Raw genomic sequence first — 72,089 nt, 5'->3', positions numbered from 1 at the left:
TGTGGTATAGGAGTGTTACAAACTACTATTTGAAAATGCTAGTTTAATATGACTACATATCAAATGAGAAATTCTCAAATCAAATATCCACGCGTCTAACATATTGGAATGAACTCGGGTGTCTGATACTAAATAACACTGGGAGCTGCAGGGGATTGAAGTTTCTACTTCATGATGGTGATATGCGTGTAAGTAAACCCGATAAATATAATGACTTGTAATTTAGAAATTCAGTTTAATTGAATTCATTTGATGGTCCTCTATTAGTAAAATGAATAATGATACCATGAATAGAGGAGGTAACTCAAAGAAAAACTGGGATTGATTTACAAGTGTTGTGATGGAACTAATGGAGAATAAACTACACCGGTTCACTCTTGCTCTAGCCTTTAGTAAAATCCATGGAAGCGACCAAGATCAATTTATACTTATGGTCCGTGTACAATATTCTCTAAAAAACTTGGTTGAAACATCAAAGAAGCACATATATGTGACCGGATAAATAAATTATATAACATCATGTTTGTAAATTTTTCACTTTGTTTAACAGCATCCCGTATATTCCTTTCTGTTTTTTCCTATGTTCCTTTCTGCTTTGAATTATGTCTGTATTTTCTAAAGAGTCTGGATATGAAATTTAATAATAAAAAAATACGAAATTGATGGGTTTCATTTAACACTTTACAAATATGTAATAATGGTATGTCGCCATTTACATGTATAATAATTTGAATTATGAGCAGGGAATTGGACATGTGTAGTCTGAGGATGTTTCTGTTTGTATTAAATGAACGTGTTCGAAGTGGATTGGTAGCTTAATCCATTTGTGGTTCGAGATTTGATGGACGTTTGCAGCTCTTTGGCTCCTCATCAAAAATCAATTTTTTAATGTCTATATTCAATTGTAATTTACAATAATATTTTAGATCCTAATATGCGAGACCCCCGGGCCACAACCAACGGTTCGAAACAAAGTGGTATGATGTAAGCACAGTTCTATTTAATTACAAGAGAAACCATAATGAATACTTCAAAATAGTTTGTCCAATAATCGTCTAAAAAGGAAAAACGGCTAGAAAAATATTTGCTGCAAAATTAATGTTGTTCGCTAGAAAATTAATGTTCTCCAACATAAAATAATTACCTAATTTTGTTAATGTAGCTATAATTGATTTTTCATTTGATGAAGAGGTCTTTGGAAAATCATCTAATCTCCTTGTTACCTATATGCTATGTGGTATCTCACACCCGTAATTCCATTCTAATCGGCTAATGTCTAATCGGCTAATGTGTGTGTAAGGGGTTTTATAAATTTTCATTTGATATGTAATCGTGGACTACGGGTAATGAGTTTTACTTATGATACTAAAAAATATAACTTGACAACATTCAAATGTGGTATAGGAGTGTTACAAACTACTATTTGAAAATGCTAGTTTATTATGACAACATGTCAAATGATAATTTCTCAAATCAATTATCTACCCGTCTAACATATTAGAATAAACTCGGGTGTCTAATACTAAATAACAACTGGAGCTGCAGGGGATTGAAGTTTCTACTTCATGATGGTGATATGTTTGTAAGTAAACCCGATAAATATAATGACTTGTAATTTAGAAATTCAGTTTAATTAAATTCATTTGATGGTCCTCTCTTAGTAAAATGAATAATGATACGATGAATAGAGGAGGTAACTCAAAGGAAAAATGGGATTGATTTGCAAGTGTTGTGATGGAACTAATGGAGAAGCAGTCTGCATAAACTACACCGGTTCACTCTTACTCTAGCCTTTAGTGTAATCCATGGAAGCGACCAAGATCAATTTATACTTATGGTCCGTGTACAATATTCTCTAAAAAAATTGGTTGAAACATCAAAGAAGCACATATATGTGACCGGATGCATAAATTATATAAAATCGTGTTTATAGATTCTTCACTATGTTTAACAGCATCCCGTATATTCCTTTCTGTTTTGTCCTATGCTCCTTTCTTTTGAATTATGTCTGCATTTTCTAACGAGTCTGGATATGAAATTTAATAATAAAAAAGAATACGAAATTGATGGATTTCATTTAAGACTTTACAAATATGTAATAATGGTATGTCGTCATTTACATGTATAATAATTTAAATTGTGAGCAGGGAATTGGACACCTGTAGTCTGAGGATGTTTCTGTTTGAATTAAATGAACGTGTTCGAAGTGAATTGGTAGCTTAATCCATTTGTGGTTCGAGATGTGATGGACGTTTGCAGCTCTTCAGCTCCTCATCAAAAATGAATTTCTTATTGTCTATATTCAATTATAATTTATAATAATATTTTAGATCTTAACACGCTTGACCCCCAGGCCACAGCCAACAGTTAGAAACAAAGTGGTATGATGTAAGTACAGTTCTATTTAATTACAAGAGAAACCATAATGAATACTTCAAAATAATTTGTCCAATAATCGTTTAAAAAGGAAAGACAACTAGAAAAATATTTGCTGCCAAATTAATGTTGTTTGCTACAAAATTAATGCTCTCCGACATAAACTCTTTCCATTAAAGACAAAAACCAGACAATGGGATGCTTCAAATCTTTTTGTGTTACTTGTTCCGCTTTTGGGGGTGATAGAGATGTTCTAAACTATTTTTTGGTTTGCACCCATGATGGTATTTGGTGTAGTTGTATGATTCTCGCTTAGGGAGTGAGAGGTTCTGAGTTCAATTCTCAGAATTCCCCATTTTCATGACTATTTTAATTTGTTTTTTATTGCCCAGCTTATCACATAATACTATAAGTCTATAAATAGTTTTTCACTTTCATATGAGATGTAGCAGACTTAAAATTACTTCATAGAAATTCTACTACATTCATATTCCAATCAAACAAACATCAAAATATAGGAATTGTCTAACATAAATAAAGCAAAATCTAAGTAATATGAAAATTTAAGGTAAAAACAAAACCAGTTCACTTAGAAACAAAGCAGTAGCAACTACTTACTAAATCACTTAAATTAAGCTGACTTGAAAACTAAGAATTTTTTTATCTCGTTGCCTTAAAGAAACTCTTACCTCAAAGTTTTTGAATGGTGTCTCTATTTTAACCCCCTTTACGCACCAAGCACCCTTAGCACATGTTATGGTCACGACCATTTAGGGTAGTACAGTATTGACATTGCGAGGCATCTATCAATTCGACATGCTTTTCTTTCACTAGAGTAACATCAACTTCAGATAGCCCATTTTCTAATCTTTTGAGAAAGTTTAAAAAATATCTTCCAGCTACCTTAGTTAAATTTATAAGCTCCTTACGTTTTTTTATTTAAATTTCTGAGCTAGCCTCATCCCTAAAGTATTTTTGCAGCTTATTCTCTGCGTAATCATGGAGCCTTTCTAAAGCCACCTCAGCCTCACCTTGTGGTTACTCAAATAGTTTTGTTTTCTTATATGCTTCTGGTCGCATAGAATATCCATAAATATAAGTCCATTTTAACACTCGCCTTTATTCAAAAATTTTCTTCCAAGCTTCCATAAAGAAGCTTAGGTGTTCTCGCTGACAATATTTTTTCTCGAGTTTCTGAAGTTTCTTATTTTATATCTCGCTTAGATCTGCTAATGCTTTCTCTCTTGACTTTTCATTTACAACCGACCTTTCATAATAATAAGCATATCTCTTGATGTATTCATGAGCAGATGCTCTAAGCCTAACAACTTCATATTCTCCTCTCCTCACAGTCTCCTAATAACCATTACACGCCTTAGGATCATGTACATTCCATGGTCCTCTGCACACCCAACAAAACTCGTGCTTGCAAGGACGCTTATAAGTACTCATTAGCATGCTCCAACTGTACATATAAACATCAAAAAGATCATGTTCTTTGATTTTGATGATAGATGCATCCAACATGTTTTGAAGACTAGAGGTGTATCATTATTCATTTGTATATTCTATAGACAATCACAAGAAAGTTTCTATGATTAAAAAACAATTCCATCATAAAATCTTACATAAGTTATCACCATTTCCCTGTATAAATGACCATTACAAGACTTGGCCATACAATAATAACCAGATATATTTATTTTATTTTCTAATTAGTAAAATATATATTATATTAATTATGTGTTAAGTATAAAAAAGCTATTAGAAGAAATAATGAAAGGCTTTATCAGGGTAATCTTTAAAGTAAATAATGACAAATTGGCAATGAATACTAAAATATAGCTTGTAAAGAAGGTAAAGAAGCTTTACAAGTAAATAGTTATAATATAATTGATTGATTAAGCCTTCAAAATGTTGGAGATCATCCATTTATTCGAGGCATATGTCTACAACTTCGGTGATAAATTTGGCATTAGCGACTTGATGCGGCTAAATTTTTTTGCTTCACGCTCATAAATATATGATTAAATAACATTCAAATCTTAATTTATTGAGAATGAAAAGATATTCAAGTTTACACACATAATACTTTTACGCAAAAAAAGATTAGGGTTTTGAGAGTCGACCCCCGAAACTAGAGTTCTAGCCACCACTTCTTCATTCTTCAACCTTCATCCATCAATCGATCAAGCCCCCCTTCGCTCGCCCATCTCCTCTTTATTTATCTATCATTTTCTCAATAAAACAAAGATCTAATTCTTTTTGGGTGAGATCTTGTCGAGTACCTTGTTATCAAGGTTGTTAGTGGTGCCCATCTTTTTGAGATGTTAGTGTTTTATGTTATGATGTTAGTTTATCTTTTGTTGTTGGTTTTGGCCGCTCTAAAAAAGATTTATATGATACTTTTTGAGATCCGTAAGGCATGTATCAAATGAGAGATGGTGGTGGATATCACAAAAGCTCACCTTTCACAACAAAAAAGTGTTTGTATTTTAGGGGCTTTTGTTGCTCTAATATCAATTGATAGTTCAGAATATTGGGCTACAGAAAATGCTTATGTGAAGTTTAACTGTTACTACTAATTTCATAATTGATGTAGGTTGCATTACTCGAGATGTCATTCTAATACTTTTTAGATTATAGAATTTGAATATTCTATGAGTTAAACAATAGCTCATTTTCTGTTTGACAATCAGGCTGTACTTGATAGTTGGGGGGTTTGTCAGGGCTGTGGTTCAATGTTTTAATGAATTCTTCATTTTGTTTGTGAAAAAAATGATATTCAAGTTTTAATTAAACAACTTTGTAAACTTAGAGGACTATTCAATTTATTTTTAAAGAGATTAAAATAATATTGTATTGAGCCAATTAACAATTAGTCATTTAACCTTCCATTACCGAGTTTCAAAAAAGCCCATATGTCCTTTTCGTGAACCACCAACAAATCATAAGTACGCATATATCTTAATAATCTAAAAATCATTGTTTCACTTTAAAAATATGTTATCGATAAATATACATATTCATATATTACTACTTACTTAATATTTTGTCCTTATCGTTTTTGTAAAGAAAATGTGCATCTTACAACTAAAATAATTTATTTTTGGATATACTATCTCTTACTATCCAAAATTGCATAATATTTAAAAATATTTGTTTTATATTGTTGTTAAGTTACATTGTACATAAAATTAAAAAAATAAGTATATTGTGCATTGTGCATTGTGCATTGTATTGAAATAGTTTATTTTTAAATATATAAATACCTCTCATCAATTAAAATTGCATATTATTTAATAAAAAATGTATCTTTCATATTATTGTCATAACAAAAAAGTTCAACTATATTATATATAAATATATGTAAAAAAAATTGTACTTTATTTTTTCCAGCTGTATACAGATTTCACAAATTAAATGAGTATTTATGAAATTTGTATTTTGTGGATGTTATCCAGCTGTAAACATATGTTATACTTTGTAATTAATGGTTATTTTTTTAATATTCCTCTATTCTACTATAAATACGTACACAATCTATGTTCCTCATACACAAATCACAAATCATAGAGTGTCCTTTTTTTATGTATTCTTGTATAGAAAGATAGTAAGAAGACCTCTCATATAATGATAGTGTAAAAATATTTAAATTTATTAACAAAAATATGTTATAGTTTATCAAATCCATATAATTTGAGGATGTTCATGGTACATCATTATATTGAAATTAATTTTTTTAAGATGATGATGTTTCATGAACAATCCTTACATTATATAGATTTTGTTTTTTTAACCGTTGTATTGAGAGAAATAGAAATGCCTATTAATTGAAGAAAATTTTCTTTTATATTATTGGTTAGTTATATTATTGAGGATTTGTGAATGCAATGAGTTGTTTCAATAATTTGGAAACTTGAGCTGATCTGATTCTTAACCATATGTGAGATGGGATTGCAAAGTTTTTTTACCATAATTTTTATTTGTCTGTTTATCAATTTTAATCATGTATATTTATATTCATTGGTGAATATAATAGTGGGGTACGGGTGATATATCATTATATCAAATTCATATATTAAATGACTATTTATCATACTTTAGTTTCTAATATAAATATGTATCAATGGTAGAAAAAGAATTAGCTAATTTTGTTAATGTAGCTATTAAGTACTTTTGTTACAATAGATTTGATGAAGAGGTCTTTGGAAAATAATCTAATCTCCTTGTTGCGTATATACTATGTGGTATCTCACACCGGTAATTCCATTCTAATCTGCTAATGTGTGTGTAAGGGGTTTTATAAATTTTCATTTGACATGGAATCGTGGACAACAAGTAATGAGTTTTACTTTTGATACTAAAAAATATAACTCGACAACATTCAAATGTGGTATAGGAGTGTTACAAACTACTATTTGAAAATGCTAGTTTAATATGACTACATGTCAAATGAGAAATTCTCAAATCAAATATCCACGCATCTAACATATTAGAATGAACTCGGGTGTCTCATACTAAATAACACTGGGAGGTGCAGGGGATTGAAGTTTCTACTTCATGATGGTGATATGCCTCCAAATAAACCCCATAAATATAATGACTTGTAATTTAGAAATTCAGTTTAATTAAATTCATTTGATGGTCCTCTCGTAGTAAAATGAATAATGATACGATGAATAGAGGAGGTAACACAAACGAAAACTGGAATTGATTTGCAAGTGTTGTGATGGACATGTGTAGTCTGAGGATATTTCTGTTTGTATTAAATGAACGTGTTCGAAGTGGATTGGTAGCTTAATATATTTGTGGTTCGAGATGTGATGGACATTTGTAGCTCTTCGGCTCCTCATTAAAAATTAATTTCTTAATGTCTATATTCAATTATAATTTACAATAATATTTTACATCCTAATACGCTTGACCCCAGGCCAAAGCCAACGGTTAGAAAGAAAAAGGTATGACGTAAGTGTAGTTCTAATGAATTACCAGAGAAACCATAATCAATACTTCAATTCTCAGAATTCCCCATTTTCCCTCACATTCCAATCAAACAAACATTAAAATATAGGATTTGTCTAACATAAGGAAAATAAAATCTAAGTATTATGAAAATTTAAGGTAAAAACAAAACCAGTTCACTTGCAAAAAAAGCAGTAGCAACTACTTACTAAATCTCTTAAATTAATTTGAGTTGAAAAATATGAATTTTTTTATTTCGCTGCCTTAAAGAAGCTCTTACCTTGAAATTCTTGAATGGTGTCTCTATTTTAGCCCACTTTACGCACCAAGCACCTTTAGCACATGTTATGGTCACAATCATTTATGGCAGTACAGTATTGACACTTCCAGGCATCTGTCAATTGGACATGCTTTTCTTTCACTGGAGTAACATCAACTTCAGATGGCCCAATTCTAATCCTTTAAGAAAGTTCGAAAAATATCTTCCAGTTACCTTAGTTAAATTTATAATCTCCTTACAATTTTTTTTATTAAATTCTTCTGAGCTAGCCTCATCCCTAAAGTATTTTTGCTGCTTATTCTCTGCGTAATCATGGAGCCTTTCTAAAGCCACCTCAGCCTCACCTTGTGGTTACTCAAATACCTTTATTTTCGTATATGCTTCTCGTGGCATAGAATATCCATAAATATAAGTCCATTTTAATACTCGTCTTTATTCAAAAATCTGCTACCAAGCTTCCGTAAAAAGCTTTGGTGTTCTTGCTAACAATGTTTTTCTCGAGTTTCGAGTTTCTGAAGTTTCTTATTTTTTATCTCGCTTAGATCTGCTAATGCTTTCTCTCTTGACTTTTCATATACAACCCACCTTTCATAATATTGAGCATATCTCTTGATGTATTCCTGAGCCGATGCTCCAAGTCTAACAACTTCTCTCCTCACAGTCTCCTAATAACCTTTACACGCCTTAGGATCATGTGCATTCCATGATCCTAGGCATATCCAACAAAACTCATGCTTGCAAGGATGCTTACAAGTACTCAATAGCGTGCTCCAACAGTACGTACAAACAGTGAAAGTTCGTCTTCTCTAATTTAGATGATAGATGCATCCAACATGTTTTGAAGACTACACGTGTATCATTATTGATATATGTATTCTCTCGACAATCACAAGAAAGTTTCTATGATTAAACAACAATGCCATCATAAAATCTTACATAAGTTATCACCATTTCCCTGTATATATGACCATTAAAAAATATGGCCATACTTTAATACTCAGATATATTTATTTGATTTTCTAATTAGTAAAATATATATTATATTAATTATGTGTTAAGTTTTATAAAAAAGCTATTAGAAGAAATAATGAAAGGCTTTATCAGGGTAATCTTTAAAGTAAATAATATCAAATTGACAATGATTACTAAAATCTAGCTCGTAAAGAAGCTAAAGAAGCTTGATAAGTAAATAGTTATAATATCATTGATTGATCAATTGTTAATATAGCTCGTAAAGAAGCTAAAGAAACTTGAAAAATAAATATTTATAATACATTGATTGATCCGCCTTCAAAATGTTAGAGAGCATCCATTTATTCAAGGCATGTGTCTACAACTTCTGTAAAAAATTTGGCATTAGTGACTTGATGTAGCTAAATTTTGTGGCTTCAAGCTCATAAATATAAGATTAAATAACATTCAAATCTTAATTTATTGAGAATTAAAAGATATTCAAGTTTACACACATAATACTTTTACGCAAAATAAGATTAGGGTTTTCAGAGTCGACCCCCGAAACTAGAGTTCTAGCCACCACTTCTCCACTCTTCAACCTTCGTCCATCAATCGATCAAGCCCCCCTTCGCCCTCCCATCTCCTCTTTATTTATCTATCATTTTCTCAATAAAACAAAGATCTAATTGTTTTCGGGTGAGATCTTGTCGAGTACCTTGTTATCAAGGTTGTTAGTAGTGCCCATTTTTTTGGGATGTTAGTGTTTTATGTTATGATGTTATTTTGTCTTTTGTTGCTGGTTTCGGCCGCTCTGAAAAGGATTTATAAGTTATTTTTTGAGATCCGTAAGGTTTGTATCAGATCTGAGACGGTGGTGGATATCGCAAAAGCTCACCTTTCACAACAAAAAAGTGTTCGTATTTTAGGGGCTTTTGTTGCTTTAATATCAATTCATAGTTGAGAACATTGGGCTACGGATAATACTTATGTGAAGGTCAACTGTGTTACTATAATACTCGAGAATTGATGTAGATTGGATTACTCGAGATGTCATTATAATACTTTTTAATATAAAGAATTTGAATATTCTATGCGTTAAATAATCTGAAAATAAAACAGCTATTTGGTTAGCTCATTTTTTGTTTCACAATCAGGTTATAGTTGACAGCTCGAGGGGTTTGTCACGGCTGGGGTTCAATGTTATAATGAATTCTTCATTTTGTTCGTGAAAAAAAAGATATTCAAGTTTTAATTAAACAACTTTGCAAACTTAGATGACTATTCAATTTATTTATAAAGAGATTAAAATAATATTGTATTGAGCCAATTAACAATTAGTCATTTACCCTTCCATTTAGGACATCTAGTTTCAAAAAAGTCCATATATCCTTTTGGTGAACCACCAACAAATCAAGAGTATGCATATATCTTAATAATCTAAAATTCATTGTTTCACTTTAAAACTATATTATCGATAAATATACATATTCATATATTACTACTTATTTAATATTTTGTCCTTATCGTTTTTGTAAAAAAATGTGCCCCTTACTACTAAAATATTTTTTTTCAGATAAATTATCTCTTACTATCCAAAATTGCACAATATTTAAAAATGTTTGTTTTATATTGTTGTTAAGTTACATTGTACATAACATTAAAAAAATAAGTATATTGTGCATTATGCATTGTATTCAAATAGTTTATTTTTAAATATATAAATACATCTCATCAATTAAAATTGCATATTATTTAATAAAAAATGTGTCTTTCATATTATTGTCATAACAAAAAAGTCCAACTATATTATATATAAATATATGTAAAAAATTGTACTTTATTTTTTCCAGCTGTATACAGATTTCATAAATGAAATGAGTATTTATGAAATTTGTATTTCCTCTATGTTATCCAACTGTAAACATAGTTACACTTTGAAATCAATGGTAATGTTATTGACTTATTTTTTTCATATCTGTATATTTTACTATAAATATATACACAATCTATGTTCCTGATACACAAATTACAAATCATAGAGTGTCCTTTTTTATGTATTCTTGTATAGAATGATAGTAAGAAGTCCTCTCATATAATGATAGTGTAAAAAAATTTAAATTTGTTAACAAAAATTTGCAATAGTTTATCAAATCCATATAATTTGAAGATGTTCATGGTACATCATTATATTGAAATTAATTTTTTTAAGATGATGATGTTTCATGAACAATCCTTAGATTATATAGATTTTGTTTTTTAACCGTTGTATTCACACAAATAGAAATGCATATTAATTGAAGAAAATTAGTGATACAATTTTCTTTTATATTATTGGTTAGTTATATTATTGAGTATTTTTGAATGCAATGAGTTGTTTCAATAATTTGGAAACTTGAGTTGATATGATTCTTAACCATATGTGAGATGGGATTTCCATATGTGAGATGGGATTCCAAAGTTTATTTTTATTCCAAAATATTTTTATTCTTAACTTGAGTTGATATTAAAAAACCGTTTCATATCAGAACCACTGGAAAATTATGCTACATAACCAGTGTAAAATTATATGACATAACCACTGTAAAATTATATGACATAACCACTGTAAAATTATACCTCCGCAATGATTTTATCATTGTCCTTCAACACTAGAGGAAGCAAACTGTTAGCAGCCTGTGCATAATATGCATGTAATACATGTTGACTTGGGTCCGGAAATGCAGCAGCAGCTAAGTTACACGCATTTTCATCCAAAACAGATTGTTTCACTTTACGCATAGGCAAGGACTGGACCATCTCCTTCATTTCATCTAAAATCTTTACCATCCTCAAACAAATCTCATCTGGAACACTAGCTTGAACTTGAGAATTTCTAGACATTTTTCTGCTGATCCACTGTGATGCTTTCTCTGCTCCAATAAGCTCTGGCAGTGTTTCATAGGGATGAAGAAAGACGATCCCCTTGTTCGGAGGCTTAGCTTGAATCAACACTTCGAGTTCTTTCTTCCTCCGAATTTCTTTTCTGGTTCGAGGGGATAGCAGTTGATCACCACGTGAAACCTCACGTGATTCAGCTTTAGCAGCAAGCAAAGTTTTCATTTTTTCCTGAAATATGCAATACTTCGAATCAAACCTAACCCCGAATTGCAATAACATAATATTATACATATTTTAATGGGGCATAAGGATTCATGTTCACTGTAAATAGCATAGTGATCATTACAAAATCGCTCAACTTTATGTCACAATTGCATAAAGCTGATAATTATTACCACAAACTATTATATGTATCTCACATTTTATTGGAAGTAAAAATTAACCACAAACTGTTTACTTAATGCTTGATCAAAATTGATATTCTTCATCATCATCCCCCCCAAAAAAAACTTTCATGCACATGTAACATACAAAAAGGTCACAGACAAATCCAATACAGAATTAATCTGCTTATCAAGATATCACTACATCTGTAAAAGATAAAAGATCAACCATAAAATTCAAGTGTTGATAGAGCATAACACCAAAAATGGCACAACCAACAAGGGATGATCAAACTGTAATATGAATTTTAAGTTTTAACCAAGACCCAGTTTCAGACTACGAACTACATATATGGAGGCAAGATGCAAGGAACAAATAATTCAGAGGGTCTAATACTTAAGGCACAATAATGTGTTTACATGTTTATCGGATGTTGGTCAGTCAATCCTAGAGGCTTATTCTCGGGTTCTTGCAAACTTAGCATTCATCATACTCTCTAGGATAGGAGATATTCTACAGGAAGAAGTTTTAAGTAATCCGAATTCCCCTGTTGCAACATGCAACTTTCCCGGAGTAAACCTTAACAGAAGTGATAAGAGGATGCCGAGTCTGAAATTGAGACACTCTCTCATCAATCAGATGAATATTGTAGATGGCCAGTTTCGTGAACCAAATACAATTAAGTATAGCAAATATGGGTCCGAGGACGATGAACACAGAACGAGTTTAATGACCGAAACAACTGGTGAAAGCAGAGTATGGTGCCTAAGCAGAGATGCATGTGGCAGTCTTTCGACTCTTTCCCCTCAAAGTTCCCCCTAATGCCCCACTGATATATGTTGTAAATACATATAATAACAAGATGTGGTTTAGGATGTTGCCAAATATGATGTAGCAACACTTTCAGTATAAACATAGGGAGGGACAGATCTCATGACTCTTTAGCTGAGAATGAACATTACCCTCATTAATTTACACATTAAGCCTAAAAATATATTCTTATAGTTAAAATATTTTTAAGTCTAAATGCTTTACAATTCATTAAACCATCCTCTTTATGTTCTTTTTCTGCAACTTTCTACTGCCGAAACAAATTTTAACGCCATTATTTGCATTGTCTTCAGCCCATTTGTGATTTTTTTTAATAAATTCAATGAACATTTTATAACAGTCTGCAAAGGTAGGACATACGAGTGTACATACTTTGTCTGGTTAGTTCACAGGTAATATTTCAGCCACACCTAACACAAACGAATAATAATAGTCCTGATTAAATATACTTAAGAAACCACACCTAACGCAAATAAGATGATTAAGATTATTATCACTGTATATTTACTTGTTTTTTCTTTATAATTTACGCAAATAAGATGATATTCGACCAAATACACGACAAGCATAACATATCAATATATACCAATATTCAACACATCTAGTAAAATAAATGCATCTAGTAAAATGGGAGGAAACCTGGAGGTTTTTCATAACTGGTTCACTAGGATCGTAAACAGTACCCAGGAATTCTTCTTCAGCAATTGGATCTTCGCCCCTTGCCTCTCTTTCAGCATCTATTTCCTTTAAGATAGGTAAAAACCCCATCAGATGATGCAGATAAATAAGCTAATATTACAAAAACCTAGGTCATAATCATCTTATAGTTGATATAACAAACCAATATTAATTAAATGATTTAATATTGAGAACAAACCTAGGACATAGGATGCAGTTATTCAATCTAATATCTAATTATCGTATACTACGAGATAACTAAATCATACCTCCCGTCTTTGATCAAATGATTTGGCCCCGGTACGGGAGGTAAATTCCACCATCTTTCTGGCCCTTTTTCCATTTTTGGACCTCGTTTCCAATCGGGGTGTTCCCCAATAAGCATAGAGAGAATTACACGCCCGCTGAGAGAAGTAATGTGGCTTTAACTCTTTAATATCAATTTCTTCTTCACGATATCCACTCTTCAATAATTCATTCACATGCGCCATCAGTCGTGCCTTCTCTAGATTAATGATATGCTTCCAATTTTTCTTTAATTGCGCTCTCACAACTCTATCTCATGTTTCTGGTCCACAACCCTTGGGATAGTTATAATATTCCTGCAAATCAGACCACGCGGAGTGTTACTTGAATAGAGTTAAGAGCCCCTATGTTCCATAGTGCTCTTTTATAAAATGGTTCACAAGACAGGAAGTACTAAAATGAGAGAATTAAAAAAACACAAGTTGTTACTTACTTTAAACTCTTCGATACGACCATCTAAAATAGCTTCCCTTTGAGCACCCTTTGTATCAATGGTTTTATCATCAAATCTAATCTTCACAATGTAGCTCAAAAGGTGCTTGGATTTAGACTCCATGAACCTGTAAAAAAGTAATAAGAAAAAAGAAATAAATTAACAACAGAGATGATTTAGTTCAGGTCTAATATTTAAGTCACCATATAGGTTATTCCAGGGAGTTAGCTAAGGTGTACTATTTAAGTAGATATTAATTTAAAACACAGAAATGAGAGGAATACCCCTTTCCATTGTTATGCAAATGAAGTGTTGGCTTCGCGTCTGGAGCTGGTTTTGTGTTGTAAACCCCATCACTACAGCTGCGCCTTTTCCTCTCATATATAATTTTCTGCTTACTACATTTTTCAATATATTCTTCCAGATTGTAGGACCCTTCTCCATCACTCTCTTCAGCACTAGCATTTTGCCCTTCACCATCCCATTCATTGGTCCTGACCCTCTTGTTTCCCTTACCCTTGTCTCCATTACCCTTCTTCGAATTCGGGCTCGACCATGTCACCTATAAAAAAATAACAATGGAACAAGGATATCATGTTAATCGTCTTATAGCATAAAAAGAATATAGTGAACATTCAGACTAATAGATACTAGTGTCAGTTTTCAGGGCTCGTTCCTTTCTTAAACACAAGAAACTCAAAAGCAAATTGGGAAGTATTCAGAAAATCAACAATCACAAGCTAACACCTTTTTCAAAGACTCATATTAGTAAATCAACAATGCAGGCAAAACTTTCACCTTTGCACTTGGTAAGGTACAAATTCTGTATATTGCAGATCCCGTCTTGGTGAGAGAAATTAATATAAGCAAAACATTAGACTTGGGAAAGCCTGCTTACTTGCAGAAGGATAGGGGGCCTCTACTACGCAAAGGTCTGATTATAACAAATCAGGAAGTTTGGTCTCACCAGAGAAAAAACATTGCTCATAATCTTTTTGTAGACAAAGTCAAGGTACTCCTTATTCATAAGCTTTAGTTCTATATTATCTATTGATTGACTAGTTGAGATTATATACGTTATGTAATAATTGGTCGCAGGACATGCTAAGCATAGTGTTAGTGTCCGGGAGCAAACTAATCAAATCTTTGGAGAATGTGGTTGGGGATAGTGGGAAAAATGTAGAGATAAAAGTGGATGATTATGCGAGGGATTTCAAATGCCATGTGTTTTCTACTATCATGTTTGGGGAAAACTATCCTATAAACACAGGCTTGTTTTCAAATATAGAGCTCTCAAACAAGCCTCTGGTTCGCCAACCATACTCAATGGTCGTCCTTTCTACAGGTGAGGAACTCCATACTTGTTCTTTCAGACTAATAACAGTAATTCAGACTAACAATCACAAGTTACTCCGAAAGTTGTTGACAAATTTTTAGTCTGCCCTAAACCAGTTACATATCTGCTAACAGAATCACTTTAAACAAACACCCAAAATCACTAAATCACACATGGCCATAAAAGAATTAACAATTAAAACCACACGAAAGATTCAAAAACCACAACAACTAAACCAAAATCAACAATTAACAAAACAAATAAAGGCCTTTTGAGCACCCAAAACAGAGTCAACCACCATAGCTTTGACTTTACACAGATGTTCTGTATATGTTGACTATACACAAATACTAATTTGAGGCTCTTTCAAAGAGAACATTAACAAAGTGACACATATATACAGTCCGAGAGATATACAAACAGTCAGAGAGAGAGTAAGAGAGAGAGAAAGAGAGAGAAAGAACACCTGTGTACTTAGCCTCGCCAGTTTCAGCCTCTGATTTGAGGTTTCAGCCATCGTTTGTAAACCCTAGCTGTGCCGTGAAAGAAAGAAGAGAAAGAGGGGAAACGATGTAATTGAAATTTTGGGGGTAAATAAAGTATATACCTAAAAACTATGTCGGCTAATAATAGTTGAATTTAGCCGTGTCGTGCAATAAGACCTTGTTTGGTTGAAAAAAATGAATCAGAGTGTTCTCCCAGTTAAGCTTCTGTATAAAACCTCCTGTAATCAACCAAAATACAAACACTATCATCCACTTTACAAAAATTTACAAACATTTAATTAAATTTCAAATTTAAAAATTATAAATAAAGTAGCAATTGTTTTGATACAAATTTTATTAATAATAATAAATTACACCAAGTCATCATCATCACTAAATTCATCATTTTCCGTTCCATTTTCTTCGTCTTCATCTTCGGCTTTCTTATCTTTTTTACTTTCTTCTTCATCATCATGATGTATCGAGTAGTCATTTTCAAACATCCTTAAATCAACAAAAAAATTTGAAGGATCACGAATAGTAACACTTTTGACATGGGAAGATGAAGCATTTGACACTTTATTTTGTAAAGCATCATCGATGATTTTGATATTTTCCTTGGTTGACACACTTTCATCAACTTATCGACTCTTTGTTGTTAGAACCGTGTACCATGATGATTTTGCATTTAAAATATTTGGTGCATAGTACACTTGATGAGTTTGGCTAGCCAACACAAACACGTCGTCGACATTTAGTTTTGATTTGACATCCACGGTAGTCATCCGATGTCTATCAACTTTGACATGTGTTGTATGATCAAACCAATGACACTTGAAGACAATTACTTGATGTCCATTATGATAGAAGAGTTTTCAAATTTCTTCCACCCTTCCGTAATAGTTTCCATAAGTTTTATTGTAAGAAGTCCCTACAATTATAATTGTTTAAAATTTTGATTAAAAGATAAAGAAAAAGTATGTTTCAAATATTATGAGTAAAAGTCTCACCGATGATAACTACACCGGAATTTGTTGAAGTGAGCTCCTTATCATTTGGGCAACTAAATTTGTAACCATTGCATTTGCACGCTTTATAAGACTCCACTTTAAACATCAGACCTCTTATTAGGTCTATAAATTTCATTTTGAGCTCTTCATCATCTTGTACCTAAAACATGTGTGACATGATACATAAATATAAGAATAAATTTAAAGATTGCATGAGAAATATATATAATATGTGTATAGGTGTTTATATATAAATCAAAACACATACCCTTCTTTTAAACCAATCTTTAAAATTTTCTTTTTGGTATTGTTCTTTTTCGGCGTCATTGAGAAGGGGGTAATGTTGTTGCACTAACTTCTGGAATCCACTACATTTTTTTGTTCAAAAATAAGAAAAAATAAGTTGTAAACTAAATTCTTAATTTTTGAAGTAAAGAGGGTTTAGAAAAATCTTACTGCAAGTACTTTCCAACTTTCGGTGAATTAATAAGAACATAGTATGCCACAAGTTCATGTTCATCACCATTCAAGATTCTATCTCTACTTTGTAGACTAGGATGTGTCGGATATGTATAAACTTCTAACAATTCGACATCATGAAACTTTTGAGGTGCCTCATTCCGACGTAACTGACCATACACAACTTTTGAATCAAAAAATATTGAGCAAAAGTGTACACTTTCCTCCTCAATATAGCGTTATGCCATGGAACCTTCAGCTAGAGCTTTGTTTCCAACTTTGAATTTCAGGTTATGCAAGTATCTCTCAACAAAATACATCCAACGCCCATTAGCCGGACCCCCCAACTTACACTCGGTAGCTAAATGGAGTGGCAAGTGCTCCATTGGATCAAAAAACCCTGGAATGAAGACAGTTTCAAGTTTTGACATTATTCTCACTATATTTGAGTATTTGAGTATTTGACGAGCATAAATCTTGAAAGAAGTTGCACAACTCAATAATAGGATCAGCTACATGTTTCGGAAGTAAGTCACGACCAATGATATACAACAATTTTTGCATGAAGACGTGACAGTCATGTGCTTTCATCCCGCGAATGCAATTTTTTTTCCAATTTACGCACCTTGATATATTTGAGGCATACCCATCTGGAAGTTGTAATTCTTCAATCCACTTGAACAGCTTATGAATTTGTTCTTTGGAAAGAGCGTATAGCGCATATGGTTTCGTACCATCATCTTGAATCCACAAATCACGATGCACACTTAATTCTTTACAATCTTTCCTCCCTTTTGTGTTATCTTTGGACTTCTTTCCATCATCAAGAATTGTGTAGATTATGTTGTCAAAGATATTTTTTCAGTGTGCATAATGTCAATGTTGTGACGAAGGCTAAGTGTCTCCCAATATGGATGCTCAAAAAATGGAGAACTGTGAGTCCAATTATGTGTCACACCATAATCCCTTGGTTTTCTCTTTGTTGACTTTCCTGGAGGGGGGAATTATATCTGCTCGCACATGGTCTTTGCAAAAGATCCTGAATATTGAGCGCAGACTGATCGGGTCTCAATAATTCCAAACCTTGTACTCCTTCTCAGGGGATCATCTGCTTACAAAAAATACCGAGCAGTGCCATAAAAACTAGATTTACCACTATGTTTGAGTTGTTTAGCTTTTACCTCTCCCATGCAAACTGGACATGCCAACTTACCTAAAACATATGTGAAAAACTCAATAAATAAACATATGTGAAATTATATAAAATATGTGCACATGTGTGTGTTTATAAAATAAAACACGTACCCTTAGTGGATCACCCACTCAGCATGGCAAGTGCAGGAAAGTCACTAATTGTCCATAAAAGCGCACCCTTCATCATAAATTTGTACGTGAATATATGTCATATGTTTCCACCCCGGTATGCCACAATAATTTCAACTCATCAATTAGCGGTCTAAGATAAACATGTAAGTCTTTTGTAGGATCCGTTGGTTCGGGAATAAGAAGAGGCATGAACATGTATGGAGCCTTAGTACACATAGAGGGGGGAAGATTATACACAACAATCACCACAGGCCATACAGTATACTGCTTGGCATGAGCATCGTGAAAGGGATCAAATCCATTAGTACAGAGTCCGAGTCTAACATTTCTAATCTCTTTGAAAATCGTGTAAATCTACGATCAAATTGTTTCCATTCATCTCCATCTGCTGGGTGACTTAATTGACCTTCAACAACAACCCTATCATGATGCCATCTCATACATTTTGCAGTTTTTTCAGCCATGAATAAACGCTGCAATCTCGTGGTAATAGGAAAATAACGCAAGATCTTACGCGGGATCTTCTATTTTTTAGGATCTTTTTACACTTTGTAACGGTCACTTTTGCATATATCACACTTGGTCTTCTCACTGTGTTCCTTGTAGAATAACATGCAATCATTGTCACAAGCATCAATCTTTTCATACTCCATGTTCAATCCTCTAATCATCTTTCGTACAATGTAGTACTTCTCAGGCAACTTATGATCATTAGGGAATACTAATCCAATGAGGTGTAGCAAGTCATCAAAACCATTATTACTACAATTATGCCTATTTTTCCAACAAAGCAACTCCATTACAAGCTCCAATGTTGTAAAATTGGCATTATTTGGATATATTGGTTCGGAAGCGGTATTTACCATCTCGTTAAATTCTTTTGCTTTTGCATTCGGTTCTTCATCAAAATCTTCGCAATCCTCAAAATCATCATCATGTGCATCATACATATCATCATCTCTGTAGCTAGTATTGCCAAAACTCGTTCCAACATCATTGTGTAACACATCTTTTTCCCCATGACAATCCCATCTAGTATACCATTGCATAATACAATGTCGATACAAATCAACTTTCACGGTACTAGGATACTTGTAGTACTCATTACCACAATTTTTGCACCGACATCTTATAAGACCGTTGTCTTCGGGATCAAGATTTTCAATAGTAAATTTAATGAAATTATCCACACCATTTTTGTAATCTTCCATTAAATATTTTGCCTCGTTAAATCAATGACGACCAATCCAACTACGATCGGATGTCATCTACAAAATGATCAATAAAAATAAATTACCAATTTAATTATGGAAACTAAGATTATCTCAATATTAAATACCATATTAGTCACCAAAAAATAAACAAATAATAATCACATTATTCTTGAAAAAAAATTTAATCTACTCAAATTTATAAAGATTATCACAATTAAACTATTTAAAACAAAAATTTGTAAAAGAATTACACTTACTTGATGATTTGAGATTTGAGATGCTCACATGAAGAAGTAATTTTTAATAGAAAAGCAAAAAAAGTAGTGAAATGGGGAGAAAGTATGGAGGGAGAAACAATGGAGAAAACGGCTACTGGAATGGAGAAAGGGGTAGGGTTTCTGAAATGAGCAGGGGTTAATTCAACCAGAAATAGTCGAATTTAGTATGGGTCAATTCCACCAGAAGCGGTCGAATTTAGTAACGCCCTAAAATCAGTCAAATTTATATTTATGCTACTAGTTATAGTTGTATTTATTTATATTCAACAACAGCTGGTCGAATATAGTAAGATTTAATTCCACCAGACACGGTTGAATTTAGTATGTCAATAAATGCTTCCCACTGTAGTCGAATTTAGGAATATTCAACCGCCTACGGTTGAATTTATCTCCGTTCTACCAAGGTCAGTTGAATTTATATAAATTCAACTACCTTAGGTCGAAAATATAATATTCAACCGCCTACGGTCGAATTTATCTCCGTTCCACCAAGGTCAGTTGAATTTATATTATTTCGACTGTTGTTGGTCGAAAATAGCAGAAATTATTCAAATTTTTTTTTAGAGGGAAATTCCCTGCCCACTGAAAATTTTAAATTGAAGGGCGGCAATTTTTCCCGCCGATCCCACTTATTAAATTCGACCAAATTCAGTCGAATTTTTTACACGGGATTTTTTTTTGGCGGGATTGTTCCCGCATTTTTTCCCTCGAGCTAAATTTGACCGAAAGGAGAAGTTAGTCGAAAATAACTGTAAATTCGACCGGGTTATTTCGACCGCCGCTAAATTCGACCAAATGTTGGTCGAATTTAGCCGCACCTACTAAATTTGACCGAATATAGTAGAATTTACGTGCAGTCGAATTTAATTGGTTGAAAATACCCTAATTTTCTTGTAGTGATATTTTGAAGACTACACGTATATCATTATAGATTTTTGTATTCTCTGGACAATCACAAGAAATTTTCTGTGATTAAACAACAATGCCATCATAAAATCTTACATAAGTTATCACTATTTCCCTATATATATGACCATTAAAAAACATGGCCACACTTTAATACTCAGATATATTTATTTGATTTTCTAATTAGTAAAATATATGTTATATTAATTATGTGTTAAGTTTTATAAAAAAGCTAATAGAAGAAATAATGAAAGGCTTTATCAGGGTAATCTTTAAAGTAAATAATAGCAAATTGGCAATGATTACTAAAATCTAGCTCGTAAAGAAGCCAAAGAAGCTTGACAAGTAAATAGTTATAATATCATTAATTGATCGGCCTTCAAAATGTTAGAGAGCATCCATTTATTCAAGGCATGTGTCTACACCTTCTGTAAAAAATTTGGCATTGGTGAGTTGATGCAGTTAAATTTTGTGGCTTCACGCTCATAAATATAAGATTAAATAACATTCAAATCTTAATTTTTTGAGAATTAAAAGATATTCAAGTTTTAATTAAACAACTTTGCAAACTTGAAGGACTATTCAGGTTATTTCTAAAGAGATTAAAATAATATTTTATTGTGCCAATTAAAATTTAGTCAATTACCCTTTCATTAGGGACACTTGTATTGTCCAGTTTCAAAATAACTCATGTGTCCTTTTGGTGAACCACCAACAAATCATGGGTATGCATATATGTTAATAATCTAAAAATCATTGTTTCACTTTAAAAATATATTATGGATAAATATACATATGCATATATTACTACTTATTTAATATTTGTCTAGAATTCCCTCAAAAGATGCAGATTAAAAGCATCATAGAGCAGGAACATCATCGTGGTTTCTTAGGTCGTAAATAATACCCGAGTCGGCCGGAAAACCGACTGGAATTCATGTCACCGGTGATGTCAGATTTTCTGACGACTTTCAGTCGACATCCAATAGACAAAATTTTAGCATGGTTTGATTGCTGGTGAGACGATCTATATCTCTACAGTCTGCAAACATGCCCAGATTTAACGGGTTTAAAAATCCGGCCAAAACATGAATTTTCTGATTAATTTTTTCAAGAACACCAAGAACATTCAAACTCGAAGATCAAACCAACTTTTCTACATGTTAATGAACTCCAAATTTGACATATAATATACCAAAATGAAAAAGATAAAATTATCTACAAGATACAATCATCAATTATATAAAAAACATCAACATCAAAAATTCCTATTTTAATCATTAATTAATTCGAATTAAAATAATTAAATAAGAAAATCACCTAGATTTCTGCACTGAAATGGATGATTGATTATGAAAGAACTTTTTGAGAGCTTCGATTCGGTATATGGCACGCTTGATTCCGAGTTCGATAACGCTTTCGAATTTGAGTTTGATTCTGAAGAACGTGACGATTTTACAGAATTTTCTCTGTATTTTCTATATTTTTACTGATCGATTATGATTATATGAATAAAATGAAATAATAAATAGGCTATTTATATTTATAGAATATTAATACGTGTTGGATCATATTGGATAAAAAAATAAGTTACTTTACCGCTAAGTAACTGCAAAAATGATCCGATTGGACAATGTTTTGGATAACTATCAACCTGTTTTGGATAATTATCAAAACTTTTGGATAACTATTAAAACTTTTGGATAATTATCAAGACCGGGCTTCTTATAAAACACTTTATCTGAAGATAATGTTATCAAAATGGTTATAGTATCGAAAATTTTGCGCCGAGACACGCACATGTCAAACCGTAATCTGAACAAAAAAGTCAAATCACGGAAAATGTCCGTAATTATCAGATTGGGTTAGGAAGGAATTTTTTGAAGAGTTTCGGGTTGTAAAAACGCAAAAATGGTTGAAGTTGGACGATTCTGGGCTTTATAAAATAGTTTTGTAATTATTCAGAAAATAATTAATAAATTCATAAATCATTATAAAATCGTATAACAAACCAAAAATTACCAGAAAAATACCATAATTATCTATATTTTATTCTGGACATAATCAAATTAACATGCCTATACTCTACCACATATAAACATCCACATAACAACACCAATCATCAGATAATTCACCAAAAATCACATAATAATCATATAATAATCACATAATAATTATTTATTGATAGAAACAGTTACACGTTATGTCCCAGATATTACAATAGAGGAGGTAACTCGAAATTATAGGGAATGTTGGGATTGATTTGCCAGTGTTGTCATGCAACCAATGGAGAAGTAGTCTGCATAAACTACACGGGTTCAGTCTTGCTCTAGTCTTAAGTGTAATACATGGAAGAGACCACGACCAATTTATACTTATGGTCCGTGTACAATATTCTCTTAAAAAATTGATTGAAACATCAAAGAAGCAAATATATGTGACTGAATGCATAAATTGTATAATATTATGTTTATAGATTCTTCACTTTATTTAACAACCTCCCGTATATTCCTTTCTGTTTTTGCCTATGTTCCTTTCTGCTTTAAATTATGTCTGCATTTTATAGCGAGTCTAGATGTGAAATTTAGATATAAAGAAGAATACGAAAGTGATGGATTTCATTTAACACTTTAATAATATGTAATAATAGTATGTCGCCATTTCATGTATAATAATTTGAATTGTGAACGGGGAATTGGACATGTGTAGTCTGAGGATGTATCTGTTTGTATTAAATGAACATGTTCGAAGTGGATTGGTAGCTTAATCGATTTATGGTTCGAGATGTGATGAACGTTTGTATCCCTTCGGCTCCTCATCAAAAATTAATTTCTTAATGTCAATATTCAGTTGTAATTTACAATAATATTTTAGATCCTAATACGCTTGACCCCTAGGCCACAACAAATGGTTAGAAACAAAAAGGTATGAGGTAAGTGCAGTTCTAGTGAATTACAAGAGAACCATAATGAATACTTCAATTCTCAGAATTCCCTATTTTCCCTCACATTCGAATTAAACAAACATTAAAATATAGGATTTGTCTAATATAAGGAAAACAAAATCTAAGTAATATGAAAATTTAAGGTAAATACAAAACCAGTTCACTTGCAAACAAAGCGGTAGCAACTACTTACTAAATCTTTTAAATTAAGCTGAGTTGAAAAATATGAAATTTTTTTATCTCGCTGCCTTAAAGAGACTCTTACCTCGAAATTCTTGAATGGTGTCTCTGTTTTAGCCCCCTTTACGCACCAAGCACCTTTAGCACATGTTATGGTCACAATCATTTAGGGCAGTACAGTATTGACACTTCCAGGCATCTGTCAATTGGACATGCTTTTCTTTCACTGGAGTAACATCAACTTCAGATAACCCATTTTCTAATCCTTTGAGAAAGTTCGAAAAATATCTTCCAGTTACCTTAGTTAAATTTATAATCTCCTTACAAATTTTTTTATTAAATTCTTCTGAACTAGCCTCATCCCTAAATTATTTTTGCAGCTTATTCTGTGCATAATCATGGAGCGTTTCTAAAGCCACCTCAGCCTCACCTTGTAGTTACTCAAATACCTTTGTTTTCGTATATGCTTCTCGTGGCAGAGAATATCCATAAATATAAGTCCATTTTAATACTCGTCTTTATTAAAAAATCTGCTACCAAGCTTCCGTAAAAAAGCTTAGGTGTTCTCACTAACAATGTTTTTTCTCCAGGTTCGAATTTCTGAAGTTTCTTTTTTTTTTATCTCCCTTATATCTGATAATGCTTTCTCTCTTGACTTTTCATTTACAACCCACCTTTCATAAAATTGAGTATATCTCTTGATGTATTCGTGAGCCGATGCTCTAAGTCTAACAACTTCACATTATGCTCTCCTCACAGTCTCCTAATAACAGTTACACGCCTTAGGATCATGTGCATTCCATGATCTTAGGCATATCCAACAAAACTCGTGCTTGCAAGGACGCTTACATGTACTCAGTAGTATGCTCCAACTGTACGTACAAACATCGAAAGTTCGTGTTCTATGATTTAGATGATAAATGCATCCAACATGTTTTGAATACTACACGTGTATCATTATTGATTTTTGTATTCTCTGGACAATCACAAGAAAGTTTCTACGATTAAACAACAATACCATGATAAAATCTTACATAAGTTATCACCATTTCCCTCTATATATGACCTTTAAAAGTCATGGCCACACTTTAATACCCAGATATATTTATTTGATTTTCTAATTAGTAAAATATATATTATATTAATTATGTGTTAATTTGTATAAAAAAGCTATTAGAAGAAATAATGAATGGCTTCATCACGGTAATCTTTAAAGTCAATATTAGCAAATTGGCAATGATTACTAAAATCTAGCTGGTAAAGAAGCAAAAGAAGCTTGACAAGTAAATAGTTATAATATCATTGATTGATCAAACCTTAATATAGCTCATAAAGAAGCTAAAGAAGCTTGACAAGTAAATAGTTATAATATCATTGATTGATCGGCCTTCTAAATGTTATAGAGCATCCATTTATTCAAGGCATATGTCTACAACTTCTGTGAAAAATTTGGCATTGGTGACTTGATGCAGCTAAATTTTGTGGCTTCATGCTCATAAATATAAGATTGAATAACATTATAATCTTAATTTATTTAGAATTAAAAGATATTCAAGTTTTAATTAAACAACTTTGCAAACTTAGAGGACTATTCAATTTATTTCTAAAGAGATCAAAATAATATTGTATTGAGTCAGTTAACAATTAGTCATTTACCCTTCCATTAGGGACACTTGTATAGTCCAGTTTCAAAAAAAGCCCATATGTCCTTTTGGTGAACCACCAAATCATGAGTATGCATATATCTTAATAATCTAAAAATTATTGTTTCATTTTAAAAATGTATTATTGATAAATATTCATATATTACTACATATTTAATATTTGTCCTTATCATTTTTGTATAAAAAATGTGCCCCTTACTACTAAAATAATTTATTTTTTGATATACTATCTGTTACTATCCAAAATTGCATAATATTTAAAAATGTTTGTTTTATATTGTTGTTAAGTTACATTGTACCAAACATCCAAAAAATAAGTATATTGTGCATTGTGCATTGTATTCAAATAATTTATTTTTCCAGCTGTATATAGATTTCACAAATTAAATGAGCATTTATAAAATTTGTATTTCCTGGATGTTATCCTGTTGGAAACATACGTTATACTTTGAAATCAGTGGTAATGTTATTGACTTATTTTTTTCATATCCCTCTATTCTACTATAAATACGTACACAATCTATGTTCGTGCAAATCATAGAGTGTCCTTTTTTTATGTATTCTTGTATAGAATGATAGTAAGAAGACCTCTCATATAATGATAGTGTAAGAATATTTAAATTTGTTAACAAAAATGTGTTATAATTTATCAAATCCATATAATTTGAGGATGTTCATGGTACATCATTATATTGAAATTAATTTTTTTAAGATGATGATGTTTCATGAACAATCCTTAGATTATATAGATTTTGTGTTTTAGAGAAATAGAAATGCATATTAATTGAAGAAAATTAGTGATACAATTTTCTTTCATATTATTGTTAGTTATATTATTGAGGATTTGTGAATGCAATGAGTTGTTTCAATAATTTGGAAACTTGAGCTAATCTGATCCTTAACCATATGGGAGATGGGATTGCAAAGTATTTTTACCATAATTTTTATTTTTATGTTTATCAATTTTAATTGTGTATATTCATTGGTGAATATAATAGTGGGGTACAGGTGATACATCACTATATTGAAACTGTTAGATTTATGCTTCAAATATTGTCTAGTTAATTATATTTAATTATTAGATGTTTTAGATATTTAGCAATAGATTAATTATTAGATAAAAATATTATATTAGAATTGTTTAGTAGTGGAGTAGTGGAGTAAATTATGGACATGTAATTTACCCATTAATTATTAGTGGTTAGTTTTGGTAGTAATTAGTTTTAATATGTTTGTAAAGCCTATATAATGGCTAGTTTACCTTGAGTTTTATAATAAGTAAAAATAGCAGTACAAGTTCTCTCCAAACTGTAAGTGTCTTTTTTTCTCTAAGTTTTTCCAACAAAAATTCAAATATTTAAGTGATGATTTATCATACTTTAGTTTCTAATATAAATGTGTATCAATGGTAGAAAAATAATTACCTAATTTTGTTAATGTAGCTATTAGGTACTTTCGTTTCAATCCATTTTTCATTTGATGAAGAGGTCTTTGGAAAATCATCTAATCTCCTTGTTGCCTATATGGTATGTGGTATCTCACATCCTAATTCCATTCTAATCCCCTAATGTGTGTGTAAGGGGTTTTATAAATTTTCATTTGATATGTAAGCCTGGACTACGGGTAATGAGTTTTACTTATGATACTAAAAAAATAACTTGACAACATTCAAATGTGGTATAGGAGTGTTACAAACTACTATTTGAAAATGCTAGTTTATTATGACTACATGTCAAATGAGAATTTATCAAATCAATCATCCACTTGTCTAACATATTAGAATGAACTCGGGTGTCTAATACTAAATAACACTGGGAGCTGCAGGGGATTGAAATTTCTATTTCATGATGGTGATATTCTAAGTAAACTCGATAAATATAATGACTTGTAATTTAGAAATTCAGTTTAAATAAATTTATTTGATGGTCCTCTCTTAGTAAAATGAATAATGATACAATGAATACAGGAGGTAACTCAAGGGGAAATTGGGATTGATTTTCAAGTGTTTTGATGGAACTAATGGAGAAGCAGTCTGCATAAACTACATGGGTTCACTCTTACTCTAACCTTTAGTGTAATCCGTGGAAGCGACCAACATCAATTTATACTTATGGTTTGTGTACAATATTCTCTTAAAAAATTGTTTGAAACATCAAAAAAGCACATATATGTGACGAAATGCATAAATTGTATAACATTATGTTTATAGATTCTTCACTTTGTTTAACAGCCTCGCGTATATTCCTTTTTGTTTTTCCTATGTTCCTTTCTGCTTTGAATTATCTCTGCATTTTCTAACGAGTCTGGATATGAAATTTAATAATAAAAATAAATACGAAATTGATGTGTTTCATTTAAGACTTTACAAATATGTAATAATGGTATGTCGTCATTTACATGTATAATAATTTGATTTGTGAGCAGGGAATTGGACATCTGTAGTGTGAGAATGTTTCTGTTTGTATAAATGAACGTGTTCGAAGTGGATTGGTACCTTAATCTATTTGTGGTTCGAGATGTGATGGACGTTTGCAGCTCTTCGCCTCCTCGTCAAAAATCAATTTCTTAATATCTATATTCAATTGTAATTTATAATAATATTTTAGATCCTAATACGCTTGACCCCCGGGCCACAGCCAACGGTTAGAAACAAAGTGGTATGATGTAAGTACAGTTCTATTTAATTACAAGATAAACCATAATGAATACTTCAAAATAGTTTGTCCAATAATCGTCTAAAAAGGAAAGCCAGCTAGAAAAATAATTGCTGCCAAATTAATGTTGTTTGCTACAAAATAATGCTCTCTGACATACACCCTTTCCATTAAAGATAAATACCAGACAATGGGATGCTTCAAATCTTTTTGTGTTACTTGTTCCGCTTTTGGGGGTGATAGAGATGTTCTAAACTATTTTTTGGTTTGCACCCATGATGGCATTTGGTCTAGTTGTATGATTCTCGCTTAGGGAGTGAGATATTCCGAGTTCAATTCTAAGAATTCCCTATTTTCATGACTATTTTAATTTTTTTTTACTGCCCATCTTATCACATAATATTATAAGCCTATAAGTAGTTTTCCACTTTCATATGAGATGTAGCAGAATTAAAATTACTTCATAGAAATTCTACTACATTAATATTCCAATCAAACAAACATCAAAATATAGGAATTGTTTAACATAAGTAAAGCAAAATCTAAGTAATATGAAAATTTAAGGTAAAAACAAAACCAGTTCACTTGAAAACAAAGGAGTAGCAACTACTTACTAAATCCCTTAAATTAAGCTGACTTGAAAAATAAGAATTGTTTTTTATCTCGCTACCTTAAAGAAACTCTTACCTCAATGTTTTTGATTGGTGTCTCTGTTTTAACCCCCTTTACGCACCAAGCACCCTTAGCACATGTTATAGTCACAATCATTTAGGATATTACAATATTGACATTGCCAGGCATCTGTCAATTGGACATGTTTTTCTTTCACTAGAGTAACATCAACTTCAGATAGCCCATTTTCTAATCTTTTGAGAAAGTTTGAAAAATATCTTCCAGTTACCTTTGTTAAATTTATAATCTCGTTACGATTTTTTTTATTAAATTCTTCTGAGCTAGCCTCATCCCTAAAGTATTTTTGCAGCTTATTCTCTGCGTAATCATGGAGCCTTTCCAAAGCCACCTCAGACTCACCTTGTGGTTAATCAAATTGTTTTTTTTTCGTATATGCTTCTGGTGGCATAGAATATCCATAAATATAAGTCTATTTTAACACTCGCCTTCATTCAAAAATCTGCTCCCAAGCTTCCATAAAGAAGCTTGGGTGTTCTCGCTGACAATATTTTTTCTCGAGTTTCTGAAGTTTCTTATTTTATATCTCGCTTAGATCTACTAATGCTTTATGTCTTGACTTTTCATTTACAACCAACCTTTCATAATAATGAGCATATCTCTTGATGTATTCATTGGTCCTGACCCTCTTGTTTCCCTTACCCTTGTCTCCATTACCCTTCTTCGAAATCGGGCTCGACCATGTCACCTATAAAAAAATAACAATGGAACAAGGATATCATGTTAACTCGTCTTATAGCATGAATAGAATATAGTGAACATTCAGACTAATAGATACTAGTGTCAGTTTTCAGGGCTCGTTCCTTTCTTAAACACAAGAAACTCAAAAGCAAATTGGGAAGTATTCAGAAAATCAATAATCACAAGCTAACACCTTTGTCAAAGACTCATATTAGTAAATCAATAATGCAGGCAAAACTTTCACCTTTGCACTTGGTAAGGTACAAATTCTGTATATTGCAGATCCCGTCTTGGTGAGAGAAATTAATATAAGCAAAACATTAGACTTGGGAAAGCCTGCTTACTTGCAGAAGGATAGGGGGCCTCTACTACGCAAAGGTCTGATTACAACAAATTAGGAAGTTTGGTCTCACCAGAGAAAAAACATTGCTCATAATCTTTTTGTAGACAAAGTGAAGGTACTCCTTATTCATAAGCTTTAGTTCTATATTATCTATTGATTGACTGGTTGAGATTATATACGTTATGTAATAATTGGTCGCAGGACATGCTAAGCATAGTGTTAGTGTCCGGGAGCAAACTAATCAAATCTTTGGAGAATGTGGTTGGGGATAGTGAGAAAATTGCAGAGATAAAAGTGGATGATTATACGAGGGATTTCACATGCCATGTGTTTTCTACTATCATGTTTGGGGAAAACTATCCTATAAACACAGGCTTGTTTTCAAATGTAGAGCTCTCAAACAAGCCTCTGGTTCGCCAACCATACTCAATGGTCGTCCTTTCTACAGGTGAGGAACTCCATACTTGTTCTTTCAGACTAATAACAGTAATTCAGACTAACAATCACAAATTACTCCGAAAGTTGTTGACAAATTTTTAGTCTGCCCTAAACCAGTTACATATCTGCTAACAGAATCACTTTAAACAAACACCCAAAATCACTAAATCACACATGGTCATAAAAGAATTCACAATTAAAACCACACGAAAGATTCGAAAACCACAACAACTAAACCAAAATCAACAATTAACAAAACAAATAAAGGCCTTTTGAGCAGCCAAAACAGAGTCAACCACCACAGCTTTGACTTTACACAGATGTTCTGTATATGTTGACTATACACAAATACTAATTTGGGGCTCTTTCAAAGAGAACATTAACAAGGTGACACATATATACAGTCCGAGAGACACACAAACAGTCAGAGAGAGAGTAAGAGAGAGAGAAAGAGAGAGAAAGAACACCTGTGTACTTAGCCTCGCCAGTTTCAGCCTCTGATTTGAGGTTTCAGCCATCGTTTGTACACCCTAGCTGCGCCGTGAAAGAAAGAAGAGAAAGAGGGGAAACGATGTAATTGAAATTTTGGGGGTAAATAAAGTATATACCTAAAAACTAAGTCGGCTAATAATAGTTGAATTTAGCCGTGTCGTGCAATAAGACCTTGTTTGGTTAAAAAAATGAATCAGAGTGTTCTCCCAGTTAAGCTTCTGTATAAAACCTCCTGTTATCAACCAAAATACAAACATTATCATCCACTTTACAAAAATTTACAAACATTTAATTAAATTTCAAATTTAAAAATTATAAATAAAGTAGCAATTGTTTTGATACAAATTTTATTAATAATAATGAATTACACCAAGTCATCATCATCACTAAATTCATCATTTTCCGTTCCATTTTCTTCGTCTTCATCTTCGGCTTCCTTATCATTTTTACTTTCTTCTTCATCATCATGATGTATCGAGTAGTCATTTTCAAACATCCTTAAATCAACAAAAAAATTTGAAGGATCACGAATAGTAACACTTTCGACATGGGAAGATGAAGCATTTGACACTTCATTTTGTAAAGCATCATCGATGATTTTGATATTTTCCTTGGTTGACACACTTTCATCAACTTATCGACTCTTTGTTGTTAGAACCGTGTACCATGATGATTTTGCATTTAAAATATTTGGTGCATAGTACACTTGATGAGCTTGGCTAGCCAACACAAACACGTCGTCGACATTTAGTTTTGATTTAACATCCACGGTAGTCATCCGATGTCTATCAACTTTGACATGTGTCGTATGATCAAACCAATGACACTTGAAGACAATCACTTGATGTCCATTATGATAGAAGAGTTTTAAAATTTCTTCCACCCTTCCGTAATAGTTTCCATAAGTTTCATTGTAAGAAGTCCCTACAATTATAATTGTTTAAAATTTTGATTAAAAGATAAAGAAAAAGTATGTTTCAAATATTATGAGTAAAAGTCTCACCGATGACAACTACACCGGAATTTGTTGAACTGAGCTCCTTATCATTTGGGCAACTAAATTTGTAACCATTGCATTTGCACGCTTTATAAGACTCCACTTTAAACATCGGACCTCTTATTAGGTCTATAAATTTCTTTTTGAGCTCTTCATCATCTTGTACCTAAAACATGTGTGACATGATACATAAATATAAGAATAAATTTAAAGCTGCATGAGAAATATATATAATATGTGTATAGGTGTTTATATATAAATCAAAACACATACCCTTCTTTCAAACCAATCTTTAAAATTTTCTTCTTGGTATTGTTCTTTTTCGGCGTCATTGAGAAGGGGGTAATGTTGTTGCACTAACTTCTTGAATCCACTACATTTTTTTGTTCAAAAATAAGAAAAAATAAGTTGTAAACTAAATTCTTAATTTTTAAAGTAAAGAGGGTTTAGAAAAATCTTACTGCAAGTACTTTCCAACTTCCGGTGAATTAATAAGAACATAGTATGCCATAAGTTTATGTTCATCACCATTCAAGATTCTATCTCTACTTTGTAGACTAGGATGTGACGGATATATATAAACTTCTAACAATTCGATATCATGAAACTTTCGAGGTGCCTCATTCCGACGTAACTGACCATACACAACTTTTGAATCAAAAAATACTGAGCAAAAGTGTACGCTTTCCTCCTCAATATAGCGTTGTGCCATGGAACCTTCTGCTCGAGCTTTGTTTCCAACTTTCAATTTCAGGTTATGCAAGTATCTCTCAAAAAATACATCCAACGCCCATTAGCCGGACCCCCCAACATACACTCGGTAGCTAAATGGAGTGGCAAGTGCTCCATCGGATCAAAAAACCCTGGAATGAAGACAGTTTCAAGTTTTGACATTATTCTCACTATATTTGAGTATTTGAGTATTTGACGAGCATAAATCTTGAAAGAAGTTGCACAACTCAATAATAGGATCAACTACATGTTTCGGAAGTAAGTCACGACAAATGATAGGCAACAACTTTTGCATGAAGACGTGACAGTCATGTGCTTTCATCCCGTGAATGTAATTTTTTTCCCAATTTACGTACCTTGATATATTTGAGGCATACCCATCTGGAAGTTGTAATTCTTCAATCCACTTAAACAGCTTATGAATTTGTTCTTTGGAAAGAGCGTATAGCGCATGTGGTTCCGTACCATCATCTTGAATCCCCAAATCACGATGCACACTTAATTCTTTACAATCTTTCCTCGCTTTTGTGTTATCTTTGGACTTCTTTCCATCATCAAGAATTGTGTAGATTATGTTGTCAAAGATATTTTTTCAGTGTGCATAATGTCAATGTTGTGACGAAGGCTAAGTGTCTCCCAATATGGAAGCTCAAAAAATGGAGAACTGTGAGTCCAATTATGTGTCACACCATAATCCCTTGGTTTTCTTTTTTTTGACTTTCCTGGAGGGGGGAATTGTATCTGCTCGCACATGGTCTTTGCAAAAGATCCTGAATGTTGAGCGCAGACTGATCGGGTCTCAATAATTCCAAACCTTGTACTCCTTCTCAGGGGATCATCTGCTTCCAAAAAATACCGAGCAGTGCCATAAAAAGTAGATTTACCACCATGTTTGAGTTGTTTAGCTTTTACCTCTCCCATGCAAACTGGACATGCCAACTTACCTAAAACATATGTGAAAAACTCAATAAATAAACATATGTGAAATTATATAAAATATGTGCACATGTGTGTGTTTATAAAATAAAACACGTACCCTTAGTGGACCACCCACTCAGCATGGAAAGTGCAGGAAAGTCACTAATTATCTATAAAAGTGCACCCTTCATCATAAATTTGTACGTGAATATATGTCATATGTTTCCACCCCGGTATACCACAATAATTTCAACTCATCAATTAGCGGTTTAAGATAAACATGAAAGTCTTTTATAGGATCCGTTGGTCCGGGAATAAGAAGAGGCATGAACATATATGGAGCCTTAGTACATATAGAGGGGGGAAGATTATACACAACAATCACCACAGGCCATACAGTATACTCCTTGGCATGAGCATCGTGAAAGGGATCAAATCCATTAGTACAGAGTCTGAGTCTAACATTTCTAATCTCTTTGAAAATCGTGTAAATCTATGATCAAATTGTTTCCATTCATCTCCATCTGCTGGGTGACTTAATTCACCTTCAACAATAACTCTATCATGATGCCATCTCATACATTTTGCAGTTTTCTCAGCCATGAATAAACGCTGCAATCTCGTGGTAATAGGAAAATAACGCAAGATCTTACGCGGGATCTTCTATTTTTTAGGATCTTTTTGCACTTTGTAACGGTCTCTTTTGCATATATCACACTTGGTCTTCTCACTGTGTTCCTTGTAGAATAACATGCAATCATTCTCACAAACATCAATCTTTTCATACTCCATGTTCAATCCTCTAATCATCTTTCGTACAGTGTAGTACTTCTCAGGCAACTTATGATCATTAGGGAATACTAATCCAATGAGGTGTAGCAAGTCATCAAAACCATTATTACTACAATTATGCCTATTTTTCCAACGAAGCAACTCCATTACAAACTCCAATGTTGTAAAATTGGCATTATTTGGATATATTGGTTCGGAAGCGGTATTTACCATCTCGTTAAATTCTTTTGCTTTTGCATTCGGTTCTTCATCAAAATCTTCGCAATCCTCAAAATCATCATCATGTGCATCATACATATCATCATCTTTGTAGCTAGTATTGCCAAAACTCGTTCCAACATCGTTGCGCAACACATCTTTTTCCCCATGACAATCCCATCTAGTATACCATTGCATAATACAATGTCGATACAAATCAACTTTCACGGTACTAGGATACTTGTAGTACTCATTTCCACAAATTTTGCACCGACATCTTATAAGACCGTTGTCTTCGGGATCAAGATTTTCAATAATAAATTTAATGAAATTATCCACACCATTTTTGTAATCTTCCGTTAAATATTTTGCCTCGTTAAATTGATGACGACCAATCCAACTACGATCGGATGTCATCTACAAAATGATCAATAAAAATAAATTACCAATTTAATTATGGAAACCAAGATTATCTCATTATTAAATACCATATTAGTCACCAAAAAATAAACAAATAATAATCACATTATTCTTGAATAAAAAAATTAATCTACTCAAATTTATAAAGATTATCACAATTAAACTATTTAAAACAAAAATCTGTAAAAGAATTACACTTACTTGATGATTTGAGATTTGAGATGCTCACATGAAGAAGTAATTTTTAGTAGAAAAGCAAAAAAAGTAGTGAAATGGGGAGAAAGTATGGAGGGAGAAACAATGGAGAAAACGGCTACTGGAATGGAGAAAGGGGTAGGGTTTCCGAAATGAGCACGGGTTAATTCAACCAGAAATAGTCGAATTTAGTACGGGTCAATTCCACCAGAAGCGGTCGAATTTAGTAACGCCCTAAAATCAGTCGAATTTATATTTATGCTACTAGTTATAGTTGTATTTATTTACATTCAACCACAGCTGGTCGAATATAGTAAGATTTAATTCCACCAGACACGGTTGAATTTAGTATGTCAATAAATGCTTCCCAGTGTAGTCGAATTTAGGAATATTCAATCGCCTACGGTCAAATTTATCTCCGTTCTACCAAGGTCAGTTGAATTTATATAAATTCAACTACCTTACGTCGAAAATATAATATTCAACCGCCTACGGTCGAATTTATCTCCGTTCCACCAAGGTCAGTTGAATTTATATTATTTCGACTGTTGTTGGTCGAAAATAGCAGAAATTATTCAAATTTTTTTTTAGAGGGAAATTCCCTGCCCACTGAAAATTTTAAATTAAAGGGCGGCAATTTTTCCCGCCGATCCCACTTATTAAATTCGACCAAATTCGGTCGAATTTTTTACGCGGGATTTTTTTTTGGCGGGATTGTTCCCGTATTTTTTTCCCTCGTGCTAAATTTGACCGAAAAGAGAAGTTAGTCGAAAATAACCGTAAATTCGACCGGGTTATTTCGACCGCCGCTAAATTCGACCAAATGTTGGTCGAATTTAGGTCGAATTTAGCCGCACCTACTAAATTCGACCGAATATAGTAGAATTTACGTGCAGTCGAATTTAATTGGTTGAAAATACCCTAATTCTCTTGTAGTGATATTTTGAAGACTACACGTATATCATTATAGATTTTTGTATTCTCTGGACAATCACAAGAAAGTTTATGTGATTAAACAACAATACCATCATAAAATCTTACATAAGTTATCACTATTTCCCTAAATATATGACCATTAAAAAACATGGCCATACTTTAATACTCAGATATATTTATTTGATTTTCTAATTAGTAAAATATATGTTATATTAATTATTTGTTAAGTTTTATAAAAAAGCTAATAGAAGAAATAATGAAAGGCTTTATCAGGGTAATCTTTAAAGTAAATAATAGCAAATTGGCAATGATTACTAAAATCTAGCCCGTAAAGAAGCCAAAGAAGCTTGACAAGTAAATAGTTATAATATCATTGATTGATCAAAGCTTAATATAGCTCGTAAAAAAGCTAAAGAAGCTTGACAAGTAAATATTTATAATATCATTAATTGATCGGCCTTCAAAATGTTAGAGAGCATCCATTTATTCAAGGTATTCAAGGCATGTGTCTACACCTTGTGTAAAAAATTTGGCATTGGTGAGTTGATGCAGTTAAATTTTGTGGCTTCACGCTCATAAATATAAAATTAAATAACATTCAAATCTTAATTTATTGAGAATTAAAAGATATTCAAGTTTTAATTAAACAACTTTGCAAACTTGAAGGACTATTCAATTTATTTCTAAAGAGATTAAAATAATATTTTATTGTGCCAATTAAGAATTAGTCAATTACCCTTTCATTAGGGACACTTGTATAGTCCAGTTTCAAAATAACTCATGTGTCCTTTTGGTGAACCACCAACAAATCATGGGTATGCATATATGTTAATAATCTAAAAATCATTATTTCACTTTAATAATATATTATGGATAAATATACATATTCATATATTACTACTTATTTAATATTTGTCCTTATCCTTTTTGTAAAAAATAACTCATGTGTCCTTTTGGTGAACCACCAACAAATCATGGGTATGCATATATGTTAATAATCTAAAAATCATTATTTCACTTTAAAAATATATTATGGATAAATATACATATTCATATATTACTACTTATTTAATATTTGACCTTATCCTTTTTGTAAAAAAAAAATGTGCCCCTTACTCCTAAAATAATTGATTTTTGGATATACTATCTCTTACTATCCAAAATTATATAATATTTAAAAATGTTTGGTTTATATTGTAGTTAAGCTACATTGTACATAACATTAAAAAAATTATATTGTGCATTATGCATTGTATTCAAATATTTTTTGTTTAAATATGTAAATACCTCTCATCAATTAAAATTGCATATTTTTAATAAAAAATGTGTCTTTCATATTATGGTCATAACAAAAATTGTTGTGAATAAGTGAATACAGTTCAATCAAACTTGTTAGAGTTTAATGAAATAACTGGAAAAATACACAATGTATGCTAAGTGTTAACTTTTATTATATGAGTGCTAAGTACAGAAAAGCATAAACACAAACAAATGACTTAGCTACATACAAACTAGAAGAACATGGCAACTAACTTCCTATTACAACTCATTATTCAAACGTAACCTAAAAAGACTCCAGGAATACATTGACTATGTCCAACACATAGACTCCACATTTGCAGATCGACCCAACCAACAAGGAAAAACAAATAGCAAAGCCCACAAACTCAGATTAAAGCCCAACAAAAAAGTCCAACTATATTATATATAAATATATGTAAAAAATTGTACTTTTCCAGCTGTATACAGATATCATAAATTAAATGAGTATTTATGAAATTTGTATTTGGTGGATGTTATCCAGCTGTAAACATACGTTATACTTTGAAATCATTGGTAATATTATTGACTTATTTTTTCATATCCGTGTATTCTACTATAAATACCTGCATAATCTATGTTCCTCATATACAAATTACAAATCAAAGAGTGTCCTTGTTTATACATTCTTGTATAGAATGATAGTAAAAGGACCTCTCATATAATGATAATGTAAAAATATTCAAATTTGTAAACAAAAATTTGTTATAGTTTATCAAATCCATATAATTTGAGGATGTTCATGGTACATCATTATATTGAAATTAATTTTTTAAGATGATGATGTTTCATGAACAATCCTTAGATTATATAGATTTCGTTTGTTAACAGTTGTATTCATAGAAATAGAAATACATATTAATTGAAAAAAATTAGTGATATAATTTTTTTTATATTACTGGTTAGTTATATTATCGAGGATTTGTGAATGCAATGAGTTGTTTCAATAATTTGGAAACTTGAGCTAATATGATCCTTAACCATATGGGAGATCGGATTGCAAAGTCTTTTTGCCATAATTTTTAATTTTTTGTTTATCAATTTTAATCATGTATGTTTATATTCATAGGTGAATATAATAGTGGGGTACCGGTGATACATGAGTATATCAAAATTCAAATATTTAATTGATAATTTATCATACTTTAGTTTCTAATATCAATATGTATCAATGGGAGAAAAATAATTAGCTAATTTTGTTAATGTGGCTATTAAGTACTTTGGTCACAATCAATTTTTCATTTGATGAAGAGGTCTTTGGAAAATCATCTAATCTCCTTGTTGACTCTATGTCATCTGGTATCTCACACCCGTAATTCCATTCTAATCCGCTAATGTGTGTGTAATGAGTTTTATAAATTTTCATTTGACATGTAATGGTGGACTACCTCACAATGAGTTTTACTTATGATACCAAAAAATATAGCTTGACTGTTAAAAATAGCACCTGTATATACCAGTTTATATATATATAAGTGTTTCTTTATCTGAGAGAAAACAAGATAGATGCACTAGTAAGAGTCTGTTATTATTTCAAAAGAAGAACAGTACAATATAAGAGATTGGTTTAGCTGATAATGGCTAAAAACCAGGGACACAACTGATTCTCCTAACACGACTGAAACACACGATTATTTCTCTGGACTCCTATAAAATCTCTACTACGTGAAGACTAATTCCACAAGCTGATCTCTAGACATGCAGCAGTAACAGGCACGTGCATGTGTAAAAAGAAACTTACATTAAATAAAATAACAAGCTTAAATTAAAAACCCAACAATCACCCTCCTAATTTAAGCTTGTTTGCTTAACTCCTTCACTCCCAGTAGTTTCCGCATTCTCTCAAATTTAACAGTAGTGAGGCTCTTCGTTAACACATCTGCTCGCTGAAACTCCGTGCTGACATGCTTGACAATTATCTCACCCCTTTCAATGCATTCACGGATAAAATGATAGCGGATATCTATGTGTTTGCTACGGCCATGAAACACTGGATTTTTGGCCAAATCGATCGCGGATTTGTTGTCTATGTATATAACCACAGGACTAACAAAATCTCCAGTTATTTGTTTCAACAGGTTCCGTAACCAAATAGCTTGGCACGCAGCCGCTGTTGCTGCCATGAACTCCGCCTCGCAGGATGAGAGAGCAATGCACCGTTGTTTTTGAGATACCCAGGTCACTAAACTTTCATTCAGGTAGAATACCATGCCTCCAGTACTTCTTCTGTCAACAACAAAACCACCCATATCGCTGTCAGAATAACCAGTGAGAATATTGTTTCCACCTTCCTTTGTGTATACCAGGCCAAAATCAATTGTACCCTTTATGTAGCGCAGAATTCTCTTTGCTGCATTCATGTGCATCGTGGTGGGCTTTTCCATAAACCTACTCACCATCCCAACCGAAAAAGCAATATCTGGCCTCGTATTTACAAGGTAACGTAACCCACCTACTATACTTTTGAACAGAGTAGAATTCACAGGCTTACCGTTCTCATCCTTTGACATTGATTCCTTGGGATCCATCGGGTATTTGACTGGATTGCAGCCTGCCAATCCTGCTTTCTCTAGAATTTTTTTTGCGTACGCTGCTTGCTTCAATTCTATGTAATCAGCACCTTGCTCGACTTCAATTCCTAAGTAATAGGATAATCTCCCTAGATCACTCATTTCGAATCTGCTGCTCATCTTTGCCTTGAAGTCTTGAATGATTGACACACTTGTACCCGTCACTAGTAAGTCATCCACATATACACCCACGATCAGAAACTCATCTCCCTCCCTTTTGGTGTAAACAGCATGTTCAACAGGACATCTCATGAATCCCAGTTCCTCAAGGCATTTGTTTAATTTCGCATACCATGCCCGGGGCGCTTGTCGTAGCCCATACAAAGCTTTTAACAGCTTGTATACTAAGTGCTCCTGGCCCGCTTTCTTAAACCCTTCCGGTTGAGAGACGTAGACTTCCTCAAGAATCTCCCCGTTGAGGAATGCCGTTTTTACATCAAGATGGTGCACCTCCCAACCATTTTTAGCAGCCAAAGCAAGAAGCAATCTGACGGTTTCAAGTCGAGTTACAGGTGCGAAGATTTCCTCGAAGTCAACCCCATGTTTCTGTACATATCCTTTAGCCACGATTCTAGCCTTGTGTTTCACAATTCTTCCGTTAGCATCCTTCTTCAATTTGAATATCCACTTCAGACCAATAGCCTTATGTCCAGCAGGTAACTCTGTCAACTCCCAAGTTTTATTTTTCTCAACAGCCTCCATCTCTTTCTTCATAGCTTTCCTCCACTCCGTTTCTTTTGCTGCCTGTTCATAGCACACAGGCTCATCCACTCCCATGAGGTACAGTTCTTCGTCAAGCTCTATCTCTTCTGTATTGTCATAAATATCTGTCAATGATCTGTAGTTTCTGGGTTCGCTGCTGGTGGAATCTAGATCAGAGAGTGTCTCAGATGATTGAGAGTTTTCAGTTTCTGTTGTATGTTCATTTGTATTGTCTGAGCTCGCACTTTGAGATGTGAATGTTTCCTCCTCGCTTGTATTCTCGGCTGATTCTGTCACAGATATGTTCTGAACAACAAACATTTCAGGGTGAGTGATCTGCACTTCCTTATGTTTCTCCCACGACCACATTTTAGATTCCTCAAAGACCAAGTCTCGACTTACATGGATTGTGTTTGCCACTGGATCATACACCCTGTATGCTTTTGTACCTGGCTCTTTGCCGAGATGAATTACAGGCTTACTACGATCATCGAGTTTTTTTGTGTATGCATTTGGAATCTTCATGTGGGCAACACAGCCGAAAACTCGGATATGTCCGATCTGTGGCTTGTAACCTGACCAGGCTTCATATGGAGTAATATCGGACACAGCTCTCGTCGGCAATCTGTTAAGGATATACACAGAATGACGAACTGCCTCACCCCAGAACATAGAGGGTAAGCGTTTCTCCTTTAAAAAGCTTCTAGCCATTTCTACCACAGTTCTATTCCTCCGCTCCACGATTCCATTCTGCTGTGGAGAGAAAGGGGCCGTGAATTGCCTGTTGATTCCAGCTTCCTCACAATAAGACATGAATTGCTTGGACATGAACTCCCCTCCTCTATCAGTTCTCAATGTTTTTATTTTCTTTTCCATACCATCTTCAACTTGTGCTCTGAATCTTTTAAAAACCTCGAAGGCTTCGTCTTTGGTTTTTAACATGAAAACCCACATGGCACGGCTGAAATCATCCACCAATAGAAAAAAGTACTTGTTTCCTGCAGGAGTTGTTGGTGTTATCGGGCCACAGAGGTCACCATATATCAATTCCAAGACTCTTTTTGTACTATAGTTCGACTGTGATGGAAACGGGTTCCTGGTTTGCTTCGACATTAGGCAGCCTGTACATGGTTCTTTAGGCTGATTCACATTTGGCATGCCATATACCATTTTACTTGTGGACATCAGATTCATAGCCCTGAAATTAACATGTCCTAGTCTCGAATGCCAAAGCCACGAAGACTCATCTGACTTAGACAACATGCATTTAGATTTGCTGTTCTCAATAATAATTTTATAGAGCCTATTGTGAGAACGTCTTACTTTCATAAGCAGATTTCCATTCAAGTCTCGAACAAACAGATAGTCACCACGTAAAACAACCTCATTTCCAGATTCAGATAATTGACCGAGGCTAATGATATTACTACGAAGTGTAGGGATATAATATACCTCATTTAAAACACGCTCCTCCCCGTTCTTGCAGTTCAGCACTATGTTTCCCTTCCCTTTGATATGAACTGTTGAACCATCTCCAAATTTGACTTGTCCAGTTATCTTCTCATCCAGTTCTCTGAATTTTGATTTTTGACCCGTCATGTGGTTGCTTGCGCCATTGTCTAAGTACCACAAGTTTGAGTCACCTTTTGCCTTTTCATTTTCAGCAGTGTTCAACTTTGGGGCTATCCTTTCTTCATTCAACATCACACTAGCATTTTCCTCTTCACGCTCTGTTAGCAACAGAGCTGGTTCATCATCTTGAATCTGGGCTATGTTAACCTCCTGTTTTTGATCTCTGTCACGTCGCGGTTTGCGACACTCTGCTGCATAGTGTCCATGTAGTTGACAGTTAAAACATCTGACTCGGCTCTTATCTCGCACCAGTCGATTATTGTCCCTTCCACGATAGTCATTGTTATTTTTAAAACGTTGCCCAGACTCTAATCCTCCCTTGCTCCCTCGCTTGAGCCATTCCTCTCTAGTGAGCAATAACTTGCTCTCCTCGCCTTCTCTTTTCAACCATTCTTCTTCTGTGAGCAGCAACTGCCCTCCACTGACCTCTACTTGGCCACGTATTCTTTCTTCATGTGCCTTAAGCGATCCAACAGCCTCCTCGACCGTCATAGTTTCCAGATTCCCAAACTGTTCAATGGTGGACGCTATTTGTAGAAACTTTGAGGGTACTGCTCTGAGCAATTTTTTCACCACATATTCCTCCTCAATAGTTTCACCTAGGGCTCGTATATTCGTCACCAGGCCATGTAGCTTCATGCAGAAATCATCTAGGGATTCCGTGTCTTTCATGTTCAGCATCTCGAACTCGGTTTTTAGAGTCTGTACCTTCGCTTTCTTTACTCGTTCTGCTCCCAGGCACATGGTTTTTATGGAATCCCAAGCTTCTTTAGCCGTCTGTTTTTCAGCAACGGACAAGAGAATGTCCTCAGGTATGGCTTGATATATCGCAGCGAGTGTGATCTTGTCCATTCTGTCCTCGACCTTCGCCGTGTCGTCTTTTGGCTCCACTGCATCCCAAACACCGTGTGCCTGCATAAACACTTTCATCTTTAAAGACCATGCTGTGTAGTTTCCTCTTGATAGCATGGGATAGCTCAAACTGACTGCACCTTCCTTTACTTTGCTTGTCTCGATCGTAGTCATTCTTGGCATATATTTGGGCATTCACAGGTTGCTAGCTCTGATACCAGAATGTTAAAAATAGCACCTGTATATACCAGTTTATATATATATAAGTGTTTCTTTATCTGAGAGAAAACAAGATAGATGCACTAGTAAGAGTCTGTTATTATTTCAAAAGAAGAACAGTACAATATAAGAGATTGGTTTAGCTGATAATGGCTAAAAACCAGGGACACAACTGATTCTCCTAACACGACTGAAACACACGATTATTTCTCTGGACTCCTATAAAATCTCTACTACGTGAAGACTAATTCCACAAGCTGATCTCTAGACATGCAGCAGTAACAGGCACGTGCATGTGTAAAAAGAAACTTACATTAAATAAAATAACAAGCTTAAATTAAAAACCCAACAATGACAACATTCAAATGCCGTATAGGAGTGTTACAAACTACTATTTGAAAATGCTAGTTTATTATGACTACATTTCAAATGAGAATTTCCTAAATCAATTATCCAAGCTTCAACATATTAGAATGAACTCGGGTGTTTGATACTAAATAACACTAGCAGCTGCAGGGGATTCAAATTTCTACTTCATGATGGTGATATGCCTCTCAGAAAACCCCATAAATATAATCCCTTATAATTTAGAAATTCAGTTTAATTCAATTCTTTTGATAGTCCTCTCTTAGTAAAATAAATAATGATACGATGAATAGAGGAGGTAACTCAAAGGAAAACTGGGATTGATTTGCAAGTGTTGTGATGGAACTAATGTAGAAGCAGTCTACATAAACTACACCCGTTCACTTTATGGTCAGTGTACAATATTCTCTAAAAAATGGTTGGAACATCAAAAAAGCACATATATGTGACAGACTGCATAAATTGTATAATATTATGTTTATAGATTCTTCACTTTGTTTAACAATATCCTGTGTATTCCTTTTTGTTTTTTCTTATGTTCCTTTCTGCTTTGAATTATGTCTGCATTTTCTAGTGAGTTTGGATATGAAATTTAATAATAAAAAAGAATAAGAAATTGATGGGTTTCATTTAAGACTTTACAAATATGTAATAATGGTATGTCGCCATTTACATGTTTAATAATTTGAATTGTGAGCAGGGAATTGGACATCTGTAGTGTGTGGATGTTTCTATTTGTATTAAATGAACGTGTTCGAAGTGGATTGGTAGCTTAGTCATTTTATAATTAAATAACAGCGTTCAAATACCCGAATCTGACTCAATTATGTTCTATTTCTATTTTATGATTTAATAACAGTTATCAAGCCTTGAAAATAATTTAAAATAATATTTTAAAACTCGAAACTATTTTTCAAAATTTTTAAATCAAAATTAATAAATAAATCTAATTAAAAATCAATTAAAATCAATTAATAATTAAATAAATCAATTAATCAATTAATTTTTGAATTAATTCATCAATTAAATAATTAATTATCCACTAAAATTAATTATTTAATTAATTCAGATTTTTTTTTGAATTAAAAATAATTTTCGTAATTAAAATAATGATTTTTGGAATTTTTAAATTATTAAAAACAATTTTCTGAAAATAAATATAGACATAATATCATTTTTATAATTTTTATAAATAGAAATCCATTTTTTATAAGTTTTTAAAACAGGGTTTATAAAACTTTCCCACCTTCTTCCTCGGTCGCCGGCGGCAGCCATTGCCGGCCGACCTCAAGCTCGAAAATCTGTCCAGAATTCCTTTAAAAGATGCAGATTAAAAGCAGCGTAGAGCATGAACATCATCGTGGTTTCTTAGGTCGTAAACGATACTCGAGTCGGCCGGAAAACCGACTGGAATTCACGTCGCCGGTGATGTCAGATTTTCTAACGACTTTCAGTCGACATCCAATAGACAAAATTTTAGCATGGTTTGATTGCTGGTGAGACGATCTACATCTCTATAGTCTGTAAACATGCCCAGATTTAACGGGTTTAAAAATACGGCCAAAACATGAATTTTCCGATTAATTTTTTCAAGAACACCAAGAACATTTAAACTCGAAGATCAAACCAACTTTTCTACATGTTAATGAACTCCAAATTTGACATATAATATACCAAAATGAAAAAGATAAAATTATCTACAAGATATAATCATCAATTATATAAAAAACATCAATATCAAAAATTCCTATTTTAATCATTAATTAATTCAAATTAAAATAATTAAATAAGAAAATCACCTAGATTTCTGCACTGAAATGGATGATTGATTATGAAAGAACTTTTCGAGACCTTCGATTCGGTATATGGCACGCTTGATTCCGAGTTCGATAACGCTTTCGAATTTGAGTTTGATTCTGAAGAACGTGACGATTTTACAGAGTTTTCTCTGTATTTTCTATATTTTTACTGATAGATTATGATTATATGAATAAAATGAAATAATAAATAGGCTATTTATATTTATGGAATATTAATACGTGTTGGATCATATTGGATAAAAAAATAAGTTACTTTGCCGCTAAGAAACTGCAAAAACGATCCGATTGGACAATGTTTTGGATAACTATCAACCTGTTTTGGATAATTATCAAAACTTTTGGATAACTATTAAAACTTTTGGATAATTATCAAGACCGGACTTCTTATAAAACACTTTATCTGAAGATAATATTATCGAAATGGTTATAGTATCGAAAATTTTGTGCCGGGATACGCACGGGTCAAACCGTAATCCGAACAAAAAAGTCAAATCACGGAAAATGTCCGGAATTATCAGATTGGGTTAGGAAGGAATTTTTTGAAGAGTTACGGGTTGTAAAAACGCAAAAACGGTTGAAGTTGGACGATTCCGGGCTTTATAAAATAGTTTTGTAATTATTCAGAAAATAATTAATAAATTCATAAATCATTATAAAATCGTATAACAATCCAAAAATTACCAGAAAAATACTATAATTATCTATATTTTATTCTGGACATAATAAAATTAACATGCCTATACTCTACCATATATAAACATCCACATAACAACACCAATCATCAGATAATTCAACAAAAATCACATAATAATCATATAATAATCACATAATAATTATTTATTGATAGAAACAGTTACACGTTATGTCCCGGATATTACAATAGAGGAGGTAACTCGAAATTATAGGGAATGTTGGGATTGATTTGCCAATGTTGTCATGCAACCAATGGAGAAGCAGTCTGCATAAACTACACGGGTTCAGTCTTGCTCTAGTCTTAAGTGTAATCCATGGAAGAGACCACGACCAATTTATACTTATGGTCCGTGTACAATATTCTCTTAAAAAATTGATTGAAACATCAAAGAAGCAAATATATGTGACTGAATGCATAAATTGTATAACATTATGTTTATAGATTCTTCACTTTATTTAACAACCTCCCGTATATTCCTTTCTGTTTTTGCCTATGTTCCTTTCTGCTTTGAATTATGTCTGCATTTTATAGCGAGTCTAGATGTGAAATTTAGATATAAAGAAGAATACGAAAGTGATGGATTTAATTTAAGACTTTAATAATATGTAATAATAGTATCTCGCCATTTCATGTATAATAATTTGAATTGCGAACGGGGAATTGGACATGTATAGTCTGAGGATGTATCTGTTTGTATTAAATGAACGTGTTCGAAGTGGATTGGTAGCTTAATCGATTTATGGTTCGAGATGTGATGGACGTTTGTATCCCTTCGGCTCCTCATCAAAAATCAATTTCTTAATGTCAATATTCAGTTGTAATTTATAATAATATTTTAGATCCTAATACGCTTGACCCCTAGGCCACAACAAATGGTTAGAAATAAAAAGGTATGAGGTAAGTGCAGTTCTAGTGAATTACAAGAGAACCATAATGAATACTTCAATTCTCAGAATTCCCTATTTTCCCTCACATTCAAATCAAACAAACATTAAAATAAAGGAATTGTCTAATATAAGGAAAACAAAATCTAAGTAATATGAAAATTTAAGGTAAATACAAAACCAGTTCACTTGCAAACAAAGCGGTAGCAACTACTTACTAAATCTCTTAAATTAAGTGGTAGTAATATGAAAATTTTTTATCTCGCTGCCTTAAAGAGACTCTTACCTCGAAATTCTTGAATGGTGTCTCTATTTTAGCCCCCTTTACGCACCAAGCACCTTTAGCACATGTTATGGTCACAATCATTTAGGGCAGTACAGTATTGACACTTCCAGGCATCTGTCAATTGGACATGATTTTCTTTCACTGGAGTAACATCAACTTCAGATAGCCCATTTTCTAATCCTTTGAGAAAGTTCAAAAAATATCTTCCAGTTACCTTAGTTAAATTTATAATCTTCTTACGAATATTTTATTAAATTCTTCTGAACTAGCCTCATCCCTAAAGTATTTTTGCAGCTTATTTTCTGCATAATCATGGAGCCTTTCTAAAGCCACCTCAGCCTCACCTTGTAGTTACTCAAATACCTTTGTTTTCGTATATGCTTCTTGTGGCAGAGAATATCCATAAATATAAGAGCATTTTAATACTCGTCTTTATTAAAAAATCTGCTACCAAGCTTCCGTAAAAAAGCTTAGGTGTTCTCACTAACAATGTTTTTTCTCCAGGTTCGAGTTTCTGAAGTTTCTTTTTTTTATCTCGCTTACATCTGATAATGCTTTCTCTCTTGACTTTTCATTTACAGCCCACCTTTCATAAAATTGAGCATATCTCTTGATGTATTCGTGAGCCGATGCTCTAAATCTAACAACTTCACATAATGCTCTCCTCACAGTCTCCTAATAACAGTTACACGCCTTAGGATCATGTGCATTCCATGATCTTAGGCATATCCAACAAAACTCGTGCTTGCAAGGACGCTTACAAGTACTCAGTAGTATGCTCCAACTGTACGTACAAACATCGAAAGTTCGTGTTCTATGATTTAGATGATAAATGCATCCAACATGTTTTGAAGACTACACATGTATCATTATTGATTTTTGTATTCTATGGACAATCACAAGAAAGTTTCTACGATTAAACAACAATACCATGATAAAATCTTACATAAGTTATCACCATTTCCCTGTATATATGACCTTTAAAGTCATGGCCATACTTTAATACCCAGATACATTTATTTGATTTTCTAATTAGTAAAATATATATTATATTAATTATGTGTTAATGTGTATAAAAAAGCTATTAGAAGAAATAATGAATGGCTTCATCACGGTAATCATTAAAGTCAATATTAGCAAATTGGCAATGATTACTAAAATCTAGCTCGTAAAGAAACTAAAGAAGCTTGACAAGTAAATAGTTATAATATCATTGATTGATCAAACCTTAATATAGCTTGTAAAGAAGCTAAAGAAGCTTGACAAGTAAATAGTTATAATATCATTGATTGATCGGCCTTCTAAATGTTATATAGCATCCATTTATTCAAGGCATATGTCTACAACTTCTGTGGAAAATTTGGCATTGGTGACTTGATGCAGCTAAATTTTGTGGCTTCATGCTCATAAATATAAGATTGAATAACATTAAAACATAATTTATTTAGAATTAAAAGATATTCAAGTTTTAATTAAATAACTTTGTAAACTTAGAGGACTATTCAATTTATTTATAAAGAGATCAAAATAATATTGTATTGAGCCAATTAACAATTAGTCATTTACCTTCCATTAGGGACACTTGTATAGTCCAGTTTCAAAAAAGTCCATATGTCCTTTTGGTGAACCACCAAATCATGAGTATGCATATATCTTAATAATCTAAAAATCATTGTTTCATTTTAAAAATGTATTATCGATAAATATTCATATATTACTACATATTTAATATTTGTCCTTGCCATTTTTGTAAAAAAAATGTGCCCCTTACTACTTAAATAATTAATTTTTTGATATACTTATTGCTTATAACAATTATAAGGTCTACAGCAAAGAGAACAATATTACTAGACTTTAAAAGCGTTAAGTTTTTATTCAATACAACTGTGATGCTAAAAATCAGGACTTTTGCATATCTGCAATCCCTACAAAAACTCAAAAGTAAAATCACTCCAATCTGTTTCCTAAAATCAAGTGATCCCAACTATTTCCATAATAGACATAGTAGATATTACTTCCACATTATTAAAAATATAAATAAAGCCCAACAGAAAAACAAAACCCAACTCAAGATTAACCCAACATTACTCCCCCTTAATCTTAGAGTTGCCCAGACAAGTTCTCGATTCCAAGTAGTCTTCTCATTTTCTCAAATTTGAGTGTAGTCATGGCTTTTGTTAGGATATCTGCCTTCTGACATTCACTGCTAACATGTTTCAAGATGATTTCCCCTTGCTCCACGCGTTCCCTAATGAAATGATAACGAACATGAATGTGCTTGCTTCTTCCATGAAAAACTGGATTCTTTGCCAAATCTTATGCTGACTTATTATCAACACATAAAACAACTGGACCTATCTTCTCATCTGTTATCTGGTTCAACACATTCCGGATCCATATAGCTTGACAAGCTGCTGCTGTTGCAGCCATGAATTCTGCCTCGCAAGATGAAAGAGCAACACAATGTTGCTTTTGCGATACCCAAGTAATGAGACTATCATTCAAGTAGAAACACATACCTCCAGTGCTCTTCATGTCGTCCAAGCTACCTGCCAAATCACTATCAGCAAAGCCTGTTACCATATTATTTCCACTATCCTTAGTGTATACCAAACCGAAATGCAATGTGCCTTGAACATATCTAATAATCCTTTTGACAGCATTTCGATGTAACTCAGTTGGACGCTCCATGAATCTGCTTACCACGCCAACTGAAAACGCAATGTCTGGCCTAGTGTGTACTAAATACCTCAGTCCTCCAATCATACTTTTATACTCCGTGTCATTCATTGTTTTACCACCTTCGTCCTTAACAAGTTGCTCCTTCGGGTCCATGGGATATTTACATGGATTACAGCCCTTCATCCCTGCTTTCTCAATGATCTTCTTTGCATAACATGTTTGCTTCAACTATATACATCCCTTCTCTTGTTGTACCTCGATTCCCAGATAGTAACTCAGCTTGCCCATGTCTGTCATGTCAAAATGCTGGTTCATCTCTGTTTTGAACTTCTCGATCAATCGTACACTGCTCCCAGTCACTAGCAAGTCATCTACGTAAACCGCAACAATCAACCTTTCTTCCTCTTCCTTCCTAGTGCAAACTGCATATTCAGAGGGACATTTCTTAAAACCCAAACTCTCAAGGTAGGAGTTCAACTTCGATTACCAAGCTCGTGGAGCTTGACGAAGACCATACAATGCTTTCATCAATTTGTACACCAATTTCTCCTTGCCACCTTTCACGAATCCCTCAGGTTGCTCTACATAAACATCCTCTCTTATTTCACCATTTAAAAACGCTGTCTTCACATCAAGATGATGAACTTCCCATTCACATTTTGCTGCCAAAGCCAGTAGTAAACGCACAGTATCCAATCTCGTTATCGGGGCAAAAATTTTGTCAAAATCAACTCCATGTTCTTGAACATACCCTTTAGCAACAAGTCTCGCCTTGTACTTAACAATGTTTCCTTCAACATCCTTCTTTAATTTGTAGATCCATTTCAGACCTATCGCTTTCTTCTCAGGAGGCAGTTCGGTCATTTTCCAGGTGTTATTTATTTCAATTGACTGCATTTCCTTTTCCATAGCTATCTTCCAATTTCGATCCTTTATAGCTTGTGAGTAATTCATTGGCTCTTCAATACCCATAAGATACAGTTCCTCGTCTAAATATACCTCTTCTGTTTCATTGTATATATCATCTAATCTCTTGGTTCTCCTTGGTTCAATACTGTTATCATAGCCATCTGCATTTAGATTTCTAATATGTGACTGTGAACTTTGAGTTGGTGTCTGCAATGAAGAAGTGTTGTCAATCTCTGTTCGTGCAGATGAGGATTAACCACCATGTTGAGAGCTATTGTCACTTTGAGTTGAACAGTTGTTGATACTTCGACAAATACTGGTATTACTTCGAGGAGTGCTCATATCACTTGGGGTGTTTTCACCACCTTCCGTTTGATACTCTCTTCCACTATTGTTGAAGAATTCTTCCGTGTTTATGTCTTCTACTGTAAACATATCATCATGTTTTTCATTTTCACTAAGATCCCAGGGCCATGACTCATTTTCTTCAAAGGTGACGTCCCTGCTAACATGTACTCTGTTGGTGATTGGATCATACAGTCTGTAGGCTTTAGTCCCAGGCTCTTTTCCCAAGTTTATCACCTGCTTGCTATGATTGTCCAGTTTCCGTGTGTGTTGGCTCGGAATTTTCATGTGCCCGATACAGCCAAAGATTTTGATGTGCCCTATGTGTGGTTTCTTTTCGTTCCAAGCTTCATAGGGAGTCATTTTTATAAGTGCCCGAGTTGGTAGACGATTGAGTAGATAGACTGAATGTCTCACAGCTTCTCCCCACATGATCGAGGGTAAATTAGTTTCTTTCAAACAACTCCTGGCCATTTCAACCACCGTGCGATTTCGTCGTTCCACTATACTGTTTTGTTGCGCTGTATATGGTGCTGTATAATGCCTTTTTATCCCATTTTCTTTGCAGTATTCCTCGAAATCATTTGACACAAACTCCCCTCCTCTGTCAGTTCTGAAAGTCCTTACTTTTCTTTCCGGACCCCTTTCAACCAAATCGCATAAATCTTTAAAAACACCTAAAGCGTCATTTTTTGCCTTCAAGAAGTAAACCCACATATATCTACTATAATCGTCCATAAGTAAAAGAAAGTACCTTTTTCCTGTGGCTGTTTTTGGTTGGATTGGGCCACAGAGATCTCCATGTATCAATTCTAATGCTTTGGTTGCACAGTATTGTGACTTTGCTGGGAACTGTTTTCTTGTTTGCTTAGACATAAGGCAACCCCTGCACACCCCCTTTGTCATTTCAATTTTCGGCATCCCATTCACCATTTTGTCTTTACACATAAGAGACAGAGCATGATAATTCACATGACCCAAACGTTTGTGCCACAATTTCGACATCTCATCCTGTTTAGACAGCATACACATTTCTTTTGCAGAGTTAATCACGATCTTATAAAGTCTGTTGGGAGATCGTTTTACTTTCATGAGTAGTTTGTCTTCAACATCATACACCCATAGTAGCTCTCCCTTTATTGTAATTATGTTTCCTTCCTCAGTCATTTGTCCCAAACTAATGATGTTATTTCTAAGAGTTGGAATATAATACACATTTTTTAGAGCACGCATTTCTCCATTTTTGCATTCGAATGCTACAGTCCCCTGTCCTTCAATTCGAACTGTGGATCCATCTCCAAAACTCACCGAGCCACGTACCTGTTCATCCAGTTCCATGAATTTCGACCTGAAACCAGTCATATGACTACTTGCTCCATTGCCCAAGTACCACACGTTGGACTCATTCTGAACCTTTGACAATTTTGATGGAATAATTCGTTTCTCATTTAAATGTGTGCCATCTTTGTTATCTTTGTCTTCACATTTTGCAAGTAGTAGAGCTGGCTCATCATCCTCGAGCCTTGCCATGTTTATCTCCTCTTTTACTTCTTTATTTCGTCTTGGTCTTTTACATTCTGCAGCAAAGTGTCCAAATGCTGAACAATTGTAACACCTTAGGTTGCTCTTATCTCGCCCTCCTCGAGATCTAGTGTTTTGAAAGGGCCCTACAGAGTTTCTTCCGCTTGATCGCTTTTGCCATTCTTCACGAGTTAGTAGCAATTTACTATCAACAGCTTCACATTTTTGCCATTCCTCTTCTGTTAACATCAATTCCATTATTTGATTCACTCTTATTACTTCTGCCTAGTCTCTCTTCGTGAATTTTCAATGAGCCCACTATCTCTTCTAATGTTATCTTTTCCAAATCACCAAATTGTTCCAATGTCGAGACAATTTGCAGAAATCTGGTCGGTACTGCACGAAGCATTTTCTTGACCATATACGACTCTGTTATAGGTTCACCTAGGGCTCGGATGTTCGTCACAAGTCCATTCAACTTTAAATAGAATTCATCTATTTGTTCATTGTCTTTCATCACCAAGGATTCAAACTCAGTTCTTAGTGTCTGAACCTTTGCTTTCTTAGCCTGATCTGCCCCTTGGCACATCATCTTCAGGGCTGTCCATGCCTCCTTGGCAGTCCCTTTCTCTGCAATCGAGAGAATCATCTCCTCAGGTAGACCTTGATACAGCATGGCCAAAGCTACCTTGTCCACCTTATCATCAACAGCCGTCTTCGGATCTATCGGTTCTACGGCTATCCAAACTCCTTGTTCCTGTAGATACACCTTCATCTTTAAGGCCCAAGTGGTGTAGTTGCTCTTGGTTAACATAGGATAGCTTAAGTCTATTGATCCGCCTACTTTGGTCCTGTTGATGTCCATTGCAACGCTTCTCGCCGTTTACAAGATGTTTCCTATGGTCTGATACCAAAATATTGCATATAACAATTATAAGGTCTACAGCAAACAGAACAATATTACTAGAATTTGAAAGCGTTAAGTTTTTATTCAATGAAAAACAAGTGATATATAAAACCCCTACAAATGTGATGCTAAAAATCAGGACTTTTGCATATCTGCAATCCCTACAAAAACTCAAAAGCAAAACCACTCCAATCTGTTTCCTAAAATCAAGTGATCCCAACTATTTCCATAAGAGACATAGCAGAGATTACTTCCATATTATTAAAAATATAAATAAAGCCCAACAGAAAAACAAAACCCAACTCAATATTAACCCAACAATACTATCTGTTACTATCCAAAATTGCATAATATTTAAAAATGTTTGTTTTATATTGTTGTTAAGTTACATTGTACCAAACATCCAAAAAATAAGTATATTGTGCATTGTGCATTGTATTCAAATTATTTATTTTTAAATATATAAATACCTCTCATCAATTAAAATTGCATATTATTTAATAGAAAATGTGTCTTTCATATTATTGTCTTAACAAAAAAGTCCAACTATATTATATATAAATATATGTAAAAAATTGTACTTTATTTTTCCAGCTGTATATAGATTTCACAAATTAAATGAGCATTTATAAAATTTGTATTTCCTGGATGTTATCCTGTTGTAAACATACGTTACACTTTGAAATCAGTGGTAATGTTATTGACTTATTTTTTTCATATCCCTCTATTCTACTATAAATACGTACACAATCTATGTTCGTGCAAATCATAGAGTGTCCTTTTTTTATGTATTCTTGTATAGAATGATAGTAAGAAGACCTCTCATATAATGATAGTGTAAGAATATTTAGATTTGTTAACAAAAATATGTTATAATTTATCAAATCCATATAATTTGAGGATGTTCATGGTACATCATTATATTGAAATTAATTTTTTTAAGATGATGATGTTTCATGAACAATCCTTAGATTATATAGATTTTGTGTTTTAGAGAAATAGAAATGCAAATTAATTGAAGAAAATTAGTGATACAATTTTCTTTTATATTACTGGTTAGTTATATTATTGAGGATTTGTGAATGCAATGAGTTGTTTCAATAATTTGGAAACTTGAGCTAATCTGATCCTTAACCATATGGGAGATGGGATTGCAAAGTCTTTTTACCATAATTTTTATTTTTCTGTTTATCAATTTTAATTGTGTATATTCATTGGTGAATATAATAGTGGGGTACAAGTGATACATCACTATATTGAAACTGTTAGATTTATGCTTCAAATATTGTCTAGTTAATTATATTTAATTATTAGATGTTTTAGATATTTAGTAATAGATTAATTATTAGATAAAAATATTATATTAGAATTGTTTAGTAGTGGGGTAGTGGAGTAAATTATGGACATGTAATTTACCCATTAATTATTAGTGGTTAGTTTTGGTAGTAGTTAGTTTTAATATGTTTGTAAAGCCTATATAATGGCTAGTTTACCTTGAGTTTTATAATAAGTAAAAATAGCAGTACAAGTTCTCTGCAAACTGTAAGTGTCTTTTTTTCTCTAAGTTTTTCCAACAAAAATTCAAATATTTAAGTGATGATTTATCATACTTTAGTTTCTAATATAAATGTGTATCAATGGTAGAAAAATAATTACCTAATTTTGTTAATGTAGCTATTAGGTACTTTTGTTTCAATCCATTTTTCATTTGATGAAGAGGTTTTTGGAAAATCATCTAATCTCCTTGTTGCCTATATGGTATGTGGTATCTCACATCCTAATTCCATTCTAATCCCCTAATGTGTGTGTAAGGGGTTTTATAAATTTTCATTTGATATGTAAGCGTGGACTACGCGTAATGAGTTTTACTTATGATACTAAAAAAATAACTTAACATTCAAATGTGGTATAGGAGTGTTACAAACTACTATTTGAAAATGCTAGTTTATTATGACTACATGTCAAATGAGAATTTATCAAATCAATCATCCACTTGTCTAACATATTAGAATGAACTCGGGTGTCTAATACTAAATAACACTGGGAGCTGCAGGGGATTGAAGTTTCTATTTCATGATGGTGATATTATAAGTAAACTCGATAAATATAATGACTTGTAATTTAGAAATTCAGTCTAATTAAATTTATTTGATGGTCCTCTCTTAGTAAAATGAATAATGATACGATGAATACAAGAGGTAACTCAAGGGGAAATTGGGATTGATTTTCAAGTGTTGTGATGGAACTAATGGAGAAGCAGTCTCCATAAACTACATGGGTTCACTCTTACTCTAACCTTTAGTGTAATCCGTGGAAGCGACCAACATCAATTTATACTTATGGTTTATGTACAATATTCTCTTAAAAAATTGGTTGAAACATCAAAGAAGCACATATATGTGACGAAATGCATAAATTGTATAACATGTAAAATAAATACAAAATTGATGTGTTTCATTTAAGACTTTACAAATATGTAATAATGGTATGTCGTCATTTACATGTATAATAATTTGATTTGTGAGTAGGGAATTGGACATCTGTAGTGTGAGAATATTTCTGTTTGTATAAATGAACGTGTTCGAAGTGGATTGGTACCTTAATCCATTTGTGGTTCGAGATGTGATGTCCGTTTGCAGCTCTTCGCCTCCTCGTCAAAAATCAATTTCTTAATGTCTATATTCAATTGTAATTTACAATAATATTTTAGATCCTAATACGCTTGACCCCCGGGCCACAGCGAACGGTTAGAAACAAAGTGGTATGATGTAAGTACAGTTCTATTTAATTACAAGAGAAACCATAATGAATACTTCAAAATAGTTTGTCCAATAATCGTCTAAAAAGGAAAGCCAGCTAGAAAAATAATTGCTGCCAAATTAATGTTGTTTGCTACAAAATAATGCTCTCTAACATACACCCTTTCCATTAAAGATAAATACCAGACAATGGGATGCTTCAAATCTTTTTGTGTTACTTGTTCCGCTTTTGGGGGTGATAGAGATGTTCTAAACTATTTTTTGGTTTGCACCCATGATGGCATTTGGTCTAGTTGTATGATTCTCGCTTAGGGAGTGAGATATTCCGAGTTCAATTCTCAGAATTCCCCATTTTCATGACTATTTTAATTTTTCTTTACTGCCCAGCTTATCACATAATATTATAAGCCTATAAGGTATTTTCCACTTTCATATGAGATGTAGCAGAATTAAAATTACTTCATAGAAATTCTACTACATTAATATTCCAATCAAACAAACATCAAAATGTAGGAATTGTCTAACATAAGTAAAGTAAAATCTAAGTAATATGAAAATTTAAGGTAAAAACAAAACTAGTTCACTTGGAAACAAAGCAGTAGCAACTACTTACTAAATCCCTTAAATTAAGCTGACTTGAAAAATAAGAATTGTTTTTTATCTTGCTACCTTAAAGAAACTCTTACCTCAATGTTTTTGATTGGTGTCTCTGTTTTAACCCCCTTTACGCACCAAGCACCCTTAGCACATGTTATGGTCACAATCATTTAGGATATTACAATATTGACATTGTCAGGCATCTGTCAATTCGACATGTTTTTCTTTCACTAGAGTAACATCAACTTCAGATAGCCCATTTTCTAATCTTTTGAGAAAGTTTGAAAAATATCTTCCAATTACCTTTGTTAAATTTATAAGCTCGTTACGATTTTTTTTATTAAATTCTTCTGAGCTAGCCTCATCCCTAAAGTATTTTTGCAGCTTATTCTCTGCATAATCATGGAGCCTTTCCAAAGCCACCTCAGACTCACCTTGTGGTTAATCAAATTGTTTTTTTTCGTATATGCTTCTGGTGGCATAGAATATCCATAAATATAAGTCCATTTTAACACTCGCCTTCATTCAAAAATCTGCTCCCAAGCTTCCATAAAGAAGCTTGGGTGTTCTCGCTGACAATATTTTTTCTCGAGTTTCTGAAGTTTCTTATTTTATATCTCGCCTAGATCTACTAATGCTTTATGTCTTGACTTTTCATTTACAACCAACCTTTCATAATAATGAGCATATCTCTTGATGTATTCGTGAGCCGATGCTCTAAGCCTAATAACTTCACATTCTCATCTCCACACAGTCTCCTAATAACCATTACACGCCTAAGATCATGTGCATTCCATTGTCCTAGGCACATCCAACAAAACTCATGCTTGCAAGGATGCTTATAAGTACTCATTAGCATGCTCCAAATGTACATATAAACATCAAAAGATTGTGTTATTTAATTTCGATGATAGATGCATCCAACATGTTTTGAAGACTAGAGGTGTATCATTATTGATTTGTGTATTCTCTGGACAATCACAAGAAAGTTTCTATGATTAAACAACAATGCCATCATAAAATATTACATAAGTTATCACCATTTCCCTGTATATATGACCATTAGAAGACTTGGCCATACAATAATACCCAGATATATTTATTTTACTTTCTAATTATGTGTTAAGTTATATAAAAAAGCTATGAGAAGAAATAATGAACGGCTTCATCAGGGTAATCTTTAAAGTAAATAATGACAAATTGCCAATGATTACTAAAATATAGCTTGTAAAGAAGCTAAAGAAGCTTTACAAGTAAATAGTTATAATATAATTGATTGATTAAGCCTTCGAAATGTTAGAGAGCAACCATTTATTCGAGGCATCTGTCTACAACTTCTGTGAAAAATTTGGCATTAGTGACTTGATGCGGCTAAATTTTGTGGCTTCACGCTCATACATATATGATTAAATAACATTCAAATCTTAATTTATTGAGAATGAAAAGATATTCAAGTTTACACACATAATACTTTTACGCAAAATAAGATTAGGGTTTTGAAAGTCGACCCCCGAAACTAGAGTCCTAGCCACCACTTTTCCATTTTTCAACCTTCATCCATCAATCGATCAAGCCCCCCTTCACTCGCCCGTCTCCTCTTTATTTATCTATCATTTTCTCAATAAAACAAAGATCTAATTCTTTTCAGGTGAGATCTTGTCCAGTACCTTATTATGAAGGTTGTTAGTCCTGCCCAACTTTTTGGGATGTTGGTGTTTAATGTTATGATGTTATTTTGTCTTTGTTTCTGGTTTCGGCCGCTCTAAAAAGGATTTATATGATACTTTTTGAGATGCGTAAGGCTTGTATCACATATGAGACAATGGTGGATATCGCAAAAGCTCACATTTCACAACAAAAAAAGTGTTCATATTTTAGGGGCTTTTGTTGCTCTAATATCAATTGATAGATCAGAATATTGGGCTACAGATAATGCTTATGTGAAGGTCAACTCTTACTACTAATTTCAGAATTGATGTAGGTTGGATTACTCGAGATGTGATTATAATACTTTTTAGATTAAAGAATTTGAATATTCTATGCGTTAAAGAATCTGAAAACAGAACAGCTATTTGGTTAGCTAATTTTGTGTTTCATAATCAATAGTTGACAGTTCGGGGGTTTGTCACCGCTGGGGTTCAATGTTTTAATGAATTCTTCAAGTTTTAGTTAAACAACTTTGCAAACTTAGAGGACTATTCAATTTATTTCTAAAGAGATTAAAATAATATTATATTGAGCCAATTAACAATTAGTCATTTACCCTTCCATTACCCGGTTTCAATAAAGCCCATATGTCCTTTTGGTGAACCACCAACAAATCATGAGTATGCATATATCTTAATAATCTAAAAATCATTGTTTCACTTTAAAAATATATTATCAATAAATATGCATACTCATATATTACTACTTATTTAATATTTTGTCCTTATCATTTTTGTAAAAAAAATGTGCCCCTTACTACTAAAATAATTTATTTTTGGATATACTATCTCTTACTATCCAAAATTGCATAATATTTAAAAATGTTTGTTTTATATTGTTATTAAGTTACATTGTACATAACATTAAAAATATAAGTATATTTTGCATTGTGCATTGTATTGAAATAATTTATTTTTAAATATATAAATACCTCTTATCAATTAAAATAGCATATTATTTAATAAAAAATGTGTCTTTCATATTATTGTCATAACAAAAAAGTCCAACTATATTATATATAAATATATGTAAAAAATTAAACTTTATTTTTTCCAGCTGAGATTTCACAAATTAAATGATGAAATTACATCTAGAGTTACCAACAGAACTATAATCTGACAATGATAGTAAGCCGATATGACTAAATGCAATGCAGAAAATAATGTGCAGGAAAGTAAATAGAACACACAAGAATTTTAGCCAGGTTCGACCCCTAAGCCCCTATGGTCTACGTCCGGGTCCCTTACCAACTTGGTAATAGAATATATTATTGATCAATGAAGGTTACAACTACAAGATACAACAATATATCTCCCTTTATCCCAGCTGCTGATAATGGCTTGCTGAAACCCTATTTAAGAACCTGCTCTATAAGTACTATACTACCCCGTAGTCCAAACTCCTCTAGCAAGTACCACTAAACCCTTGTTTCCCTAGCCAACTTATCCAACAACTAATCAATACAATTTGAACAATACAAATCAATGATAAAGATTACAACTCAAACTATAAACTCTCTCTAAGATAAAACACGTGTATATATTTAGAGCTCGAGAGTATTTTGAAATCAATAAAGATCAGGAGTTGTATGTGTTCTTGCTTGCAAATTCTTCCTTTTATAAAACTGCAAGAAAACCTCTTATATAACCACACATTAACATTTGAAAACAGCCTCAACAAATTACAACGACTAGAATCCAATTCTACCGTGTAAGATCGTTGGGATGGTTTTCCAACGTTCATGTGTACGTTACATAGAAGAGAAAGAAAGATGTCCAACGTACAGAAAATATCTCTTCAATTTACTAAAGGATAAAACGTTTTAATCAAAAGATAGAAGAAAGAGTTTGAAAGAGAAACAAACTCCTATTCTTTAGGAAATTAATTTGAATAAGTAAAAATGTTTTATAAATGAGCTCTCTATATATCATGCACGTTTATTATATTAGAGAAGTCCTTACAACTGATATATATAAAGATCATATAAAATCTCCATGAAATTCGACTTCCTTGTTGAATCTGGACTGTGCATCTTGGATTGCTGTTATTCTGACAATCGTGATCATAGCTTGCTGAAATAGATTACTGTCTTATGATAGCTTGCTGTCATGATACTTAAACAACACTGATATCAAGCTATTATATCCTGCAAACATTCTCAAATAACAACATGATGGCTTGCTGTGTTGTGATCATCAAAACTAAGGAGTTACAATCTCCCCCTTTTTGATGATTACACACATTTAGTTGAATTATAAAAACTCCCCCTAAATCTATGCATATCTCAAAAACTTGTAACATGTTACTGCAATTAATATAAATGACACATATGCATATCCAAATATCCAATCATAACTAACAACCAGCATAAATCATTACATCAAGTCTTAAAGAAACCAAAAGTCAATTTAAACCAAGTAGCAAACCACAGATTAAACATAAGCCAACTAGTCAACAGAAAGTCTTAATAACCAAACAAAAATAAACATAAGCATCATAAAATAAGTCATAAAATAAGTCTCCTAAATTTCTCCCCCTTAAAGCATCAAAAAGATCTAGGTTGAAGGCTGATCAGAAGTGTTGACAGCATCATCCTTTGGAGAAAAAGAAGCATCTAGCTGATCTTCATTTTCCACATTTCCAGCAGCATTTACCAAATCATCTAGCCCAGTTTCCAAAATAACATTTGATTGAGAAGCCGAGGGTTTTGTAGCAGACATGAAGTTAAGCATAATATCTTTCAATCCCTTAATCTCAGTCTTCAGCTGATTCACTTGCTCTGTAGTAGCATCCATATGTCCAAAAAGCAGAATATTGTCATCTTGAATACCCTTAAGCAAGTGCATCATCTCAGCAGTTGGAGAAAAGGCTGAGGGCTCAGCTACAGCAGGGGTTTCAGTAGGTAGAGTAGGAATGATCCTGACCAACTCACCTTTTTCAATATGCAAGTTGGACATTGCTAAGGTTTTAGCATCCAACACCTCCTTTACAGACAACTTATCAGCAGATTTAAGATCAATCTTAAACGAGTCAAAAATCTTGGATAATAACAACCCATAAGGCAAACCTATTTTCTTCTGATTCACAGCAGCTAGCATATTCTTGAGAATCAAATGAGACAAGTCAAAAGCCCTACCTGCTAAAATCATGGCAACCACAGTAACATCCTGACAACTGAAAGTGGATTTGTTTCCACCTCTAGGACACACATTAGCACGACAAATTTTAAACAGAAAATGAGCCATTGGAGTGACTAAAGTAGTGGATGGAGGTTGGGGATTTTCTTCCATATTGCTATCAGACCCTAACAGCAACTTAAATTGATCCATTATAGAAAAATCAGGTAACACAACATAACCCTTTCCAGTAAAAACCTCAATCTCAGTTGGATTCTCAAACTTAATTAATGAGCTAAGAAAAGGAGGGTTCAATCGAATGCGCTTATCACGAACTGTGGACACACAATTACCAAACTTATCCTCATGCAAATTTGCATAAAATTCACGAACTAAATCAGGGTAATAAACTTTCGGTAATTCAAGCACAAAATTATCCATACCAACAGTCTTAAACAAAGCTAAAGCACCAGATTGTTGAAGAAGCTTACCGACGACTGGAATACCAGGAAGAATGGGACGAGAATCCAATGCATTCTCAGTGAACCTCTGTTCCAAATCCGGAGAGTCAAATGATAGAATGATCTTGAGCTTCTTGGAATCAGGAGTTTGAGACATTTTATCGGCACTTTCATTTCCCAAATCAACCACAGTGTTATCTTGTTTAGAGACAGAATGATTGGCGAGAAGATTTGATTTCCTTGTTGCTCGAACCATGATGAGATCAAATTGATGATGTTGGAGAGAAGACGGTAAGTAGAAAAATAACTGAGCGGCGGTGAAGTAAGAAGTGAAAACCCTAACCCGTGTTTTGATAGCCTTTTTAGGGGAGAATTTAGGATAAGATGTAAAAACAAATAATAATTATCCTAATTCTAACACTTATCAAAATAACATCTTAAATCTATTTAAAAACCACAATTAGCACTTTAATCATTTAACAATTAAATCAGCAAATCATGGAAATATTTAAACATAATTAAACAGAGAATGACATATCATAATTAACAAAAAAAATATCTTAACACAAAAAATGTCATTTAAATAACCAATCATAGTAAGCTAATATGAAAAATGATAGTAAGCTAACATTACCAAATTTCCAAAGATAGCTTGCTATTATACACTGCACATGCCAAGTTCCCTTCGAATGGTAGAAAATCTTGCTTCGCCAAGGGGTTTTGTAAAGATATCTGCCAATTGATATTCAGTAGGTACAAAAACTAATTCAATCTTACCTTTGGCAGCATTATCTCTCAAGAAATGATGACGAACATCAATATGCTTTGTTCTTGAGTGATTAACGGGATTCTTTGATATGTTGATGGCGCTAGTGTTGTCACAATAGATTGGAACTTTGCCACACTTGATTCCAAAATCTAGTAGAGTCTGAATCATTCATAAAATTTGAGAGCAACAGCTACCAGCTGCCAAATACTCACCTTCTGCTGTGGATAATGCAACTGAAGTTTGTTTCTTACTTTGCCAAGATACGAGACTTTGTCCTAAATATGTACAAACACCACTTGTACTCTTTCTATCAGTTTAACAACCTGCATAGTCAGCATCACTATACCCCACAAGATCAAATGTGCTTGTAATAGGATACAATAACCCAAGATTAATAGTCCCACTTAAATATCGAAATATTCTTTTAACTGCATTCAAGTGTGATTCCTTAGGTTTAGATTGAAAACGAGCAAAAACACATACACTATACATAATATCTGGCCGAGAAGTAGTAAGATATAAAAGACTACCAATCATACCTCTATACTTCTTGATATCAACATCTTTACCTTTTTCATCCGATGTCAGCTTGCTATTTTGATTCATTAGAGTAGATTTCGGCTTGACATTGTCAAAACCAAATCTGGTCACCAAATTCTTGACATATTTTGATTGATGCACATAAATTCCATCTTTAGATTGTTTAATTTGGAGCCCCAAGAAATAATTGACCTCACCCATCATGCTCATGTCAAATTCACTGCTCATACACTTAGAAAACCACTCACACATAGAATCATTAGTGGATCCAAAGATTATATCATCTACATATATCTGGACAATCAAAATATCATTACCATTTTGCTTAGTAAATAAAGTAGGATCAATTTTACCTCGAATGAAGCCATTTTTGATCAAAAACTTACTAAGCCTCTTGTACCAAGCCCTTGGTGCTTGCTTTAAGCCATATAATGCCTTCTTGAGCTTGTAGACCTAGTCCGGATGTTGTTCATATTCAAAACCAGGGGGTTACTTGACATAAACTTCCTCTTCCAGAAATCCATTAAGAAAAGCACTTTTGACGTCCATTTGATGTAGCTTGATCTTCTTGAAGCATGCATAAGCAAGAAGCATCCTAATTGATTCCAATCTAGCTACTGGAGCATAAGTTTGATCAAAGTCAATGCCTTCTTGTTGGTTGTACCCTTGTGCTACGAGCCTTGCTTTATTTTGAGTAACAGTACCAAATTCATCCACTTTATTCTTGAAAATCCATTTTGTACCAATGATTGAAGCATCCTTTGGTGGCTTGACCAGTTCCCAAACATCACATCATTCGAATTGATTGAGTTCTTCTTACATAGTCGTGATCCAATTTTCATCTTCAAGTGCTTCTTTGACATTTTTGGGTTCCTCTTGAGCTAAAAATGCAGCATAAGCACAAAAGTTTGCAGTGCCTTTTCTTGTCTTGAGACCATCAGAAATATCACCAATAACCTGTTCTGGAGGGTGATTCTTCACTGTCCGTGTAGCTTTTGGCAATGAATGCTTTGCAATATCTTCATGTGAAGTCTTCCTTATCTTAGATGGAGGAGCTAAGTCTTCACCATCATAGATTGGCATTTTATCCTTTGCTCTATTTCCTCTAGGACCATCAAGAGTCATCTTTGCCATCTTTACAATTGCATCATCAACTGGAGTAGAAGGTTCTGCTTGCTGATTTCCTGAGGCAGTTTCAATTTCAGCTTGCTGTTTTCCAGAATCAGTCTCTGTTTCAGCTTGCTGTTTTGGAGTAGCCTTCTCTTTTCAGCTTGCTGTTGTCCAGCTTCACCTGCATCATCTTCCTCGTCTCTTGGAAGATCATTGTTAGGTTCTTGAAAAGTAACATCTATAGATTCCTCAACAATATTCTTAGACAAATTATAAACTCTATAGGTTTTACTATTCATAGAATAACCAAGAAAAATAGCTTCATAAGATTTAGCATCAAATTTACCATCATTACCAATTGTCTTAAGCACAAAACACTTTGAGCCAAAGATTCTGAAGTAACTGATGTTGGGCCTCTTTTTCTTGAGCAATTCATATGGAGTCTTGTCCAAAATAGGTCTTATCAATACTCTATTCAGAACATAGCATGTTGTGTTGACTGCTTCTGCCCAAAAACTTCTAGGTAACTTGCTTTCTTGCAACAAAGTCCTTGTTGTCTCTTGCAGTGACCTATTCTTGCGTTCCACCACACCATTTTGTTGTGGAGTCCTTGGAGCCGAGAATTCATGTGATATTCCTCTTTCTTCACAGTAAGTAATAAAGTCTTTTTGGAATTCACCACCTCGATCACTCCTTATTCCTACAAGCTTTATATTGAGCTTATTCTCAAGTAATTTAATTAGTTTCTCAAACTCATTAAAAGCAGCATCTTTAGTTCTAAGAAACAATACCCATGTAAAACGAGAATAATCATCAACAATTACAAAACCATATTGCTTACCTCCTATACTTTTATAAGCTTCTGGACCAAATAAGTCTAAATGTAAAAGTTCTAAGGGTTTAGAAGTAGATACCATTTTCTTTGCTTTGTGAGTACTTCTAATTTGCTTGCCTAATTGGCATGCCGAACACACCTCAGTCTTGACATACTTGATTTTGGGTAAACCTCTGACTAGCTTCTTCTTTGAAAGCTTGTTAAGTAAGTCCATGTGAGCATGACCCAATCTTCTATGCCAAACATAAGGATCAGTGTCTATTGCAGCAAGACAGCAAGCTGTTTTCTGCAACTCAAAGTCCAAAATATATATATTTCCTTCCCTTCTAGCAATTAGGGGGACTTTGTTAGTACCAATAGTAATAATACACTTATCAATACCAAAGTTAACAGTATGACCATCATCATATAACTTACTTATGCTAAGCAGATTATATTTAAGGCCTTTAACATATTGAACTTTATCAATTGAAATGTGTTTATTACCTATTTTACCTTTTCCAAGAATTTGAAGAGTTTTGCTATCACCAATAGTCACTCTTCCACCCTTTTTCATCTGAAGACTCAAGAATTGTGCTTTGTCTCCACTCATATGTCTAGTACATCCGCTACCTAAAATCCATTGAGTTGATTTGACTCGAGCGGCAAGACACATCTACAAAACAAATAAAACAACTCAACTTTTTGGTACCCAAAGTTTGTTGGGTCCGACATGGTTAGCAGATAAAATATATAAAACATGTAAATCAGATTTCTTTATCCATTTTTGGATAAATCTAGGTGATTTAACTCTGCCAGCCTGATGATGGTAAGCTGTCTTTGTTCTGCCATTCTGATCATAGTAAGCCGTTTTCTGTTTGTTTCCTCTATGGTATGATTTTTGTCCATTCTGAACTTTGCATTCATTCCAATTCCTTCTCTGACCAATGGAATATTTGTGTTGTTCATCATAGATTTGAGACTTTCTTCTCCTTGAACAAACGATCTCATCCCCTTTTTCAGATCCTCAACTTCCTTTGTGAGCAGATCAATCTTTTCAGCTTGCTGAGATGGTTCTTCTGCTTGATTTGAAGGTGTTGCATCTATTGATTCTCTGAGTTTGAACAGCTCCAAACATTCATCCCTTGCTTCAATCTCCTTCTTTAACTCTGTGATCTCCATTAACTGAGTCTTGTTTCTTTTGAGGAGAATTTTGTTGAAGTTTTCCACATGACTAACTTTAGCTTGAAGATCCTTGATTTCAGCCTCTTTGTCAGCTTGTGTAGGTACCTTCTTGTCAATCCAAGTATCTACTTTGCTCATCAAATCTTGAACCATAGTCTTGAGATAATTATTCTTCTCTTTTAGCTTGCTATTTTCAGCTTTAAGAGAATAATATTCACCCATAGATACATTCTTACATTCCTGCATGGTTAGTGGTTCCAAAACAATATTTTCAGAAGATAAATTATATTTACAAGAGTTTACCTCACTCTGATCTTCTTCTGAATCACTTTCTAGGTATCTACTTTCTGAATTTCCCCGAACAGAATCATCATCAAGTCCAACTAGGGCAAGATTGACCATGTCTCCACTTGAATCATCACTGGAAACCGAGTCATCATCACTCCAAGTCATTAGAGCTTTAGCTTTCTTCTTATCCTTGAAGACAGTTTGCTGTTTTGACTTCAATTTGTAGCAGTCCCGCTTATAATGGTCTGGCTTTCCATATTCAAAGCATGTCTGATCTTTAGAATCCTTGTTGGGCTTCTTGTTGTTGGAAAATCTGCCTTTATCTCTTTTCAGCTTGTTCTTCTTCTCGATCATCTTTCTGATCTTCCTGGATATTAGAGCTAGTTCTTCGTCCGACTCATCTTCGGATTCCAGTAAGCTATCATTAGTGTGAAGAGCTAATTGCTTCATTTGAGCAACTGGAGCTTGTATAGAACTTGATTGGCTTTCATTGATTTTGCTTTCAAATTGTTCCAATTCTGCAAAAACAGCCAATTGATCCATAGTATCTATAGTTAGAGAGGATTCTAGAGCTGTTACCTTTGGTTCATAGATAAATGGCACAGCACTAAGTATCTTCATGTTGATTTCCTCTTGTGGGATATGTTTGCCAAGCTGCTTTAAAGCATTCAGATTTATCTGGAATCTAGCTTGACTTTCTCGAATAGTTTCTCCATCTTGAAGCTTGAAATTTCCAAACTCATTCATTAGTTTACTCAATTTCACCTTTCTTAAACTCTTGGATCCTTCGTGATACAATTCCAGAGTATCCCATATCTCTTTAGCTGATTTGTATGAAGAGACTTTATCACATTCACTTGGACATAACCCATTTATGAGAGAATTCTAGCCTTTCCATTGAAGCTGTATTTGATTAGTTCAGCCTCTGTGAGATCATCAACGTCTTTCACTTTGCCTTCTTTATCCTTGAACTCAAATGGACCCTTCTGAACAACTCTCAAAGCTAGTGGCTCCCTGGATAGATACACTTCCATGCGACCTTTCCACCAGTTATAGTTTTCTGTACCAAGCAAGAGAGGTGCTCGGTAATCCGAGGTTCCTTCGGGATATTTGTCAGCCATTTCGATCGAATACTATTCCTGTTACAGAAAGATTAGTATACCAAAGCTCTGATACCAACTGAAATTACACCTAGAGGGGGGGTGAATAGGTGATTATGGCTAACTAGGATTACTTTTAAATTTTACCCGAAAATAGCTTACTGAGATTTTACCAACAGAACTATAATCTGACAATGATAGTAAGCTGATATGACTAAATGCAATGCAGAAAATAATGTGCAGGAAAGTAAATAGAACACACAAGAATTTTAGCCAGGTTTGACCCCTAAGCCCCTATGGCCTACGTCCTGGTCCCTTACCAACTTGGTAAGAGAATATATTATTGATCAATGAAGGTTACAACTACAAGATACAACAATATATCTCCCTTTATCCCAGCTGCTGATAATGGCTTGCTGAAACCCTGTTTAAGAACATGCTCTCTAAGTACTATACTACCTCGTAGTACAAACTCCTCTAGCAAGTACCACTAAACCCTTGTTTCCCTAGCCAACTTATCCAGCAACTAATCAATACAATTTGAACAATACAAATCAATGATAAAGATTACAACTCAAACTATAAACTCTCTCTAAGATAAAATACGTGTATATATTTAGAGCTCGAGAGTATTTTGAAATCAATAAAGATCAGGAGTTGTATATGTTCTTGCTTGCAAATTCTTCCTTTTATAAAACTGCAAGAAAACCTATTATATAACCACACATTAACATTTGAAAACAGCCTCAACAAATTACAACGGCTAAAATCCAATTCTACCGTGTAAGATCGTTGGGATGGTTTTCCAACGTTCATGTGTACGTTAGATAGAAGAGAAAGAAAGATGTCCAATGTACAGAAAATATCTCTTCAATTTACTAAAGGATAAAACGTTTTAATCAGAAGATTGAAGAAAGAGTTTGAAAGAGAAACAAACTCCTATTCTTTAGGAAATCAATTTGAATAAGTAAAAACATTTTATAAATGAGCTCTCTATATATCATGCACATTTATTATATTAGAGAAGTCCTTACAACTGATATATATGAAGATCCTATAAAATCTCCATGAAATTCGACTTCCTTGTTGAATCTGGACTGTGCATCTTGGCTTGCTATTATTCTGACAATCGTGATCATAGCTTGCTGAAATAGATTACTGTCTTATGATAGCTTGCTGTCATGATACTTAAACAACACTGATATCAAGCTGTTATATCCTGCAAACATTCTCAAATAATAACATGATGGCTTGTTGTGTTGTGATCATCAAAACTAAGGAGTTACAAATGAGTATTTATGAAATTTGTATTTCCTCGATGTTATCCACTGGTAAACATACCTTATACTTTGAAATCAATGGTAATGTTATTGACTTATTTTTTTCATATCTCTCTATTCTACTATAAATACGAACAAAATCTATGTTTCTCATACACAAATTACAAATCATAGAGTGTCCTTTTTTATGTATTCTTGTATAGAATGATAGTAAGAAGACCTCTCATATAATGATAGTGTAAAAATATTTAAATTTGTTAACAAAAATGTTTTATAGTTTATCAAATCCATATAATTTGAGAATGTTCATGGTACATCATTATATTGAAATTAATTTTTTTAAGATGATATTTCATGAACAATCCTTAGATTATATAGATTTTATTTTTTAACCGTTGTATTCACAGAAATAGAAATGCATATTAATTGAAGAAAATTAGTGATACAATTTTCTTTTATATTATTGGTTAGTTATATTATTGAGGATTTATGAAAGCAATGAGTTGTTTTAATAATTTGGAAACTTGAGCTGATCCGATTCTTAACCATATATGAGATGGGATTGCAAAGTCTTTTTACCATAATTTTGATTTGTCTGTTTATCAATTTTAATCATGTATGTTTATATTCATTGGTTAATATAATAGTGGGGTACTGGTGATACATCACTATATCAAATTTAAATATTTAAGGGATGATTTATCATACTTTAGTTTCTAATATAAATATGTATCAATGGTAGAAAACTAATTAGCTAATTTTGTTAATGTAGCTATTAAGTACTTTTGTTACAATCGATTTGATGAAGAGGTCTTTGGAATATCATATAATCTCCTTGTTGCCTATATGCTATGTGGTATCTCACACCCGTAATTCTATTCTATTCGGCTAATGTGTGTGTAAGGGGTTTTATAAATTTTCATTTGACATGTAATCGTGGACTACAGGTAATGAGTTTTACTTTTGATACTAAAAAATATAACTTGACAACATTCAAATGTGGTATAGGAGTGTTACAAACTACTATTTGAAAATGCTAGTTTAATATGACTACATGGGAAATGAGAAATTCTCAAATCAAATATCCACGTGTCTAACATATTAGAATGAACTCGGGTGTCTGATACTAAATAACACCGGGAGCTGCAGGGGATTGAAGATTCTACTTCCTGATGGTGATATGCCGGTAAGTAAACTCGATAAATATAATGACTTGTAATTTAGAAATTTAGTTTAATTAAATTCATTTGATGGTCCTCTCTTAGTAAAATGAATAATGATTCGATGAATAGAGGAGGTAACTCAAAGGAAAACTGGGATTGATTTCCAAGTGTTGTGATGGAACTAATGGAGAAGCAGTCTGCATAAACTACACTGGTTCTTTAAATGGTCCTTGTACAATATTCTTTAAAAAAATTGGTTGAAACATCAAAGAAGCACATATATGTGACCGGATGCATATATTGTATAACATTATGTATATAGATTCTTCACTTTGTTTAACAGCATCTCGTATATTCCTTTACGTGTTTTCCTATGTTCCTTTCTGCTTTGAATTATGTCTGCATTTTCTAACGAGTCTGGATATGAAATTTAATAATAAAAAAATACGAAATTGATGGGTTTCATTTAAGACATTACCAATATGTAATAATGGTATGTCTCCATTTACATGTATAATAATTTGAATTGTGAGCAGTTAATTGGACATGTGTAGTCTGAGGATGTTTCTGTTTGTATTAAATGAACGTGTTCGAAATGGATTGGTAGCTTAATCCATTTATGGTTCGAGATGTGATGGACGTTTGCAGCTCTTCAGCTCCACATCAAAAATCAATTTCTTAATGTCTATATGCAATTGTAATTTACAATAATATTTTAGATCCTAATACGCTTGACACCAGGCCAAAGCCAACGCTTAGAAACAAAAAGGTATGAGGTAAGTGTAGTTCTAGTGAATTACAAGAGAAACCATAATGAATACTTCAATTTTCAGAATTCCCCATTTTCCCTCACATTCAAATCAAACAAACATTAAAATATAGGAATTATCTAACATAAGGAAAACAAAATCTAAATAATATGAAAATTTAAGGTAAAAACAAAACCAGTTCACTTGCAAACAAAGCAGTAGCAACTACTTACTAAATCTCTTAAATTAAGTTGAGTTAAAAATATGAAATTTTTTTATTTTGCTGCCTTAAAGAAGCTCTTACCTCGAAAGTCTTGAATGGTGTCTCTCTTTTAGCCCCCTTTACGCACCAAGCACCTTTAGCACATGT

At 33.1% G+C, this 72,089-nt stretch overlaps 1 protein-coding gene across 1 annotated transcript; it reads right to left on the bottom strand.

The window, feature by feature from the left end:
* Window positions 1-50,033: 50,033 nt before the first annotated feature.
* On the bottom strand, window positions 50,034-50,552 carry LOC141659744 (secreted RxLR effector protein 161-like). Its single transcript, XM_074466673.1, has one exon. The coding sequence runs from the start codon at window positions 50,550-50,552 to the stop codon at window positions 50,034-50,036; it is 519 nt and encodes a 172-aa protein (XP_074322774.1).
* Between the last annotated feature and the right edge of the window lie 21,537 nt (window positions 50,553-72,089).

This window comes from Apium graveolens, chromosome 5 (assembly GCF_009905375.1).
Source record: "Apium graveolens cultivar Ventura chromosome 5, ASM990537v1, whole genome shotgun sequence".
NCBI lineage: Eukaryota > Viridiplantae > Streptophyta > Magnoliopsida > Apiales > Apiaceae > Apium > Apium graveolens.
Note: the sequence above shows the minus strand (reverse complement) of the source record. Positions and strands in the feature narration are given on the sequence as shown.

Excerpts from the sequence above, each read along its gene's own strand:
- LOC141659744 (XM_074466673.1), bottom strand. The coding sequence starts at position 50,552 with ATGGACCCGAAGGAGCAACTTGTTAAGGACGAAGGTGGTAAAACAATG.